Genomic DNA, 72,089 nt, shown 5'->3' with positions numbered 1-72,089 from the left:
GCTCCACAGCCTTATAATACCCCAGATTCTCTCTCAGCTCTCTCTACCCCCATCCCCAGGGCTTGGAGTATGCCAAATATGAAAGGCCTTGAAGTCTTATCAGAAGAACCCAAGAAAATAATAGTTAATGAGCCAACACTTTCCGAGTGCTTGCTATATGCCAAGCTCTGGCACTCCACATACATTATCGCACTTAATCCCAAGTAGCGTAAAATACAGCTCACATGAGAGAAAAGCAATGTGGTTTGGGCTAATCCCGCCCCTCGGCCTTTGTGGGTGAGTCACTCTTGGACTGAAGCTGTGCTCCGGGCCCCTGCACTCCCAGAATCCCTCAGGTGTCTCAGCAGCTCAGGGAGTCGGGGGCCCACACAGGGAGGATTTATCTCCCACATGTCTTCTGCCATTAACAGAGATAAATCCAGGTATTGTCATTACGGTAATGGCCTCTGTGACTAAGAGGAGTTAAATAGAAAGTCAGTGACTGTCAAATATCTTGAAAAATCTATTCACCATGAAGTCACCTTCTAATGTGTTCTGAGGAAACAATAACATCCATTTTCACTCCAGACACTACTCTCCATGGTAAATAATATCACTAGGTGACTCTATCCTGTAAGTCCCCAGAAATTGTTTCTAATTATTGTCAGAGGCACATCAATTACCAATAGAGCCTCCAGGCAGCCCTCATCGTGGCTCTGATTAGAAACATGTTTTACTTCCATTTCTTCTGTCAAGCCTCTCAGCCCTCTACATATTTAATTGCTCCGTCTTGGCTGCAGGCCTGCTTTGCTCACGCTCCTCTCTCAACCTGCGCCTTTCATGGCTCAGTCGGCATCACCTGGTGTCAGCCCCGAATCTCACCTTCCCCGAGAAGCTCTTAGGCACCTGCCAAGGACTCATTCTGTCCCTTCAAAACAAAAAACAACAAAAAAAAAAAACCAGGAGCTCTGGTGACCCAGATTGAAGCTGATAAAACTGCTTCGATTGAAAACAAAGAAACAAACCCACGCTGGGCGGGGATCTCTGATAAGCACATTTCCTACATTCTCGTGGAATCCTCAGAACAACCCTGTGAGGGAGGTACAGTTACTATCTCCATTCCACATTTGAGAAAACTAAGGCACAATGAGGTGAAATAACTCTCCCCGAGTCACATAACTAACACATGGAGGACCAGCTACCCCCCAAATGGAGTCGTCTTCACTTCCATTTCTCTCAAGCTTCTCTCAAGCCAGACGGCGAGCTGGACTTCCTCTTTACTGTCCCTCTCCCTCTTTATTCCTCACCTCTGCATCCCTCCCACTTACTCTTTGAAGATTCTACTTTAGTTGGGCTCTTTACAAAGCCACTTCTATCATAATTCTTGGTGCTTTTCACATCCAGCTAGACTTCACAGAGTTGGGCTTCAGGGAGCACCACCATGTAAACTACAACAGGAAGTTGATTTGGCTCTACCCCACCTCAGCTGGCCCCCATGTTCATGCAGCTGCCTAGACGTCACCACCAGCTACGACTGCAACTGTACTCTGTTTCAGATCTCCCTCTCGGACCACGGCCTCTTCTCTTTCCAGCTCATCTTTTCTAGTGTCCCAGCTCCCACAATTCTTGGACCACACCAGGACTTACGAACCATGGTTCCTTGTAACCCTTTATTGTCTCTCACCCCTTCATGACCTCCTGCACTCCTAACCCAACTTCCGTGGTCCATCATGGTGTTACTCCCTGTGTATACCTGTCTCAACCCACTTTCCCCTCATTGTGCTCAGCTGGTAAATCCCTAAGCTGAGTTCAAGCCAACTCTCCCCTTACTCCATGCCTATATGCAGGCAGCCAAGTGCGACTGAAGAAAACAACCACACTGACTGGTCTCCCTTTAGCTGTTACCACAGACCTCAAGTGGATCCGGCGCCGCCAGGCAGCCTACAGTATTACCCACGTCTGCTCACCTTCCCGGGACTCTTTCACCTCTTCTCCCTCCAAACCTCCAACACCTTCTCTCTCCCCTCGGGAGCTCACAGCTAACAACTTCACCTCCCATGTCACTGAGAAACTGGAGCAATCAGAAGAATTTGAACAGGTTTCTACCAGCACACCTGCCTGTCTTTCTGCATTTCTGCCCGTGTGCTTTTCCTGCCCTCTCGTTGCCCCGGGTGGACTGTCCATCTGCTATTTAACGCCAACTCCTCCACTTTGCACTTGATCCCACCCCCTCATGCCTACCCAAGGATAGTGCTTTAGTACCAGCTTCCTTCTCTCGGAATCCATATGCAAACATGATGTTATTTCTTCAATCAAAAACACAAACAACTTCCTCTGATTCCACATCTAAATCAAACTGCTGCTCCATTTCTGTTCCCCTTCACAACCAAACTCCTTCAAATGGTTGTCTTTACGCCCTCTCTCCCATTCCTCTCTTCTGTCTTTTCTTGAACACATCCCAAGTAGGCTTTTGCTCCCTCCCTTCACCTGAAACAGCTCTGTCAAAGGCACCCCTGACCTCCCATTGCTGAGGGCAGTGGTAAATTCCCCTTCTAACTTGAACTGCCAGTAGTATTTGACTCAGGTGTTCACAGGTTCCTTCTTAAGATGCCTTTGTCCCTTCCATCCCGGGACACCGCTCTCACCCGTTGACCACCTCAGTCTCCCATGCTTATTCCTCCCAGTCTCCCTCAACAGTTAGATGTTGTCATCTCCTAGGGTTTCAGATCTTTCCCCTCCTCTAACTACAATCATTCCTCAGGTGACGGGTCCAGCCTAGACCTCTCCTTTGCCATCCAGACTCATGTGGTCAGCCGGGCTCCTGGCTGTTCCTGGGACACACTGAGCACACGCCCACCCCAGTGGCTTTGCATCTACTGCTCTCCCTTCTTAGATTCGTCCCCCCAGAGAGCTGGTCCCTTTCAGTGTCTACTAAAGAATCACCTCAGAAGTGAGCTTTGTATTTGCAACAACAGGAATAGACAACCCTAGAGGGTATTATGCTAAGTGAAATAAGTCAGACGGAGAAAGACAAATACCGTATGATCTCACTACCATGTGGAATCTAAAAAACAAAACAAATGAACTAACCAAACAAAAACAGACTCACGGATACAGGGAACAAACTGTTGGCTCCCAGAGTAGGGGGGAGTTATGGGCGTGGTGAAATAACTGAGGGGATTAAGAGGTATAAACTTCCAGTTATAAGATAAATAAGTCACAGGGATGTAATGCACAGCACAGGGAATATAGTCAGTAATATTGTAATAACTTTGTATGGTGACAGATGGTAACTAGACTTATCGTGGGGATCACTTCATAATGTATAAAAATATTGAATCACTGTGATGTACACCTGAAACTAATAGGCTATTGTATGTCAATTATACTTCAATTAAAAAAAAAAAGAAGTGAGCCCTTCACCGCCTAATTGATCTAACATCGAACCACCATTGCCTTCACCACCTGTTCTCGCTAGCCCCCACGCCAATGTATTTTTCTCCATAGCATTTATCCCTATCTGGAATCCTATATATTCAGTTGCTTACTTATTTATATTTGTCTCCCTTCACAGAACCCAAATTACAAAGAGAGCTCGGACTGTTTTTTTCCTTAGCATCTAGAATAGTATCGGGTTCATAGTGGGCATTCCTTTTAAGTGTATTTTGAATGAATGAATTTGGGATTGGAACCCATGCAGTCTAACTCCAGTGGCACTGAGTCAGAACAGTAGAAGAGGGACATCCAAGCCACCAGGGCTTCCAAGAACTATTAGAGAATATGAAGGATTGGAGGTTCCACCTGGTAAGGGCAGAGCCAAAAGACCAAAACAAAAGCTGTTTATTATAACCTTATTTCTGCCCTGTCTGGCAGGCTGAGAAACGCCAGTTACATATCTGTGGTATTAAGAGAGATTCAAAACACCCTTGTATCCTGAGACCATCATTTGACCTGACAGGTAACTGCATCCATAGATCACTGTGGGTTTCTTATGATCCTTTTTTTTAACTCAGCAGTCTCCATTCCAACTGCCATATGTTCACCCCACCTCCAACCTGCCCTGAGGTCTTCATCCCCATCTGAGCACACCTGTGCGTGTCCATGGGTAAATCAATCTGCGTCCACGCGGATGGTGACATCTTGCCTGGCTTCGATGGGAAATGCATCTATAACACTATCATCACAACTACCATTTGAGCAGAGCTAGGTGGGATCAGAACACTCATTGGTCCATTGAAATGAGGATGGGTTTTTCAGCCCTGCTCGCTCTTCAAAAGAAAACACTAACTTTTTTTTTTTTTTTGCATTCACCTAGATATTCATGCCAGGACTTGCATGAGAAAAACACTTCTTTCTGACCCCTGTAGTGATCAACCGATGCCTTGAAGCAGGAAATTTGATTGCCCTCATCTCAGGCTGAGTCTCTGTTTACCAATCACAAAATGACTCAACCCCTTTTTAAAAGCCAGCTGTGACCATTGACACTGTGACCTCCTGTGGTGCTGAACTCAGTTTCAAAAATAATAACGATAAGATAACAAAGGTTATCGAAGCTATTATGCTTCCATCCCCAACCCTTTGGGGGCAGGAGGAAATAAAGCAAGTCGGCCGGACCTGAGGAGTTGATGACACACATTTCCCTCCTCCAGAAGCATCCTGTAACTTGTCCCACACCAGCAGAGACTTCCCAGTACGGCCTTCCTCCCTGCTGTTCCCCATCAGCAAGAGCGTGCTGACACACAGGCTGATGAGCGGCGCCGAAACTTATCGAGTGTGTCCTTCCTGCCTCAACCCTCACAGCCTGTCAGCCCCTGTTGTCACACAGCTCTTGCTCATTCACTCGCTGCTCACACTAATCTAGAAGATGATCAAAGAAAGACTCCACTGACTCACCCCTGCCTAAACCAGCATGGGGATTGGTCAAGCATGTACGTTAAATAGGACCAGATTCGAATCTATTCTTTTCACCCGGCTCACTGGCTCACTGGCTCGCATTCTCTCTCTCCCTCTCTCTCTCTCTCTCTCTCTCTTTCATTTTTCAAAAAAATAAATAAATGAATTCTGGGTTGGCTGAAGATTTCAGCAATGTGACTGCTGTGCAGATGGATCCCGCTGAAGCTGGTGCTGGCTCTCTAGGGAGTAGCATGAAATGCTGGTTTTCAAAACCTGAGCAGCGTGTAAATGGCAGCTAAAAAGGAAATGCAGATTGGTGCTGAGTGTTAATTGTCTCTTCCTCTCTTCTTCACACACTTCAGAGACTGTGTGGTGGCAGAAGACAGGGAAGCGGGACTGCCCCCTCGTGGGGTGGGCTCTTTTCTTTCAAGCTGGACTGAGAGAATAACACCTAGAGTCCAAGTCAAAACATGGAACGGGATTTTTTTTTCTTTATTCTTTTTTTTTTTTTTCAAGATCTCATCTGATGAAAGTCAGGGAGGTGGCACCAAGCTTGTAATGAAAGTAAGATTCTGCCGAGAATGAGCCGATGAGATGTGACACAGAAAGGGGAAGCAGGATGTCTTTGTTTTGAAATGACAGGCGATAAGCTATGGGGGTGCCTGGTGAGATTTTAGTCCATAACTAGGTAGCAACCTGTCAAATGCAGGCCCTTAAATGCATCACAAGAATTCTCACTTGAGATGATTTCAATTCCAGCTCCGTGTGTGTGAGTGTGTGAGTGTATGCGTGCACGCATAGCAAACATAATTGAATGCCAAAAAACACCGCCATGTCCTGTTAAAGGTACAACTGTAATCACACTGGGACAGGAGCTCAAATTCCCTCCTTTGCCTTCCACCGTTGGGCAGTGACAAGGTCAGCCTTATGACCACAGACCAGGCTCAGAGCCATTTATTCTCATCCCTGAAGACTCGTATTAGCTTTCTCCCGAGACGTTAATCAAGCAGATTCTTGATTGACTGTCTTTTCCTTTTATGTTTTTGTCTAGATGAAGTGGGATTACTTGAATTTGTGCAGTTTTGAATAAGAGGGGGGCCAATAGAGAAGCAACTGGGAAAATGGACTATCAGTTGGCCGGAGGAAAAGAAGAATCTAGAAGTTTTTAAAGCCATGAAATCCCTGTGCCCCACCATAGCCATTGTGCCCTGTACCTGCTGATGCCTTGTCTCTCCAGGCATGTGTGAAAAGGCTAGGATTCCCTGCTGCTGTTGCCCGAGAGCCAGGTCCATTCGAGCTTGCCAGTTGGAGGCAAAGATAGGCAATGACAAATGAGAACAAGTTACCGTCTGGATCTGTTCTCTCTTTCGCAACCAGGAATGTGTAGGTGAACTGGTCCCCACCCCCGCACTTCACTGGTATGACCAAGGAGAGCATGTAGTGAACACTTTCAAAAGAAAAAAGGCTCTCTCCTGCTGCTACCCCCATCTTGACGACGGGACGGTGTGCTCCACGCTCCAGCTTCTCCTAGCACCTCTCCTAACGAGGGCAGAGAATGGGTTCAGTCTAGGATGGGAAAACTCTGAGCTGGATCTTGCTCCAAGTACAAAATGGCCTCACTCTAGCTGTGTGGGTGAAGGAAGCAAAGAATATCCTTTCAAGGAACTGGCATGAAAGACAGTTTTGGGGTGGAGGGAAAACATCCTGGCTGACCCTACCCCCGAATGAGCTTCCCTGGCTAGAAATGGGCCTGACGTAAGGGACACTGTACTGGGAAGCCAGGCATCTCTCCTGAGAAGCACCTCCTAAGTCTGGTCCAGTCAATTACCTGCCACTTTCTGGCTATTGTCCAATTTCTCAGACCTATTTCCCTCCCCAAAAGGGAGGGCCCCCCCCATGCATGTCACCCGAGACAGAATCGCCACAGAGTCACCACTAATAAATGGGGGTAGTGGTGGTTGCCATTGAAGATGATGATGATGGCTAATGGACATTAAGGAGTAACTCATCTTCCCATCCCCATATGCAGGGGAGAGTCTGTGCCTCAAAGAGGAACCCCAGAGTAGATATCTATGCGCTTATAGCCCACCTTCCCCACAGGTGGAATAGGATGGGGGTAATATTTTATCTGGTCTCAACATTAACTGGATTCCAGTAGTATGTTATATGTGAGCCAACGAAAGCCTCAGGCAAGATCTCAAAGCTGTTTAAATGTCACTCACTGCCTAGTGAATGCAGAAGGCAGTTGTTGTCACAGAGACAATGCCTCTGTTCAGTGATAAAGTTGGCAGACCGATCCAAGTGGCTCACATATGGCCTGGCTTCAGGTTGACCATGGCAACCAGAAGAGATGACACAGTCACTGCTACCTGTCCAACTCTTCCCAGAGTTGACCCAAACAGAACCACCATAAACCAGTTCTCCAAATCTATGGGACAGGAATCAGAACTGAGGTTATTTGACAGGAGGATGTGACCGAGGGGACTGGTGGAGAAGGAGGGGGAGATTGATTGAGAAGGATATGAAGTGATGGAAATGTTTCTGGAATGATGGAAATGTTCCACATCTTGACTGTGTATGGGTTATATGAGTATCTGCATTTGTCAAAACTGATCAAATTGTACATTTAGTGTCTGTGCATTTCACTGTATGTAAATTATACTTTCATTATAAAAGAGCTATTCAGTTTCTCTTACAGGAATCCAATATAGGGGCAATTTTAATACTCCTTATCTCCAACTTACCTTTCTGGTACCAGCTGGAAAAGGGCAGCCCCAGATGTTCCATTCCTGGCTCACTATACCCCACTATGTGCAATGGTAGATGGCACCTGGGACTTGGAGTCTAAAGCCTGCATCAGAAGCCCCCGCCACCAGCCTCTACCACCACTCACCAAGTCTATGACTTTTGGAAAATCCCTTGATCTCTCTTAGGCTCTGCTTCTTCATCTGTAAAATAGAGGGTAATGATCCCTGCCTATGCTATAAGAATATTGGAGAAAACAGAAAATAATGTTTCATAAGCTGGGAAGAGCTGCAGAAATACAGAATGTACACTGTCTCAATCAGATCATCGCTGTTTAAACACGTTCCTGAAATGGACAAGCTCCTTGGTATAGAGTCAAAACTCCAATTGGACAATATAATAGAAAACTTCCACAAACAAAGATACAACTAAATAATCATAAATGGTGGTATGAAGTACTCCACAGCACCCAGTTGTTAAATAATGTTATAACTCCTTATTTCTTTAGTCATACAATCTATTCCAAGCTTTCACTGGCCTGAGAGGCAGGAGGTTTACTTTCACTCAGTTTGGGGGTACCCTGATCAACTGCCAGCATAGACATTGCCTTCTGATATCCTCAGATCAATTATGTACTATGTTCTTTACTCTCTCTGCCACCACTCCCACAGTGAAGATGGTAGAGTAAGACTTTACCACAGTGCTGGCTTCTCTTTACAGGGTGGGGAAATTAGATGTTAACACTTGTTGGTAATGGTATACATATGTGCATGCATAAACATAACATATATAAACATATACACATATGTGTAAACATAACATTAGCAATATCTTCTCCAGCATCTAAAGCCCATCACTGACAAATCACAGTACAAACTGATAGAAAGGTAGACTTAATGGATGCATCTCAGTTCAAGAAGTGTTAAGTGAGAAGAAAAACACTCTCCTTAACTGTAGATAATCAGTTGCTCTCAGACTGGATGAGATGAGGGAGCTCAAAAACATGACACAAATTCTTAAAGTAGCTTGAGAGCTTTCTTCAATTATTAGAATGGTTCCCAATGTGGGAGAAGAAAGATAACAACCCTAGGATTGTCCTAGGGAGAGAACAAAGACCAATGGGTGTAAGTCACAGAAAACACAGAGAATCTGAAAGTAAAAAAAAAGGTATTTCCAACAAAAGTGTCCAACAATGGAATAGGCTTTTTCCATTGGTGATAGGAACTCCTCAACACTGGAGAGTGTCAAGGAGACTGTGATAAGATAATAGAGATGTTGAACTAGAGACCTTCTACATTCAATGTTGTTTATCATTCTGACACTAGACAAAAGATTCAAATTTGCCAGAGTCTCTTCTTGGGATTATCAGGAATGTTTAAGAGTAAATTACTTTGAAAGAGAGAAGCAACAACACTGAGGAGACTCACAGCAGGGAGGATTTAGACTCCACTGGCTGGAACAGAGGTCCTCTTAGGAGGTGTCTAGCCATCCCAGGCACAGTATCTTGAGAGTTGTGGCTACTTTGGGCCAAGGTGAGTTGCTGTCAGTATTCAAACGGTCCCGTCTGGTGATCTGAAAAAAAACAACAGGAGGCTCTAGACAGCATAAAATGTCCACCCTGATCTGAGATTCAAGACAGGAGTAAGCATGCCAATAAGAAACTCAAGCAGTGGTTCTTCACTATTTCAGGATCCCATACCCCTTTGAGAATCTATGAAAGTTATGGCCCCTCTCTGTAGAAAAATGTACATTTGCACAAGCATACACCATCATGCTTATAATTTCAAGGGCTTCTTTGAACCCCCTATAGTTCATTCAAGAACTACAGGTTCATAATACTAATCACCATCAATAGTTGTTACTGATGCTGCTGCAGCTGCTGCTGCTGCTGATGGATTGACTTTCTTCCCAAAGCCTGAACAACTCTAGTGAAGAATAAACATTGTGGTTACTATCCAACAAGTTCTTAAGTAGAAAGAAATCATAACCGTCTTATCCCTCTCCTTAGTACCCTTCCACCCAATGGTAGAACAAAGAGAAGCCAGAGAAGTAGGTAAAGATATTTCAGAAAATAGCTCTTCTGTGCTCCTAGGGAGACTAGAGTGTAGGCTGAACCTGAACTATCTAGAGATCAATACACAAATACATTTTCTGTATACTATTCACAACCATGGAGAGCTCAACTACTCCCACTTCCCAGTTTAGCTCTTCTTTAGGCTGGCCCTGGATATTGTGCCCAAACAGGTCCACAGAGATTACTTGCTTCATTATTTTCTTTAAAGTGTCTTTGCCTGGCATTTAAACCAATTTCAGGTCCTTACCAAAAGGGCCGTAAGCATGGTATGTTAGTTATAGGTTGCTGTATAAGTAATTACTCCAAAACTTAGCAGCTTAAAACAGCAAACATTTATTATCTCATAGTTTTTGTGGCTCAAGAATGTGTGCACAGGGGCACCTGGGTGGCTCAGTCAGTTAAACATCTGCCTTCAGCTCAGGTCATGATCCCAGGATTCTGGGATTGAGTCCTGCATTGGGCTCCCTGCTCTGCAGGGGGCCTGCTTCTCTCTCTCCCTCTGCCTGCCACTCCCCCTACTTGTGCACGCTCTCTCTTTCTCTCTTTCACTCTGTCAAATAAATAAATAAAATCTTAAAAAAAAAAAATTGGGGCACAGATTAGCCAGAAGCCTGTATCTCAAGGTCTCTCACAAGGCTACAATCAAGGTGCTGGCTACGACTACAGTCTCATCTGAAGGCTTGACTGAAGGAAGATCCACTTCTAAGCACTTCACACGGTTGTTGTCAGAATTCAGTTCTCACAGTATTCTGGGCTGTAGGCCTCACCTCCTCACTGCCTATCGGCCAGAGGCATCCCTCAACTCCTTGCCATATAAGTCTCTGTATCACATAGCTCACAACATGGCAATTAGCTTCCCTCAGAGCAAACAAGCAAGAGAATGAAAGAGAAGATGGAAGTCACACTTTTCTGCAACCTAATCTCAGAAATGACATCCCATCTCTTCTGCTGTATTCTATCCAGTATAAATGAGCCATTAACATCAGCCTACACTCAAGGGGAAGGGATTACACAAGGGCATGAATACCAGGAGGAAGACATCATGGGGAGCCATTTTAGAGACTGCCTACCACATATGGGTTCAAATTCTGGCTCTGCCACTTATTGTAGGATCTCAGGCAAAAACCCAACCTCTCTCAGCCTTGGTTTTCTCCTTTTTGAAGTTAGAGTAATAATGTCTCATTTGCAGGGCTGTGATGAAGATTAAAGATACTGAATGTAACTCCTATAGCTAAACAACAAAAAGATGACAACTCCATTAAAAAATGGGCAAAAGCACTTGACTAAGTATTTCTCCAAAGAAGATACACAAATGGCCACTAAACACACAAAAAGATGCTCAACATCATTAGTCATCAGGGAAATGCAAATCAAAACCAAAATGAGATACCATTTCATACCTACTAAGCTGGCTATCATTTTTTATAAAGTGAAATAAGTGTTGGTAAGGATGTGGAGAAATTGGAACCTTTGTACAGAATAGGCAAATTCATAGAGACAGAAAGTATATTCAAGGTTACCAGGGACTGGGGGAAGGGAGGAATGGGGACTTATTGCTCAAGGGGCACAGAGTTACTGTGTGGGATGATGAAAGTGTTTTTAGAAACAGAAAGTAGTGATGGTTGCATGGCATTATGAATGTAATTAAAACCATTGAATTGTACACTTAAAAATGATTAAAATGACAAATTTTATGTTATATCTATTTTACCACAACTTAAGAAAAAATATAGCATAGTACAGTAGCTGCTCAACAAATTATAGAATTAAATACTTAACCATACAGGCAATAGTATGGATACCTTGGACTATGGTCCTGCTGGATCTGCGATGTGAAAGAGGTTGTAAGGGGGAGGGCAGATTTGCTTCCACCAACAGCTACTCCCTTGGTTGCCATTTTTGGAGGACTATATTTTCCACAAATTCTTAGCTCTAATAATTGGGGAAGGAATTAAGGGAGAGACTACCATATTGCCTACAATAACTTAGGGGATAGGTAAAATTTATACAAAAACAAATTTGCCTTCATTAGATCATCCTCTTTTCATCTCAGTTTCCCTCAGGATTTGAAGGGATTCCACAGTGTTCTAAAGTTGCTCAGTTATAATGGCTACTTTCTTATGGCAATCTAAATCAGTGGTTAAGGGCTCAAACTTGAAGCCAGGTGTCCTGGGGTTCAAACCCTGGCTCTCCTGCTTCTTGAGAGAGTGATCATGAGCTGGTTACCCAATCTCTCTAATGCTTCAGTCTCTTTCTCTGTAAAATGAGGATAACAATGCCTAGCTCATAAGGTATTATAAAGTATAAATGAAATTATGCATATAAATTATTTAGGAAGGGGCCTGGCACATATCAAAGTGTACATTAAATGACAGCTAAGATTATTTTAGAGCACTATTCCTTTCTTTTTTTTTTAAGATTTTTTTTAATTTATTTGACAGAGAGAGACACAGCGAGAGAGGGAATACAAGCAGGGGGCGTGGGAGAGGGAGAAGCAGGCTTCCCGCGGAGCAGAGAGCCTGATGTGGGGCTTGATCCCAGGACCCTGGGATCATGACCTGAGCCGAAGGCAGACGCTTAACAACTGAGCCACCCAGGCGCCCCAGCACTATTACTTTCCTACCAAAGTTTATAAACATCTGTCTGTGCAACTTTAAATGAGGGAAGAATTATTTAACTTTAGTTTCCAGGTACCTGATGAATAAAATAGACCATTCATTTCTCCATACAAATATTTAATGGACACTTACTATGTGAATGGTATTCTATTGTACTATCATGCAATCTTGCTTTGTTCAACTAATGAAGTGGAGGCAAGGAAGGGAGGGAGGTACGAATTGAATAATAGCCATGACTGGAGTAACTGCAAGAATTAGATGAAATCCCCAAAGCAATTAAAAGCCTCCTGGTAGTTTCTAGTGTCCAAATCACCTCATGCTTACAAATGTTTTTAAAAAGTCAATATGACTGTGCCAACATCTTTAGATAAAGCAGACTGCTTCCTGAGTATGACTAATTATGAACGTCAAGTCTGTTCTAACCTTTCTTGATAGGAAATAAGACTCATTTTGGTACTGTTTATGATGATTATCTGATAGCTAGACCAGAAGGCAAGGAACACCTGTCTGAGTGTTCAAATTGTGTAACACTCCAACAGACAGCTTTTCCTTTAAGAACATAAAGAACTAGCAAAAGAAAGATGAAGAGTTGAACATATGAACGCTTCTAGGTTCTGAAAGCCTGCCATGAGCCACCCCATCACAGTTCAAATTTCTCCTACAGGGATAATTTCAAATTATTTTAAAACAGGTATTTTCAGTTTCATATGCTGATTGTTTCAAATAACTGATTGTAATCAAATACTTGCTTTTTTAAAAAAAATGTTCTAATACCCTATTCATGCCTCCTTCCACCAGAATATTCTAAAGACATTAGACAATGTTTACCCTAATTCTTCAATCCTTGCTCTTGTAAAATACCTACCCATATTGCAGGGGGAAAAAAGTCTCTGTTAATTCATTCATACAATGAATTCAATAAATATTTGTTTATGCAGCCTTTAGTTATTCAATGCCTATGTGCCAGGGAGAATGCAGTAACATATTCTCCCACCACCTCTCATAATAAAAGTAGAGGTAATAATAAGAAAGTATGGATGATCATCAAGCTTCCATTTGAATGATTCTAATGATAAAAACTCACTATGTATGTGAGATCAAACTCAGTATTGGCAAGCTCTAATTGCTAGAAAGTTAATTCGTATACTGAGCTGAGAATAGGTGAGGCTTAAGTTCCAACATAATATCTGGTATAGGTTGCCCTGCCAGGCAAAAAATCAGAAACACTGCTAAGGTTATCCCATACCAAACACAAAAGAGAAACCCTTTGTCACAGAGGCAAAATTCCCTGTAGAGTTTGCTCCTGGTTCCAGCTACCTCTTCACTCCCTTAAGCCTTCAGCATCTCTACACTAATAACACAGATTTACAAAATAAGTAAACTTTCACTTTATACTTTTTTCTTCATTTTGCACTTAGGGCTGAGAAACTGACCACATCAACCTCTTAAAGAAGCCATTCCAACTCTTGCTTTACAGTAAGCTAATAAATGTCAAGCATAAATTGACTTCCTAAAGATGAGTAAGCACAGGAAAATTACTGTCTTTATAAAGATTCTGTGATTCAAAAGAAAAGAATTTGGTTCCAATTCTGGTTATGACAAAGTAAGTTCCAACCAGACTGATTCTCTTGCAGATGACAGCTATAAACTTTGCACAAAATACAAAGGGTAAACTATCTGAAGGCACCAGAGAATGAACAAAAGCAGTCAGATCCCGGAGGAGTGTTAAAGGAGTGTAAAAAGAATGAGCACATGTCAAAGTTCTCCTTTTGATGGTATTTAACTTGAAGGCGGACTGCAGTGAGTAACTGCTCAGAGCAGCTAAAACTCCAATAGAAATTCATAATCTGTCTGGTCTGAAGAACCAGACGACAGTGTTGGAGAACCACAGCCACTAGAAATTGAGGGATGAATCCCAGGAAAAAAAGGAACCAGAGTGGAAAAACCCCAAAGTCTGTGTATAAATTCAGTCTAAATCTCTGGTTCACTCCTGAACCACACATGTGTGGGGCAAACTCCAACTAAAGATAAAAAAATGAATTAAGATTTGAGTTGCCACCTAAAAGACAGAATTTGCAATTTTAGTACAATCAGGTCACTTGCCTAACTAAACGATACCAGCAAAATAAATTTGTAGAAGAATGTGACAGAATCCATACCTACCGTTCACAATGTCAAGGATGAAATTACTCAACACACATAGAACCAGGAAAATGTGACTTATTCTCAAGAGAAAAATAAATGAAGAACAACTATAAAATGACCCAAATGTTGGATTAGCAGCTATGATAACTATGCTTGATGAGTTAAATAAAATCATGCTTGCAATGAAAAAAAAATGAGAGGAACTCTCACCAGATATATAGAAACTATATTTTAAAAACCAAATGTAAATTTAAGAAATGAAAAATTAAAACATGTTTTTAAAAAATCACTGCATGGACCCACAATAGAATGGAGATGACAAAGGGAAAAATAAAGGTAAGTCAATAGAAATTACTCTATCTGAAGAAGTAAGAAGAAGTATTGGAAGAAAAAAATAACAGCTTTCAGAGACCCATAGGACAATATCAAAAGGTCTAGCACACATATAATTAGTGTCTCTGAAGGAGAAAAGTGTGAAAAGGGATCATAAAAAATATTTGAAAAAATAATGACCTAAAGTTTCCCAATGTTAGTGAAAATGTAAATTTACAAACACAACTTTAGGCACATTCAACTCTAAGCAGAATAAACACAAGGAAAACCATAGGTAGCAGTATTATAATCAAACTGCTGAATATCAAAGATAGAGAATCAATACTTCAAAGTACTGAAAGGGAAAAAAAAAAGTCAATCCAAGATTCTATATCCAGCAAAAATATCCTTCAAAAAAGAAGACAAAATAAAGAAAGTTAAAAGAATTAATCTGCAGTAGAGGTGAGCTATCAGAAAGTATAAAGAAGTTCTTCAGGCTAAAGGAAAAATGAAACCAAATGGAAATAAAAATCTTCAGCAAGGAATGAAGAGCTTTAGAAGTTGTTAATACCTGGTAAATATATAGGACTACTTATTCCTCTCATTTCCTTAAAATGCATCAAATTGTTTAAAGCAAAAACAATAGCATTATCTTGTTGGAGTTTATAATGCATATAAATGAAATACATATAACAAACATAGCCTATGGAATACGAGTAGGAATAAATGGACCTTTATGGTTGAAATATTTTTACATTTCATGTGAAGTGAATATTATTCATGTTAATATTAATTGTGGACAGACAATGAAAAGTTATAGATGTATATTATAAACCCTATAGCAACCAATAAAATGCAAACCAAATACATATGGCTAAAAGCCAATAAAAAAATGAAAATGCAATTCTAAAACATATATAAATAATCCCAAAGAAGAAGATCACTCAAATGGAAGGGGAAAAAATGTCTTCTTTGAAGGAGAAATTTCCCCCAAATGTTCTTGTTTCTTTTAGAATTCTTGAGAAAGAACATTTTATTTATGAAACTAAAACCATTAATAATAAAGAGAAAGCGATATAAAAGAAGGAAAGATTTCATGGAGACTTAAAACAAGCAAGCCATTATTGTGAGAATTAAAAACAGTCATAAAAACCAATGAATAGCAGATTGAATATTGCAGAAAGCTGAAGGACAAAATTGAAAACATTTCAATTACAAGAAACAGCAATGTGTGGCATCTGGAGGAGAAGCATAAAAGGGAAGATGTAGGAAATCCTTTCTAGGAACAAGGGTCCTGAAAAGCAGGATTGGGCAGAGATACAAGTTGCACTGTACCATATCTCCATGTCTGCTTCCCAGAGAAAACCACCTACAGTACTGTCTAATAAAAAAGAATTGCTATTCGCTGTTTTTAGAAGTAATAGTAATTCCAAATGTAATTCTTTAGTCAGAAATATAATAAATAATCTAAAAGATAACAAAAATAATCTGAATATAAGATGTCCAATTTTATTAATAAAATCTAGGACTTGGGAGAGGAGACAGGAAAGAAACAAAAGAATGATAAATTTCTCACCCAACACAAAGGTTGCCAATATATATGTCTTTTCTTCTTAAATAAAAGCCTGAGATATAATTTTATTTCAATGTGACAGAAAAATATGACCTAAAAGGAAACCTTAGGTATCACTGAACTTCAGAAAACAATTTCTTTAAAACAAGAACTATTCCATCCAAAAATGTTTTCTTCGATGTTAAAAAAAAAAAATTAAGAAAAAACATTAAGAGGGTTAAGTGGTTGTGTGAGTTTTTCAATATGTGTTTCTTAATGAGCATGAGTTTAAGTTTCCAAGAAGTAACACTTCATCAAATGCCTCTTAAGCATCTGAAGATACCGCTAGTATTAAACAGCAAGAACAAAAATATTTTTTTATTTAAAAAGAGAACAAAGCTTGAAACTTTGGAGGAAATTAATAGGAACATGTTTCTCTGAAAGAAAACATCACTTATAAAAAAGACAAATTAGTTTCAAGAGGGAAAACTAAACACATTATAGGATTATTATTAAATCTAGTAATTATGACAAGCCCAAAGAAACTACACATGAATACAAAACATCAGTTGATCCTCTTCATCTTCCTGAAATATCTGAGATTTTGCTTCATTATTTCAGAAAACGCTGCTTTTCCATTTCCATCAATTGCTCAAATCATACAGTGTAATTTACTTCATTGTTATAACATGACTTTCTCATGTGCACTTAGTTTTCTCTGAATTTCTAATTGTATTTCTCTGTCGCTGCTCTTGTCAGGTCTCATTCATCACCTTCTTCTCATCAGTAACGTACTTTGTACTTCCAGGTTCCTAACAATCAATTCATAATGTATATGCCTCTCTTTAAAGACATTCTTCATGGCTCTTCTGATTTACATTATAATTTGGACTGTTTAATTTTTGGCCTGCTGATCAGTTGTTAAACCGAGAAATTTTTAAATGTCACTCAGTGGTTAGTTCCAATAGTTATTAACTCCCTATAATGAAGGAGGGGAAAATCAATCAAAAATGACCCAGAACTGATCCAGATATTAAATTTGGCAGGTAAGGACATTAAAATCATTATTACAACTGCATTCTTGATATTCAGAAAGTACAGGCATGCAAAGGAAAAAAATTGAATTTCTAGACATGAAAACTACAATTTGGGAGATTAAAAAATGTATTGAATGGGATTAATGGCAGGTTAGACATCACAGAAGAAAAGATTAGTAAACTTGACATTAAAAACAGAAACTATCAAAAATGAAACACAGTACAAATATTTATTTATTTATTTATTTATTTATTTAGAAAGAGAGAGAAATAAAAGTCAGCCAGATTCGAAAAAAATAAAACTGTCATTATTTTCAAATGACACAATCACTATTTATTAAATCCAAATGAATCTATATTTAAAAAGTACTAGACCTAGTAAGTTCAAGGTTGCAGGATACAAGATCAATATATAAAAAACAATTGGGGGCTCCTGGGTGGCTCAGTCATTAAGCGTCTGCCTTCAGCTCAGGTCATGATCCCAGGGTCCTGGAATCGAGCCCCGCATCAGGCTCCCTGCTCCGCGGGAAGCCTGCTTCTCCCTCTCCCACTCCCCCTGCTTGTGTTCCCTCTCTCTCTGTGTCTCTCTCTGTCAAACAAATAAGTAAATAAAAATCTTAAAAAAAAAAAAATTGTATTTCTATATACTACCAACAAACAACTTGAAATTGAAATTATAGAATATCATTGCCAATAGCATTAAGAATATAAAATACTTAGAGATACATCTGACAAAAATGAAAGATATATACATTAAGGACTACAAAATATTGCTGTTATAAACTAAGACCTAAATAAATGAAGATATATCTTTATTCATGTGTTGAAAATTTCAATATTGATTTGTAAGGAAGACCTCAAATTGATCTATGGAGTACTTGTAATTCCAATCAAAATCCCTGCAGACTTTTCTGGTAAAAAGTAAAAGCTGGTTTTAAACTTTGTATGGAAATGCAAAGTACCTAGAATAGCCAAACAACTTTGAAAACTAAGAGCAGTCAGAGAGGTCTGACATGACCTGATCTCAAGCCTTATACAGCTACAATAATCAAGACAGTGTGGTCCTGGTGTCAAGATAAACAAGTAGATCAGTGGAATTACAGAGAATCCAGAAACACACCTATACATATTAGGACACTCATTTTTGACAAAGGGGCAAGAGCAAATCAGTGGAGAAAAAAATAGCTTTTTCAACAACTGGTAGTAGAAAAAAATATGAACTCCAATCCATGTCTTATACCATAAACAAAAATTAACTCAAAATGTATCATAGACCTAACTATACAACCTAATATTATGAAACTTCTAGAAAAAAAAAAAAGAAAAAGAAAATCTCTGTGACCTGGGTTAGGCAAAATTTCTTATATAAGGCACCAAAATACAATCCACTGAAAAGAAAATATTGACAAATTGGACTTCATCAAAATTTTTAACTTTTGCTCTTCAAAAGACAGTATTAAAAAAATAAAAAATAGATACAGACTGGAAAAATATATTAGCAAAGCAAATATCAGGTAAAATACTTGTATCCAGAATGTATAATGAACTTTCAAAACTCAATAATCAGAAAATAAAAAGTATAAAATGAAGAAAAGATTTGAAGGGACACTTCACTGATATGAAGAAATACAGATGGTGGGGCACCTGGTTGGCTCAGTTGGTTAAGCAACTGCCTTCGGCTCAGGTCATGATTCCAGGGTCCTGGGATGGAGCCCCGCATCAGGCTCCCGGCTCAGTGGGGAGTCTGCTTCTCCCTCTGACCCTCTCCCCTCTCATGCTGTTTCTCACTCATTCTCTCTCAAATAAATAAATATATAAAATCTTAAAAAAAAAATAAAAACAAGAAAAAGAAATACAGATCTAAATAAGTACATGAAAACATGCTCAACATCATTATTCATTAGGAAAACACAAGTTATCATATCAACATCATTATTCATTAGGAAACAGAATGAGCTATCACCTCACATCTACTGATATGACTGAAATAAAAAGACTGGCCATACAAGGATCAGTAAGGATACAGCAGAACTTAGAAATTTCATATGCTGTCATGGGAATATAAAATAGTACCACCACTTTAAAAACAGTGTGGTACTCTTTTACACTTATCACACAATCCAGCCATTCTACTCTTCCTAGGTATTTGTCCATGAGAAATAAAGCACATATCCACACAAAGACTTGTATGTATATGATCAAAGCTGCTTTGTTTGTAATAATCAAAAACTGGAAATGGATAAACAATGGGATACTACCTGGTGTTAAAAAGAAATGAATTATTCATATACACACAACATGAGTACAAAATAACTATGCCAAGTAAAACGCAAAAAAGAATGCATGCTGTATGATTCTATTTAAAGAAAATTCTTAACAATGCAAGCTAATTTGTAGTGATAGAAAGCATAGAACTGTTTGCCTGGAAATGGAGGTTGAATACAGAAGGGGATAGTTGGGAGGAATTACAAATGGGCACAAGGAAACTCCTGTGGGTGATGAATTTGTTCACTATCTTGATCATAGTGATGTTTGCAGGGGTGCCACACTTATGTTAAAACTTATCAAATTGCATACTTCAAATATGGGCAGTTTGTCAATTATACTCCAATTAAAAAATATTTAGGGGTAGATCACAAAGCACAGTTAGTGTGAGAGACACTGTGTGAGTCATTCATGGTGGCATGAATACCCCCACCAACAGGACCATGTTGCTCAAAATGTGCTCTTGTTTCACATTCCAAAGGTTACCTGGACAATCCGGAGCACAAAGAGAACATTCTCTTCCTGGTTGTGTAAACTTTTCCTTATACAGCCTAAGGTCACGTAGTTTTGAAGTTTTGTGGACATTTCCTTTACTTTAATCAGACTGTTAAATCTTTTTCAATTTAAGATCCAATCAACCATTCTCCAAAAAGTCTTAGTCCCATAAGTATCATCAAGTCAGATGTTCTACTTAGATAAATTGATATTTTATATACAACTAAGATATTTTATTATTTTAAACTGTTTTATAGTATAAATAGAAATACTTTCTATTTAACTCTTTGAATCTTAATTGCAATAACCAACATTGCAATATACTAGCTACCCCTCCCCACTTTGAATTAACTTCAAACTGGAAAGCAAAACTATCTAGATTTTCAATCACAAGACCAATAACTTTTAAAAAGTACTTTATGTCTTATTGTCTCTTTTTGCCAGTTTCTGTTACAAAGACTGGTATGGAACTTAGTTACTTTGGTTAGCCAACTTGTGAATAATTGAAGTCTTTCCATAATGTTGTACATTTTATTGACTATGTGATTGCAAACATTTAACACTACCTCATTTTGATGTTCATGTTTTTACTAGGGTGCATCATCATCCTTGGACATGTCAGCTTGGCATCCCTTAACTAGACTAGGGCTGTATGTACTTGGCCTTCATTTTACAGAGATTTCTGAAAATATCTCCCAGTTATTGAAAATAAGATAAAAATAAAACAAAAGTAACTTACATGAAATAACATTCTCCTTTTTAGAATTCAGGGAGTTTTCTCCAGAAAAGGTTTTACTGGTATTTAGTAGCAGATTTATAAACCCCTCCACCGCCCCCCTTCTTCACCCACCCTCTTTCCCTTCCTCCATGCTCCCCAAAAGGCCTAAAGCACTTGACAAGCCTCTGGCTCGGCCTCAAGTGGTTCCTTTAGAAGAAAAATCACTGATGAGTAGGTTCCTTTAGAAGAAAAATCACTGATGAGTAGATTAGAGCTGATTGGAGATACCTGCCTGGGGGAATTTCCTAAGAATTGAGAGCAGACATGCTTTTCTTAGGAAAGTTGTTCCTCCTTCAAGAAGCAGATTTTGCTCTGAACATTAGTGGCAAATGACTTGAAAGCAAGAGGAGATTTTGTTTTACTTGAGTGATTTCAAAAGAAAAAAAGCAGGGGCGGGGGCGCCCGGGTGGCTCAGTCTATCGAGCATCTGACTCTTGATCTCAGCTCAGGTCTTTGTCTCGGGGTCATGAGTTCAAGCCCTGCACTGGGCTCCAAGCCCACTTAAACACACACACACATTCAAAAGAAAAAAAAAAATCTTTGCAAATAATGTAGTTCCAAGACTATATTAGTCTTTTCTGTGGAAGGAGGCAAGGTAAGAAGTGACTTTTGTGAAACAACACAACATGCTTTCCTTCAAAGGAACAGAGAAAAGCAGGTTCAGTCTCTCCAAGGTCATCCCTTGGAAAGCTGATGACAGAATGCACCATGGTTTTGTAAGATCGGAAATCCTGGCATTCCTGACATGTCTTCAGAGGTTTGGAGGACAGAAAGTACAATGGATTCAGGATTCAGGGGAACCTGCGGGGCATGCTTTCTGAAACACAACTCGATGGGAAAACCACCATTTGGATGGAAATACAATGAGGAAACTGAGTCTAAAACACTGACTTGGAGCAGAACAGAAAGTCACACTGTGTCATTTTGGGATATCATTTAGGGCATGCAAACTCCGTCACTGAGGTGAACAGGGATAGAAGCTGATTGACACCTTGACCATATTCTATAAGTCAAAAATCAGAATACATGATCTGACAGATATGAATTTACTTATGGGATAGAATATTTTAAATTAGAACTGACTGAGAGTATGGTAGCAAGAGGAATAGGGCAATAAGACAATCTAAGTTATATGTACTTAGTGAACTCAACAAAAAAGCTAACTGAGCCTTGTTCAAACATTCAAACTATGTGTGTATATTCATTTATCCACAGAAAAACTGAATAAACAAAATTTAAGATGCATATTTTAGGATTTTTTTTCCTAGACTTTGATATTGTATCCCTCTATGTCTTGTGTAAAGGACTCCAAGGATTAGATACACACAAACTCCAAGAACAGAAGGTGCAAGTGTTTGAGATAGATTCCAGTTAGTGTTCCTCTCCTCCCGGCTCCCCCACCCCACTTCTGCCTGCCAAGCCAGAAGAGGCTCTCATACACAGTAGGGATGCTCTGTGTTGGTAGAGTTTGAGAAACAGAAGCCCAGTGTAGGCTTGGTTGACTCAGGAATGCTTCTGAGAGGTAGGGAGAAGGAGCCTTCCAGGCTGGAGAAGTAGCCGCTCCTCAGTCCGCTCAGCCAGTCTCCAACCCTACATGGAAGCATTAACTGTTTGTTATCCTCTTTATTCCTCTTTTCATTCCAGTTATTTTAGTACTGGCCTCTCAACTTCCCTAATGATTTTCCCCACTTCCAATTTAGGACCAACCACAGATAGCCAAATACGCATCCCTAACCAATCACACAGGACACCCCGCTCCAGCCCATGTAGAGCTTCTCTAGACCAACAGCCTCCTATCCGGGCACACCTAAAGCCTTCCCTTTTTTCACTATAAAGCTGCCTGCCTTTGAATCTCTGCCACAACACTAGTGACAATGGCTGACTCCATGGCTATTAGAGAGCTCTGAATAAATAACCTTTGGTTTTCTCATTTGCTTGGTCTTTATTTCCACAATATACTTACTTTTGTTTGGAGAGCTCAATGCTGTGATAGAGCTTCCATAAGCATTTCAGAGAAACCAGCACATTCTTAATAATTGAGTCCAATTCTGTCACTATCTTGGCAACTCCATTTCCCTCATGGCCACATCCAATCTATCGTTAAGTCCTGTCAACTCTATATCCAAGACATAACCCAAATGTAATCACTTCTCCCCCATCTCCAGTACCACCACTGGAGTCCAAGGAACTCCAATGTGCTTCTGGATTGCCACACTGGCCCCTTCACTGACCACTGCTTCCTCTCTTGCTCCTCTTGTGACCCATTCTCATATATAGCAGCCAGAGGGCTCTGCATATTAAATATATCATTTCTCTGTTTAAGCCTTCAAATATCTTCCATCCCACTTAGAATAAAATCCAAACTATAGCCATCTGGCATATTCCCTCTCCAGTACCACCTTGTGCCACCCCTCCTGTCATCCACTACACTCCGGTGACACTGGCCTCCTCAAATGTGCCAAACATGTTCCCACCTCAAGGCCTCTGCACCAGCTGTTCTCTGCCAAGAATGCTCCTTCCCCCTGACCTTTGCATGGCTGGCTGCTTTCTGTCATTCAGATCGTCGCTTAGCCATCATATCTTCAGAGAAGCAAAGAAAGCACCTACTCTGTTGTGGTCACCCAATCACTGTCACATCACCCAATTCTACCTCCCTCTGCATAATGCTAATCACTACCTGAAACTTTTCCTTTGTTTGTTTGTTTTATTCTCAGTCTCCCTTATCAGAGCAGGGATTTGTCTGTCACGATTACCCACTGTATCCCCCCCATCCTAAAACAGGCCTGGCATTGAACTGATGCTCAATGAGTATTTGTTGAACAAATGAATGAATGCATGCAGGCAGGACTGAGGAAGTGAATAATTGAGCTTCCTGAGACTTTGGACTCTGGTATGTGAAACTTTTCTCCCTTACTGCACCCTAGCTCAAACCTTACTCCTAGGCTCTGCAACACTCGGATCAATTCCCAGCTTCTCTGGAAAGTCTTATTCCACTCAGAAGATCTGCCTGTCCCTCTTCATATACAGCTCTGTCTGTAGGATTCCTTTGGATTTAATCATATCCTACCTTGACGCCTCTCCCTTGTAGCCTGCTGCCTAGTCCTGTTAAACTCATCCCCTGTTTCTTAACTCAGCACACGGGCATATTCTCCCTACCCAAATATACTTCTTTGCACCTTCTATAAAACAGTGTAGTAAACATAGTGGAGACACAACTAGTTTGCTGGATAAATTTTTTTAATGCCTATCAGGTAACATTAGGATAACATAATGCTAAGTTGTGCAGGACAGAGCCAACAATAAATGAAGTTGAAACGGTGACCTCAGAGCACTTCCTTGGGTCCACATGGATTCCCTGTTGGTATAAATAGCCATGTTTCACATTGCCCATTCATTGGTTTGCTCTGTACAAAGTCAATTTCATCTCTTTCGCTGCTCTCTCTCTCTCTCTCTCTAAGATGCATTCTGTGCTCCAAAGGCAGTGCTATGGGTGGACTGGGATAACATTCACTGAGGATAGGCTTATATGCCCTGTGGGCAGCCAGCCAGAAATTGCAGTTTGAATGACATTTTTTTTTTGCCTGGCAAAGAAAGAGTTGCCTCACCGCCTCAGAGTTCAAACACCAGTTCACCTGGTTGCTGAAGGCTTCTTGTTATTTTATTGAAATTATACTCCCGAAAACTCATAGAGTCGTCACTCCCCTAGAGCCCGGTTTGTGATACTGGCTCTTTCTAAAGTATGTAAAAGAACGAAAATAATGTTTTTAGGAGTGAATTTTCAAAAAGGATCAGCAATTCCACAGGTTACTCCGGCTTTCTTCCCCATCTGCTGTGACAGCAGGTGTGATTTCACAAGCCCACTCCCATCAATCATCCTCTCCAACCTGTCTCTGGTGCCTGACAAGGTGTTTATGTGCATAACATGGAAACCATCACTGGATCTTGCGAACAAATAAGGCTGCCTTTCAACAATGCTCCAAAGGAAAACTTCCGTGGAAAGCTAGGTGCTGAGTGCAGGTGGGTGACTCACTGAATCACCAGTCTCACCTTCTTCCAGGGGTTGCAAACTCAAAGGCCTTCAGGGGCAAGACAAGGACTATGAGACTATGAAGCATCCTTGTGTAAAACAACAGCAGATAACACTGCAGTCTAAATGGATAGTGCATGTTCTATCTAAAAAGTACTTGCATTCACTTTACATAAAAATGAGCTGGCTAAACCCAAGTTTTCTACAGGCATAATGTGGCCACCAGTGTTCAATCTTGATGCCTCTAATAAGTCAGTATTCTAGCCTGAGGCCCAAGCACTCAGGCTTTTCAGAGGAGCTTAGAATTCATAAAATTATGGACAATAGGAGCTGGAAGTGATCTTAGATGTTATTTATTCCAAATTCATTTTTTCCAAGAAAGGAAACTGAGGCCCACAAAATTAATAAGCCAGTCAAAATGAACACAGCCAGCTTGTAGCAGGGTTAAGACAAAACTCTTATCTCAGACTTCAAGTCTGATGATCTCTCGGCTACTTGCCCTTGCTCTTCCTAATGTGCTGATAAAAACCTCATGCTTCATGTTCATTTAATACAAATATCCCTTATAAAGGTTTCTGGAAGTTATATTAATGATAATAAAATGTTCAAATGATAGAGGCTGGATTAAAATCAACTCAATAAAAGAGAATTTAGTCATTAAAGGTGATAACAATAATGTAAAATGTGTACAAATATTATTCACAATAATTTGCATGGTAAACATAGACTATAACTATGTAAAAGTATACAACATGCGGACAAAGACTAGAATGAAATGTGCATAATAAAATTAATTAAGAGTGGCATGATTGTTGTCCTTTTTAAAATCATTTTAATGCTACTATAGGTGATTCTCCTTAACAACAGTGCTGGGGGTCCATTTTAATTTCAAGGGTAGCCATTCACCACATCCTACCCTTTTGTTTGCTAACAAAACTTCATATTTTGTTCAGGTACCCAGTCTTTTCCCCTGTGACTCAGGAATGTCCTGAAAAATGTCAATAACAGCGTTCTCATCTTTTTGCTAGTAATTTGTTCAAACATGGGCATGTGATGTAAATCTGACAAATGAAACACAAAGAGAATTTGCTGAGGGGCTTTGGGACAGGGCTTCTTCAATCTTTTTTTTTTTTTTAATTTTTATTTATTTATTTATTGAGACATTTGAGAGAGAGAGTGAGCGCAGTGTGGGGAGGGGCAGAGGGAGAGGGAGAATCCTAAGCAGGCTCTACACCCAGCACAGAGCCAGACACTGGCTCGATCTCACAACCCTGAGATCATGACCTGAGCTGAAATCAAATGTCGGACGCTTAGCTGACTGAGCCACCCAGGCGTCTCAAGGCTATCTTCAGTCTTATAAGCAGGTCTCTTTCTCTACCTCTTGTGCAAGAATATGAAGACCTAGAGCTGATGCAGCCGTCTTGTGACCATGTGGCAAGCCAGTCTGAGGACATCTATATGCTAAGATTAGCAGAACAGAAGGAAAGAAATGATTCCTGATGAATTAGTGTGAAGTCACCTACCTCTGACCTTCTGTAAGATAATCAACTTATCATTTAGTTCAGCTGAGAAGGGGGATTTTCTGTTAATTGCCAAAGCTCCAGCCAAAATAAGAAACTTGATTCTTCCCTTTGTATATTGGAAAGCACACTTGGATACCTTTATGATCAGGGGAATATGCTCACATATTTTCCTCTCCTTTTCTATTCCTAAGGCATAGGCAGCATGACTACATTGATATGGTCTAGTGTCTCATTTCAGAAGTGTGATCAGGATGGATATAAGCACAATCCACTTCCCTAAGCTACCAGTTATAGTTCTACTAATGACCCTAATATAATTAGAGTCTGATGACCATCAGCCCTTTTATATGGCATATTAAACACAAAAAGAGTTGAAACCAGTTTGAGAGAGAAAAATCTTCTCTTAAGAGAAAATAAGACAGGAAAGAAGAGGAAATAGCCATTTCCAGGAATAAGGATACCATCCCAATAAATTTGAGTTTTTAACTCCCTCAAGAGCTCTAACAACAACAAATACCCTTGTTTTCATGGTTGCATTTGACCTTTTTCAAACCAGACAATTTTTAATTGTCTGTCATTTTTCTCTGGAAGTGACCATATTTCAATCAGAGCAATGCAGTATCTGGACATCAATGACAAGTTTGCTAAGGAGCTGTGGAGGGAACAAAAGCTACCACTGAATGGGAAATTATTGTCATTAACATACAAAATTCTACAAGTCATGTCTGCTGGTGAGAACTAAACTTTGAGGATTAGAAAATGTAACCTGTAGAGAATGGACTATAGATATACTTCATACATGCTGAGTATCTTGAAAAATCAGATATGAAGATAAAGGGGCTCCTTTGTACTCTAGGGCAGGGATCAAACCATTATAAAGTCACTTACCCAAGAAAGGCATGGTGTGTGAACACTCAAACCCCAACTTATGGCAACAATAATAATAGTTTATTTCCGATCTCAGAGAACATTTCCTCCTGGGAATTCCTAAACGGTTTTAAAACTATTTTTACAAAATAAACATATATATTATTTTCAAGACAAGCACAGTCTATTCTATAATAGAATGTTGTCAATTATGAAAAAAGTAAAGTACCTCTACTATCTCTCCATCTTATTCTCCATAATGTCCCAAACCCCCAAGAGTAAAACAATTGAAACATACCTCACACAGTCTAGAGTCTCAAGGCCCATTTTGGGCTCCCAGGTCCTCCCTTCCCCAGCCATTTCTACTTCTGTTGTAACATTTGTCCTCCATCTCCTTCATCTCCCAACCCCCCACACATACAGTTAGGGTGGCAATAAAAGCAAATAATAAATTGTCTAGTGTCTATACCTGCAACCTGTTTTACAAGCTTGTTCTTTATACCAGTGTTTCTCAAACTTTCATGAATATCCTAGGCATCTTATTAAGATTCTGATTCTCGATTCAGTAAGTCTGGTGTGGGACCCAAGATTCTCCATTTCTAGCAGCTTCCAAAGTGAAGCTGATGCTGCTGGTCCCGGTCCGTGGTCCATACTTTGAATAACAAGGTTTTATAAAACTTCTAAGAGAAACAGCATCTGAGACTCAAACAAAACACACTAAATAACAAAATGGTAATTGTTTCAAAATGTGATGGGATTTGATAGAATTTGAGACATGCTTTTCTGAACACTAAATACAACAAGTTCTGGAAAGATTAAGTCTCAGTGTATCTATTATCTGTTGCTACACAATAAAATTATTAACTTAAAACAGTATCAGACATTTATTTTGCTCATGAATCTGAAATTTGGGCAGAGCTTTGCCATGACAACTTGTCTCTGTTCCACATGCCCTCAACTGGGACAGTTTAGTTGGAGATTGGAGGAGACACTTTCAAAATGACTCACTCTTATGGGTGGCAGGTTGGTGCTGGTTTTCATCTGGAAGCTCAGCCAGGTCTGTGGGACAACCATCTTGGTTCCTCTCCATGTAGACCCCTCCCTGGGCTGCTTGGGTTTTCTCATAGCATGATGACTGAGTTCTAAAAGCAAGTGTCTCAGGAAAACAAAATGGAAGTACATGGCATTTTCATGGCCTGGCCTCAGAAATAACATAATGTCCCTTTTGCCATTCTTTATTAGTTGAGGCAGTTACAAAGGCCTGCCAGGTTCAAGAAGAGAGACATGAGACTCCACCTCTTGATGGTGAAGTGACAAAATTCCAGAAGAACATGAGGGATGGGAGATACAATTGTGGTCATCTTTGGGAAATATAATCTGCCATACTCACCAACCCCAAATCCTTTTTGAACAAATAATAAGTTAATCATGATACAAATTTTCTAATTCTAGCCCAACACCATTCCGATTTATATGTATTTGGGGGAAGAAGAAAAGAAATATAGAGCACATTGGAAGAAATTGAGGAAAAGCTAGAAGAATAAGAGATTATCTGATATAGGGTAGGAAAAAACAGGAAGAAAATAGTTGGAAAAGTGAAGAAGGGTGTAGATATAAAAAAAGGACGTAGGATGCAAGCCCATAGAACAGTAGATCTGAATATAAAAACAACTATCACTTTCTTCCCTATCCTCACTCTGCTACCTGTAAAAGAGTGGAGTGGATACTAACCTGATTGGTTGGGAAGCCGAATATGTTATTTACTGCCATTCTCTGGTAGGAAGGAATCAAGATTGGAGCCTAGTACTGGCCAATAATAAATGAATTGAGCTATTTTTCTCTTTTGCAAAATTTATGATAGCAGCAGAGTGAATTCAAACATAAGACCTAAGGCTTTCTCAGACTGTTCTCATCTATGGCAAGACCACAGTGTCACTGGAGAGGAATAGGGGCTGGGATCAGAAAGAAGCAACCATACTGTCTGGACCACTTACTGCATTTGCCAACTTACATTTGCACTCTACAACATGAGGTCTGATTCCAGTGAAAAACACACCAAGGGGCTAGATCGGTACTCATGCAGTTGAAGATCATCATAATCGAATCTTCCAGTTCACAGTGAGAAATGCTACTTGTGATGAGACAAGGAAACAAAATATTCTTCTGTTCATGCAAGGCCTTCTAAATTGGCTCCCCACACCTCCACATTTGGTCTCCACACTATCTTGCTGGGTGTGAGCTCTGTGCAAGTTTAAAGTGGTGCAAAAAAAGGCATGTTGCCCTCGATCTTTGGTGCTGAAAGTAAGATTCCAATGATGAAACCAAACAATTGCTACCCTGAAACAACACTGCAAAAATGAGAAGGGAATATTTCTACCGCAAATTTCACAACAATTCCCTTTGAAACAAAACCACTGAGCACACCTATGTATCAGAAACCCAACGCCTCTTAACTCTTGCTCTAAACCTCCCATTGCAGGTTCAAGAGATAAAGACTTCCCTCATGAAGCACTGTTGGCTGGTATGTGAGAAAGTTCCAGTCATGCTATTGAGATGGGTTCCTGGAAGGAAGATGAGGAAAATGATCTGCATTCTTCTTGATTTTTGCCCAAGCATGTCTGTTCTGTAGGCGTCCTGGAGTTCTTCCCAGAAGGCAGATCTCAAAATCTTCAATGCCAATCATGAAGAAGAGTTCCATTTACTTAACATAATTAAACTTGTTCAATGTTGTATGAATGAAAAGTGCCAGATTAAAAGGAGCAATTGCTGATCTTCACCTACATGTTTGTCCTGAGAGAAAGGACTGCCTCACTCACCATCCCCTTTCATTTCCTACATCAATCCCCTTCTCTTCACCAAGACGGTCAGGGAGTCTACCAGCGAGCCACCTGATCCAGCCTGAGATGACTGCCTAGATATGTGACTTTGGGCATGGCAGTTAACTCCTCTATCTGTTGCTCCTATATAGAATTAGAATAAGAATGTTTGTCCCCCCTTATCTTCCTTTGAACTTTGCCTAAAAAAGGCATCACAAAAATGTTGAGGAAATTTTTGCCAGCAACATTTATCGCTGCCCTGTGAGGATACAACATGGGATCCCAACACAGGAAGTTTAGAAATGTGGCCTTCCCTACTACCTTCAGGCATTATCAGAGCAGCATTATCATTAGACACAATATTTTCAAATGTTAAAGAAAATAAACAAAGGATACTTGAAGGTGGAACCATGGTACTAAAAATGAGCAGTTAAGACCTTAAACTTTTTTTAAAAAATGATTTTATGTATTTATTTGAGAAAGAGAGAAAAAGAGTGAGCATGAGTGGGGGGAGGGGCAGAGGGAAAGAGACAGAGGGACAAGCGGACTCCCCACTGAGCAGGGAGCCCAATGCTGGATTTGATCCCAGGACCCCAAGATCATGACTTGAGCAGAAGTTAGATGTCTAACAAACTGAGCCACCCAGGTGCCCAAGACCTTGAACTTTTAGTACACCACTGCTTCAATTTACTCGCACACTCTCTGATTTTACATATCAGACATGCCAACCCTGGACAGTACAGATTCTCTTGATCCCCTAACCCACAGAAGAAGAAACTCAGGGTTCACATTCAAGCTGGGAGTTCCAGTTTTAGGGCACATTCAATATCGTTATGCCACATAACAATGTATGTGTGCCCTATAAATCATAAGCAACCTTCGATATGGTGCCTACTCTCTCTAAGCCTCTGTATTAGTTTCCCAGCAATAACATAGCAAAATACCTCAGATTGGGTGGCTTAACAACATAAATTAACTTTTTCACAGTTCTGGAGGCTAGAAGTCCAAATTCAACATGTCAGCAGGTTTGGTTTCTCCTGAGGTCTCTTTCCTTGGCTTACAGATGGCTGCCTTCTTGCTGTGTCCTCATGTAGCCTTTTCTCTGTATGTCACTCCCTGGTATCTCTTTGGCTTCTTATAAGGACACCAGTCAGATTGGAGTAAGGACACCATTTTAACTTAGTCACCTCATTTAAGATTTTATCTCTAAATATAGTCATGTTCTGAAGTTAAGGATTTTAATATATGAATTTGGGGTGGGAATGGGGGAGTGGAGGGATACAATTCAATCCATAACAGCCTCTGTAAAAATGGGCATCATGAGGATTTATGTAAGATGGGGCAGGCAAGAACATGAATGAGAAAATGCTTTATAAATTATAAGTCACCATACAAATATTGTATCATTGATATCATCATTTTGTCATTATAATTATTATTCTCTATGACATATTGTCAGTCTCCTGGGAAATCTGAATTTTTCACCTTTTGAAGAATTATAGCACAGTAGTTAAGAGAACATGCTCCAGAATTAAGATGTCTGGATCCAAATCCGGGCTCCACTATTTGTCAGCTCTGTGACCTTCAGAAATTATTTTAACCTTTCTAAGCCTCAGTTTTCCCATCTGTAAATTAGGGATATAAAAATAATACCTACCTTTTAGGGTTGTTGAAAGGATTAAAAGAGAGAGTACATCAGAATGACTGATTAATAGTATATGCTCAATTAATGTGGTTGTTAGTAATAGTCGTATTTAAACCTTGCTGCGGCTGCTCCTTCTTTCTCAGCCAGCAGAGGTCTCCATCATAGTCAAACTAGGACTAGCTTCCCCATGACAGTCTACACTGCAGCTGCCAAGCACATCCAAGGTTGGCAGAGAAAGGAGTGAAAGAATTGCCACCCTGTCTGAAGGAAGAAGAGCAAGAGAACAGGGAATAGCTAAGATTCCATGGTAGGATGCTATATGAACAGGTGACCATAGTAAGATTAAGTTCTAGTGCTGCTTCAGAGACTTACTGACATTGCCCTTAATTGCATCCCACTTTAGCTAGTTCTAAAGTTGAGTTAAGAAAACTTACTCACATATGCCTCAGAAGAGCAGTGAGAATGCATCGGCAAATGTTTTTGCAGAGTTCTCTGAATGCAAGGAGTGATGCTAAACAAATATTTAACATTTCTCACAGTATTAAGCTTATCTCATCTTTTTATCACCAGTTATATTCCATGCCTCAGTTTTGCTTCCACTGTAATATATTTCCTTTAACCTTCTTTTCCCAGACAGGCTTACACCTCCAAGTTCAATTATTCTGTCAATTGTGTTTTAAATTGTACTGATTTATATTAACCACTTGTGGTATCAATTTGTTGATCTGTTGCTTCTTCTGTACCAATCATCTTTACACCCACCAAAAGCTGCCCTGGCAATTAAGCTGAGGAAGGTTAGAATTATTCAAGAGAAATTAAAGCATAGAAGGAAAGACAGTGGAATGACTGGGATAAAAAGAGCACTGGGGGGAAAACACACATGTACTAAAAAAGCATAGCACGCAGCAGATAGAGGCTCAGAGGGAAAAGAGGAGAGCGAGATAGAAAACGGATCCTGCTTCTGCCTGTTACACCTCGCTTTCAGCACCAAGGACAGAGCCTCTGAAGGGCTGACCCAAGCACTGATCAGTTTAAGGGTCCCTCCCAAATCCTCTAGAGAAAACGCATGAATTTGAAAGCAGCTATGAAGCATGCAGTAAGGTCTAATAGGAAAGCTGTAAGAGCAGCCCACAAGTGATTTCACCTTAGAGGCAAAAATGGGTGATTTTCTTTTTGTTCATCTCCACAGTTTCTGTGTCCTTGGAAAGGCAAAGTTTGCTTTGCTTGGCCATGTCTGCTGTCAGTAAGTGACTGCAGGAGCTGAGGTGCTAAACCCCACAGTCTCCAGAAATCAGAAGAAATTTTCAGGGTAAGTAATTTTTCTTTTTGTTTCTAATTTAATACACAGCATTTTCCTGGAAGGTTATTTAACCAGCTTGGGGTTCTGTGGTTCTCTAAGAATATGCATTAAAACTCTGTACCCTCTCTTATTTAAAAACCTGAAGCCCTAAGGAAACTGTTTTCATTTTTTCCTCATTTTTTGACAATAGAAACCTGTTCTCTTTCTCTTTTTCCCCCAAAATTAGATCCTCGTGGGCTCTAGAAACTATATCAAGGCAGAATTAAAAGATGTAAAATAAAAGCTTTACTATCCCTGGGATTTGAACGGAAGTTGATTGTATTCCCCTTAAGGGTCTTACTTAATGGTAAGGGTCTGTTATTTTAAACTCCCCAATTTAGCATCCTGGTAATCCAGGGCTGAGGGTTTGGAGAGGCACTGTTTTCAATGGTCTATTTAAAGACAGGCTGTTTCCAAGTCATAATCCAATTATTCCCAACAGAGATATGCAGTACTTGAGATGATGATTGTGTATGTTTTCTTTAATGATAGCATATGATTTTGAGGATATTGTTGTTTTTTAATTGTTGGACTTTCATTACTTATTGTAGCTTATTGGGTCAACGGAAGTCATTGCAATTAGGCATTTTTCCAGTTCATGCATTTAGTTTAATCGAATACTATCAAAATGCACACACAAATAATAAAGCAGCAATAGCAAAGTGGAACTTGGATTCTAAACTCATTCTGCATGTCTGTTTGCACTTTATAGGGGAAGCCCTTTGCTTATTGATGCTAAAAGGTCAGTAAGATGTCTGTCCTTGGGTATTAGTGAAGAATCGCTGCTTGACACACCATTGGATCTCTTGTAGCCAAAGAGAAGCAAATATCATATGAAAAAGATCCTTGCTCAGACACTTGTTTATTTTTAGTTGAACATTTTCAAAGGTCTGCATGGCTAGCAGTGAGCAGGCGTGTCAAGCAAGGAAAATACTGACAGTATCCAAATGAATGCCTGATATTAAAGCATCTATACAGAAGGCTGCTTATTATGGAATATGAATTAAAGCAAATACCAAATAGATCTTACCCGTTATTAAATTCAATATCTAATGCACTGAAGTTTGCCATTGATTAATATTTGCTTATTGATTGATCCATTGAGTTCCCATTTTATCTCTGCTTAAAATGATAAAATGCTTGGTGATTCAAAGTTGTTATGGAAAGTGGGAATTCTCTGTTTTACGGGGCAGGTTTAATTTGAGGGGAAAAAATGTATATAACCTTAGCTATTGGATCTCATTGGCCAGCTATGGTTTTTCTCTATACATTTGCCAACAATGTAAATATGCCCAAATATATAAATGTGCTATGTATTTTAATGCCTTTGTGAATCTTCATTAGGAAAGTAAACTAGACAGAAATTTTCAAGAATAAAGTGCCATAGAAATGCTAAAGACTACCTCTAATAATAATGACAATGTACCTCCCACTGTTTCTATGTGCAGTGTGCACCTGCATTGACTTCACGGAGCTTGATCAGGTGCTCTGAAAAAGCAAGGTTTTAAAATGAGTCTCCATTTCAACTTTGTCTCCTTCACCTTAATAGTGGAGTAGTTAAGAACGTAAAGTCTAGAAACAGGTAGATCTTGGGTTGAATCAGCTCCATCATTTATTGTTGTATGACCCCAGCAAGATAATTAACCTTTCTATTACTTACTTTCTTCATCTGCAAAATGGGGGTAATAATAGCACCTACTTCCTTTATCAGGTTGTTGTGAGGTTTAAATATGATAATGATTATAAATTTTAGCTATAATTATTAACTTTTTCAGACAATATAGAAAGTCTACATTGAAGCCCAGACAAGAAAAGCTTTGTAGACTAGGTCAGGATGTAACTGATGGCAGAAGACAGGGATCTGATGCAAGTGAAGAGCTGGTCACAGAACCCTGCTTTTAAGGTGTTCTGTTCTGGGTTTAGGAAAAACCTTCTCTAACTGGAAATGACTCCATACATCAATGTCCACCCCTAGCATAGACACATTAAATAAGTTGTGAATTTGATATTTAAGGATTCCCAAGATCAAAGCTAGGCTCAATACAGACCCCTACACATTATATAATCTTGAGAAAGTTACTGAACCTCTCTTTGACTCAGTTTTTTAATCTATAAAAAAGGGATATCAATATCCAACTTCAGGGCTGCTATAAATACTAAAATGAGATAATATGTGTAAAGTACTAGTACCCTGCACACGGTAGTAAACAGAAGAGATGGTGACCACTGTCTTCAGAAGGAGGTTGATTTTTTTTGTGTTTCGTTTTTGCCTAATTCAATATTCTTAAGGAAAGGGAACAAATAATTAAAACCTGGTAATCCTTAATGCGTATCTTCCTAACGTGCCTGGTATGGAACTGAGTGCCAAAGAGGCACCCCACAAACATTCCAGGCAGAATGTAGCTCAGCACTGAGGGACTGAATATCAGTGAAGCCAGATGTATGTCATAGCTGATGGGGATCTGACTACTCTCTGTCCCTCTGCTTTTCACAAAATAAATTATGCACTCACTTTCAGAGATGCTAGAATAAACTATAAAGACCAAGATAAATCAATACTTTGTAAGAAGCTCAAAGGCTCATTAAAATTTGTGAACAGTGTTATATATAATGAATCTTAAAAGAGTAAGACCAGCCATAATCTTCTAGTCCTTGCCTTCTCCACTTTCTCACCCCTCGACCATCCTTAACTACTAACACTCTTTGCTGAGGTCACCAGTAATCTCCTAATTTCCAAGTCCATTAGCCACTCTGCAATTGTAGCTTCCTTGACCCCTTCACTTATTCCCACTTCCCCTTTAACAATAAAAGCCACAGTACTTCAAGTGCTTGTGCCAGCATTATGTTAAAGCCATGATTCTCAATTGGAAGAACAATTTTGTCCCCCAAGAGACATTTGACAATGTCTGGAGACAGTTTTGGCTGTCACAACCTGGGTGAAGGGGAGTGCTACTGGTACTAGTATGTACAAGTCAGGGATACTGCTAAACATCCTATAATGCACAAGACAACGTCCCCCTCCAAAAAAAATTATCCAGCCCCAATTGTCAGTAGTGCCAAGACTTTACATATATAATATTATTTGATCTTCACAATAACTCCATGGAGTGGGTATGATATCCACATTTTGCTGACGAGGAGACCAGGCTATCAGTATGAATTACTTAAAGAGTGATTATTAAGTTAACAAATTCTTCAGGCTTCCTGCTTCTCCCTACCTGAAACCAGTTTGCTATCTGGTAATATATTTATCAGAGGGAAAAAGAAAGGAAAAAGCCCAACCCAGCTCTGTGTTATATAAGCAATGCTGGTTTAAAAAAAAAAAAAAAAAAAGACGAAAGAAAGCTCTAAGGAGGGAGAGAGTTGAAACAATTAGCTGAGAGGCGGGGAGTAATCCAGCCTTTCACTCACTTTCTGTTTCCGTCCGCCACAGCAACTTATCAGGAACTGCCTGGACAACCAAGGCTTACACCCACCTAGTACTACACCAAACCTAAGACCAGCGACAGTACAATGCAAAAATAATAATAAATCGGAAATCCATGCAAATATGATTCCAACATCAGGCTCACAATCAATTTTCAGAGTTAAGGGTTTCCTTTTGTTTAATTAGCCATTGACAGTCAGCTGTACGATCTTTAAGTAGCTGTCAAACCTCAACAGAGTAAAAAGTCCAAGATGGTAACAAACATCCCCAAGGTTTTGTGCTTCCATCTTACCCATCAGGCAAGATCAGGCTAAGACATCATTAGCCAACTACAGACCCCACAAAACACTGATTTCTGGCCACTGTTTTCCCAACTGGTCCAGTTGCAGAAGGAAAGGTGTTCTGGGTCTGAGCTGGCCTCAAAGGTAGAAATATCCGCGAACAATCAGAAAGCATTGTATTTTTCAAAAAGCTCTTGGCAGCAGTGTTGCTATCTCCAGGGTAGCAGCTGCCCTTTCCAAATAATGAGAAAATTATAATTATTATCAAAAACTATTATTATGTTTTAAAATTTATTGAGTACAAACAGTGTGCCAAGATAAAGAACAATTTTCTTTAAAACAATTCTCTGAATTCATTCCAAGTCGGCCCCTTACAATCATTTGTTCATTTTAACACTTACACATTCCAGGATGAAACATTTCAAAATGAGGCACAAAATGACATACATGATTAGGCCAATTCCCTCGTTGACGGGGGACCTGCAGATCCCAGGATTGAGAGCAAAGCCTGGCCACCAAGGCAGCCCCTACCTCTGCCAGGGCCTGGAGCAAGTGTTTCCATGGAGGCCCATATACTCCTTGTCTAAGTATTTTAGTTATAACCAACAGACCAGTGAATAAAATGTTTAATACTCCTGCCTTGAAAAATATACCTCCGTAACCATCTGGAAGGCCAGGTTTGAATTTAGGATTCCTAGGTCCTTAAGAGTTCAAAACAAAATGTGAGAGGGCAGGAGAAGCTGCCTTCCACCCCAAATCCTGCCCCAGGGACTCCATCCTCTTCTCTCCCCACTTCAGGCTGTACCCAGGCTATTCATCTGAGCTCCCCCAATGAGCTACCTCTTGAGCTCAGGGGCCCCAAATATACATGACACAGTCTCCCCTCAGGTTGACAGATCCAGAATAGGGCCTATGTTTTAGAAACAGGCTCCATGCAGTTTGGACAGAGAATTATGTGATCTTGGTGCCCAGAGTGTGGTTTAGAATAGAGAGTGGACTCTTGGTGGACCTGCTCCTCAGTGCTGTGGGAGGGCATGACCTCATCCCATGGGGAGGACATGACAGAGGGGGTCCAGAGTGGGACCCTCTAAAGCACAGATCCTATGGCAGGAGTCCCTCTTCCAGCACACAAGGCTTTAATGCACAGGCATTTCCATATTTTTCTACAGGACATGGTGATTTTTGTCGCCTTCCCTCCCCACCCCCACCCCAGCCCCAGACACACACAAACCCATCTGTGAGAGCCCAGAGTCCCTTGTTCAGGGCTGGCCCCAAGAGGCTGGTGTCACAGGGGAAGCTGATGGGTTCTGATACCTTTCCTACCCTAAGTCCAAAGTCCCCACCGTTTGAGGATTCGTTCATCCCAGTGGGATGCTGACAGGTCCGTTGTTATGGCTTTCAGATGCCAAAGGAGAGTTTTTGAAGAATCAGAAGGCCTGCATGCTAGTTCTGGCTCTAATAAGCTTTATGACTTAAGATATGTTACTCATCTCTCTGGGTCTCAATTTCTGTTTGAAAAGTGAGGGCTTTGAACCACATCAGAAGTTGAAAATTTATGATCATGGGTCATTGGCCCATGGACATGGGATTTTGGGGTTGGAGGAGAAGGGACTTCATAGGGGTTAAACATTTTTTGAATTAGTAACCAATCTTTTAAAATTAGGAGGTTTCAAGTAAAATTCCACACATGGATTTTTCCCTAAGTATAAAAACCACTGCACTGCCTCTATACTCCATTACTCTTGAGTTTTTCTCCCACAAGCCAGCATCCCACACCTACCATGCCCCACGCAAGATACAAGAGAGATATGGGAAACTAAAGGCAGAGACAGAGGGAGGCAGGGGAAAAGGCAAATGGGGGCCACAGACGAGGGTAGAGAGAAAACAAGGAAAGGGGGATGGGAAGCTCAGAGAAACAGACAGGTAAGAGAAAATAGCTTTCTAGGTATCATAGCTTTCAATGTCTTACATATTTAATAGCTCACTTAATCCTCACAAAAAAACTTATGGGATGGATTACATTGTTTCCTCCACTCCACAGAGGAGGAAAATGAAGCTCAGAGAGGTGCAGTAACATGCCCAAGGCCCAGCACTAGGAAGTGGCAGAGCTGGGATTCTCATCCTGCAACAGCTCTCCATCTCACTCAGAGTCCAAGCATAGCTCTTTCAATGGTCCTGCACAACCTCTCCATCCCACTTGGCTCCAGCCACTCTGGTCTCCCTTCTGCCTTCCACACAACAGCCTGTCCTGCCTTTGTACCTGCTATCCCTTTTGCTTGGACCACTCTTCCTGCAGATATCTGTATGGTTGGCTTCCTCATGTCCTCCAGGTCTTGACTCAGTTGTCACCCTCTCCACAAGCGCTTCCTGATTACCCTGATCAAAAATTTCCCTCAGATACCCTAGGCACACACACAAAATCCTGCCCATCTCCTTACCTCCTTCTCAGATTTATCATTCTCCAAAATGCATATCATTATCGAACATACTACATCCTTTATTTATCTCATTTCTTACTGTATTCTCCTCCATACTATATCCTTTATTTATCTTACTTCTTACTGTATTCTCCTCCCCCAGTGGGCCCCAACATGAGGGCAGGAATTTTTTTTTCATTGCTGTATTTCCAGTGCATAAAACAGTACCAAGCATATAGGAAGTGCTCCATAAATATTTGTTGAAACAATACATAAAAATGTACCCAAGCAGGGCGCCTGGGTGGCTCAGTCGTTAAGCGTCTGCCTTCGGCTCAGGTCATGATCCCAGGGTCCTGGGATCGAGTCCCACATCGGGCTCCCTGCTCAGCGGGAAGCCTGCTTCTCCCTCTCCCACTCCCCCTGCTTGTGTTCCTGCTCTCGCTATCTCTCTGTCAAATAAATAAATAAAATCTTTAAAAAAAAAAAAAAAATGTACCCAAGCAGCCAAGCTCCAAAGAGTCCAGTTTTACCACATTGTTTTCTGTCTCCTCCCAGGAAATCCACTGGGGTCACTCTTCTCCCTCTGGGCTATGGCGCCTCTGAGCCAGCTGAGCAGCCAGATCAACTCCACCTGTGGGGCAGAGAACTCCACAGGGGCCAGCCGGGGCCACCCACACGCCTACTATGCACTCTCCTACTGTGCGCTCATCCTGGCCATCGTCTTCGGCAATGGTCTAGTGTGTGTGGCAGTGCTGAAGGAACGGGCTTTGCAGACCACCACCAACTACCTGGTGGTGAGCCTGGCTGTGGCAGACCTGCTGGTGGCCACCTTGGTGATGCCCTGGGTGGTGTACCTGGAGGTGAGTGAGCCCCAGCTGCAGGCTGCCTGTGTGACCATACTTGTCTTTGTCTTCCCTGAGTTCCTGGCCTTCTGGGCTCAAAATGCTCCCTACCACGATCCTGGGACTAGGAAGGAAGGAGGGCTCCTGTCATCCTCCCTTTCCTAAGGGAACTGAAGGCCTGAGAACAGCCATTATCCGACATCACTTGCCCACATCAGAACCAAGGAGCCAGGAATGATTGTGTTCCTGGGTCTCCAGCATCCAGGTAACTGGGCTTGAGTGATGCTACTCATCCTAAAAATGCATCAGGTTTAATCTCTGTGTCAATCATGTCTCAGAGATGTGGGGGGTTGAGGGAGGCAGTCCGTGGGCATCTTCATCAGTGTTTCAATGTACATAGAGGGATGGGGAACTGCTGAAAGGATGCAGGACAACAGCAAGGGTGGAAGGGGGTGCAGAAGGAATTACAGAAAAACAAAAAAAAATTTTTTAATGAATAAGAGGAAAAGAGAGAAAAAACAGTCTGCAAATAGATCAGACTTCTTTTGATAGTTTAGTTACCCTTAGACTCAGCTCTTTCCTCCTGGGTACCAGCTCTCTACAGACTCTGCTACCAAACAGACCAAACCTTCACATTTATATTTTTGATGCCTCCATTAATAGTACAGAGCCCTCGCCAGTCAGATAATGTAGCAGACCCTGGAGAATTCTTCTGGAGAGAAACATTTCTTCAATTTGAAAGTATTTTCATTTGAAAGTGCAAAACAGAGTCAGGAGGTGATGAAGACAAAACATCCATTTACTAACAAAGGAATCAGGGTGCCTACACCTGTTCAAGAAACAGATATTCTTACCAGGAAAATATGCAATTACTAAAGAGTTTTTTCAAAACACTTTAATGTACTATTAATATGTCCCTCCTGCACTGTGTATCATGTATCATTTTAAAGAGGTATCCAATGAAGGATCAAAATGATGCTATGATTAAGAGAAATTAAAATTCATCAAATTAATATCTCAGTTAATATTAATAGTGAAGGTGACAGTTAATTAAGTATGACATATCACAGGAGAGCAAAAACCTCAAACATAGACCGCCTAGGCTGCTACCCCTATTAAAGAATGACTGGGAACTAAAATTAGACTTATGACCTCAAAGGGAAAACATAAAGGAAAGAAATCAAGAAAATAGAAAAGGAAAGGAAAAGCAGAAAAACATCTAGGCTGATTGGGATAGATGTAAAGGCTAAGAGAAGAGTTGGAGAAAAAAACCAAGCATTAATTTTTCCCTGTTAGGATAATCTTGACAGCAAAAGATCTTGTAATTATCTTGACTTTTCTGTCAACCCAAACTGAGACAACCTTGAAGTCAGAAGCTATGTCTTTGTTCTTTTTTTTTTCAATAGTCTAAACACACTACCTGGCACATAATACGTGCTAAATAAATATTTGCTATATGAATGATTAAATGAATATTTTCTGTAATGTATGCATTAGATGGGCAATTCCTGCTTATACCATTTGCAGCTATATCTATTGTTTCAATGAACTGTTTATTTTTTTTACGTTCAATAATAATGAGACTGAAAAGGATTTAGATAACATGTGATATTTCTCCTCGAGAATAAGGCAGATTTAAAGTGCTACAAACCAGTATGGATTAGTTAATGATTCATAACACCACCATCCCACACCTCAAAGTGTTTCTGTCTACCCCTATACATTACAAGGTTTCTTAAGTTTTTCAGAAGGCTGAATGCCAGAAAGAAATACAGGATGAAGACCTTCACTCTAATAAACATTTTAATTTAATTGCCTCTGAAATAAAACCAGTCTTTTGGTATCTATAACAAAGCCACTCAAGGTCCCTCTTCAACTGTCCATTTGGGGTTGCTTCCAGGACTCTGGATAGACCATATTGGAAAATCTCCGTAGATACTGGTGTAGGATATTGACATTGTGATTCTTCCATGCTGGACACCCATGGCATCCCCTGCTAGCCACACCTGCCAAAATTGATGATGTCCCCCTTCCGCTGAGCATAGAAGAGCAACTGAGCCCACAGAGAGCCAGCATGAAATGTTACCAAAGGCTTGCTGGACTCTCTGCAGGGTGGATTTATGAGTTTTCTCCTATGAGCTCTGGTGAAGCTCTTGGTTCCCCATCCTAAAAATGAATACACATTCTGTCCAACAGGTTATTTGGTGCAAGTGTTCAGTAATCAAGAGCATGGTCAAATAAGTCTGCAATCACATAAAGAAGATTTGGGAGACATCTCTCCACTGGGAAATGGGCTTTGGGACCTCTTTTTGGTCTTCCCTACTTGCTTTAAAGCTCTAGTCAGTGCTACTTAATATTTCTGTACCACTTTCGCCAATAGTCCACTAAGGGTCTCTATCAATAAAAGAATATGACTTAAAGCAACCATAATTAACAGACAACCAGTTAAGATATTAGGAAGGTTCTATTCCAAAGGAGTGGGTCTCCCTAACCCACCACAGTATATGCTTTTTTTCATCTTCAATACCTGCCTGCTTTCTGTGGACCTCAGAAGCAGACAGGGTATCTCAATGAGAGAAAAGAGTACCTTGAGCCCTTAAAAGGACTGTGGATGTATAAGTCCATGTGTCTCAGAGAAGAGCAAAGCATTACTCACACTAACTTGTCCTAATGGTGGTACAGTTTGAGTAACTGGTCTAGTAATTACATGATTATACCTAAGGGCTCCCTTGGAAAGAGGAAAGGATGCAGTGTTGACCATAGCATAGAGACTGCTGTAAGGCTTCAGGGCCCCTAAGAGGACAGCACAGAAATGAGAAGAACACCATGCACTGGCCAAATTAGCTGCCAAATTCACAGCTTCCTATGCTTTGATTTGAATACATCTATCTTCTTTGAAGGAAATATTGGCTCATACTGGCCAGATACCTTCCTTCGAAGGAAAATTGCCTAATTTTGCCAGGCACCAGTATGTATGCTGTAAATATTGGAAAACTTTACTCACTATGGCTTAAACAAATAGGCGTTACTTTTCTCACAGAACCAGAATTCTGGAGGAAGGGGATTGTTGGTGTTGATTCAGCTGCCCCATGGTGTCATCAGGGACCAATCTCTTCCATCCTTGGCAAACTGGCTTACTTCCTCATGCTGCTCACAGGATGGCTGCCATGGCCCTCACCATCATGGCTGTATTCAAAAATAGGATGGATGGGGACAGCAGAGAAAGAAAGAGAGAGAAAGGGGGAAAAAAGCCCTTTCCCTGGAGCACCTCAAAGCATCTCCTAAAGGACTTCCCTTAAGTTTAATTAGCCAAAATTGGATCATAAGGGAAGGATACAGGGGAGGATAGAAAAGAAAGTGAAAATGTGGGTTTTATTTAAAAAGAGGATGTGGTATGAGGAATTGATGTGAGATGGGCAAATAAAATGTCACAGAACACCGTGCTTCTGGAATTCACTGGGATTGCACAGGGTTATGCTATGAGAAAGACTCAGAACTGGAAGTCAGAAGACCAGGAATCAAGTGAATAAAATGGAGGTGACAGGAATACTTTTCCTATCTCATAGGCTTGACGTTAGGCTCAACAGTCATCAACCTCGAAAGTGCTTTGGTAACTCAAAGGTGTGAACCATAAATATCTCAGTTAAGACACTTTTAGTAGTAAGTAAAAGAAAACTTAGTTCCAACTCACTTAAGCAATAAACAGAATGCATTTTTCTTTCACACCAGGGACTTTAAAAGTCCTGTGGTAGGGTGGGCCGCAGGCACAGTTTGAACAGGGCTCCAGCTCCATTTCTCCACAACTCTCTCAGCTCTCATCTCTGTATTGGCCTTATCCACAGCATGGGGTAAGTTAGAGGCCTCACATGTGTACACCACACTATTCACACCAAGAGAGAAAATCTGTGTCCCAGAATTTCTAGTATAAGTGCTAAGGTATACTTTGATTAGACTGGCTTCTGGCCCATGATTTTCTCTGAACTAATCACTGGATAGAAGAGTTGGTTTAGCAGAGATGATGTGTTCCTTCCATGGCACACATCAAAGACCTGCTCAGGAATTTCATGGTTTCCCAGTGGAATCCAAGGACTATCGGAACGAAGGCAGAGGACAGCCAGCATGGACACACCACAGTGGTTTTCACGGCACCATCCTCTTCATTAAGGCACACGGGAGCCTGGGCTTGGGCAGGGGGACTAGCAGGGGCTACTCACTGACCTTCAGTTTTCTTTGTCCTCAGGCCTAGCAGAGAAGTTCAGGATAAAAATCATGCAGGTGATCTCAGAGTAGGTTATATCTCAGCGGGCTCTGGCCTGGCTGTCTCTTTAATTCAGTTTGCAGCATTTTCTCGAAAACTCTTTTCTGTGCCATAACAAATAGTCCTCTTTCTGATTCCCTCTCAAGTTTTTAATTTCCTGCTTTAGAAGCTGCAGTCTGTGTGGAGCTCCCTCTCCAAGCACAAACATCCCATTTTGTTCCACTCGGTTAAGCACCTTTTGTGATGTTTAATGCACTTATATCAGGGCAGAAAGGCAACGTAAGCAGCCGGAGGAACCTTTAGAATACTAAACTCAGACCACTTGGGTCCCAGTGTGGACAGGAAAAACGACGTGAGAACTGAGTACTGTACACCAAGCAAAAAAGAGCAGGGGGGTAGCATTGAGGCAGGGAAACCCACCACAGACACTGATCAAGGTCAGATAATGATGGGAAAGAACAAAACTGTTTTGGGAGAGAGGAACCTTTGACCCTTGTAATGACACTGTAAAAATAAAGGAGAATCTGCATTTTCAACGGGTTCTTCCATGACTCTTATGCATCTAAACTTTGAGCAGTTCTGAGCTAAATCTTTATTACAGAGAACTGCTTGTTCAAAACACAAACTACTGGGTCTACCCCAGATCTACCAAACCAGAATTTCCAGGGATGGCTCTGGAAGTCTATAGTAATTGTACCAGCCCCCCTGCCCCAGCCCCACTCCTACCCTAGGTAATTTATGCAAGCAGCTGGCCACCTGCTACAAACTGACATTTAGGAACCACTAATCTGTAAACTGGCCCCCATTTCACAGATGAGGAAACTGGGATTCAGATAACTGGATCCCCTATCTTGCCTCACAACAATCCCCCTGCACCCCAAAAAGATTCCAAATGTGGCAAACATAAATGGAATGAAGAGGCTAGAGAAGTAATTCCATTTTTGCCCCTTAGACATCTTCCCAAACAACTAAAAATCCATCCTTAGAGCAGGAATTCTTTATCAGGGGAGTCCATCAACTTGGATGTAAATAAAATTACTTCTTTATTTTCACTAAACTGACACTTAGCATTTTCTTCAATTATAAATGTAGGCATCAACCCACAGCAGAAGCAATCCTTAGTGTCCCCAATAGAAATTACAGATATTTATATTTTCAAATCCCATTAGAGTTGTTGTGGACACCTTGAAATACCATCTACACTCACGAGTACTTTGAAATTACAGGGATTTTGGACCTGCTGCCAGGCTTTGTTATTTAATGCATTATTAAAGAAGCACATATATTAAAATACTTTGGTAACTGTATTTCAGTATAATTGGTATTCTTTGTGATCTACTGTATTTTATTGTATGCACTTAAAAATATTCTTCTGAGAAGGGAACCATGAGACCAAAGGGATCCGTGGAACACAGAATGGTCAAGGAACACTGCTTTTAGGGATGACCATTTCTGAAGACAATGTCATGCCCACTACCTTGACCCCCACATCCTCAGACCAGCATTTCCCAAACCTCCCAGGCAGTAGAATAATCACTGGAGGGATTTATTATTCTGAGTGGGGCCTGAAAATCATTTTGTTTAACAAGAGCCTCAGGTGATTTGGGAAACGCTGCCTTATAATCAGTAAATTTGGGAAATGCTGCCTTAGGCTGTGTCTGTTGGAAATCAATAGCCAACTTCAGTACCTGAAGACACTTTCTTGCTTACTCCCACCTTCTGCATTGCCAAAGGGAGTTAGTTATATTCATTAGCAAGTGAGAGTAACACCACCTGGCTGCTGCAGAATTCTGTACTGAGTTATTCATTAGAATTTAGGAGAAAGGTAGAATCATGTCTCTAACGAGCCTTAAATCCATCAGATTTTGGTTTTGCTTTTTTTTTTTTTTTTGCTTTAATTTCAAAACTCCCTTCCCCCCTCTTTTTTTTAAAGATTTTATTATTTATTTGAGAGAGAGAGAGCTTGAGAGAGAGCATGAAAGGGGAGAGACTCAGAGGGAGAAGCAAGCTTCCAGCTGAGCAGGGAGCCCGATGCGGGACTCAATCCCAGGACCCTGGGATCATGACCTGAGCCGAAGGCAGATGTTTAATGACTGAGCAACCCAGGCGCCCCCACCCTTTCCCTTTTATGTTCCCCCACACTTTGTCCTTACCTCACCATCAGCACTTTTCCCATTGTATCATAGTTATTCTCTCGGTGTCTCTCTCCTGGGCCCTCAGTTCACCCACACCCACTGATATATGAGTCCCCTTTACGTGCTCACACTGTATGCTGAGGCCCTGGGGACAAAAACAGGTTTCACTTATTTCAGTATACTCACCTAAGCAAAGTACCAGGCCCTCAAAACATATTGGCTGTGTGGTGGATGGATGGGTCAGCACCAGCTCCCCTCCCTCCTATGATGGCAGAATGCAGTGAACCTGTAGGCTTCCCAGCAGGGGTACGGCAGGGCGCTAACCTGGAGAGGCAAAATAGAGCAATCGTTAATATTAAGGGTTTGAAATGCCAGCTTCAGCTTTGCGCAGTGGCAGTATCGTAGCCAATGAGGTTTATCCGAGGCGCAATTATTGCTAATTGAAATGCCAGCTTCTTTTACTAGCTATGTGTCCTTGGGCAAAGCACACAACCATTCTCAGTCTCCATTTCTTTCCCGATAAATTGAAAATAATATTTGCCTCATCGGGTTGCTCTGAGACAGCTTTGAGAGTTACTTGGGCATGGTCACGGCCCTTTGCAGCTCTATTGATTGCTCACTCTTATTTACTCCATGTGGAGGCCTCGAGTAAAAAAAACAAAATAAGTATTTTCACTACACATCCACCAGTTAAGAGACTTATTTTAAGGAGTAAGCTCCAGGGAAGGCTAAGTGACGCACCTTAGTGGGAGTTACTTCAATCTGCTGATCAGGCTGTTTTCTTTTTGACACTTCGCTGAGATCAAGGAGAATGGGGATTTTCATGGCGGAATTAGAGACGGAAGACAAGGACAGCCAGAATGGGGGGGAGCATGCACAGGAGAAGTCAAGGGGCGGCTTGAAGGGCTTTGGCCACGAGGGGCTTAAGAAGCAGGCTAGCAAAAAACCTGCTGGGTGTGTGCTTTCACTAGACCCCAAGGCCAACAGCCACCCCTGTCCTTTGCACTATTTTTGGAACCCTGTGATAGAGGCGATCAGAAAGAGGGTGCCTCATTTCCTAGAAGGGAGGTGATGCCGTTTGTCACACAAAAATCCTTGCTGAGCACATGGCTTTCTCCCTTCCCCTTGTGTCTGCCCATCCCCATCCTCTTCCAGCACCTGCCCCCTCCTGACCTGACGCTGCCTTGGAGCAGAGCAGGTCGTGACCTACATTCCCGTGGGCTGTCTGCTTCTGTTGGCCGTGCTACCCTGGGTGGGGTGCTGACCCTCTCCCAGTCTTTGGCCCTCTCTCTGCCGTGAAAACAGTAGCCACCCCTCACAGGGTGAGAAGCAGCCAAGAGGCCCATGTATGTAAAGTGCTTTGCAGAACATCAAGACTTAGTGAGCATGCAATAAATGTTAGCTATTAGTATTAATACAGACTAGGTCAGAGACCATTCACTCTTCCAGAATATATCTGCGTGCTGGGCCCTGCTCCAGGAGCCGGGGATGCCGCAGCAAACAAGTCAGAGCCCCTGCTCCTACAGAATTAGGTAACAGTCATTTACTTTCCTATAAAATAAGTGTATAATTTGTCCCCAAAAAGCTTTAAGAGCACACACAGTAAAAAACAAATTCAGTTTTCAGAATCTAAAGTTTCAAAGCTGTAGAAATTCCCCAAAACAGGTTATGTGGGCCAGTGACACATGTAAATTAAGTTTTCAATAAACGTTAGATTGTATTAACAATGTTCGGCCCTCATGATGATCTCTGGTTATTTTATTTAAGAATGCCTTGCTCCTCAGTTACCATATCAGTTCTTCAAGGACAGGGTCCGAAGTACATTTTTAAAACCTCTTAAAACACATAACAAACCCTCCTTCTATGAACTAAGTATTAAGGGCTTCACAACTACTTGCTTTATGAATGAATGAATGAATGAATGAACAAATAAACACCCAGCAAGCACTGGAGTTTGCTGTTGTTGCAACTATCCTCTCGCACCTACATTTTCACCCCAGCTTACAGACACAAACAGGCATTCACAATTTTACAGAACAAAAAGTGGGTTTTATCCAAATTAAGACATATATTGCATAGTAGACATATGTTAAAATGAGATTTAATATAAAAACCTGCCGGGTTTTTATATTCAGTGCTTCTGCAAGAAGCCTTTACAGCATACAACCATCCTGTGTACTGAGAAAACCATCCTTTATTCTCCTGGCTCCTGTAAATCAGTGTGCTATTATGACTGCACACCTCCCTTTTTACAAGTTTCTCATTCTCAGAATTCTTATAAATTCATATTAGGCCTTATTTCTATAAAGCCAAATGGTTGAGCTGAAAGAAAGTAAATCCACAACCTAATGAACAAAAACAATTACTTCTTTACTAGTTTGAACTTTGCCTTGTTGCTTTCAGACAAAATATCTTTGGTCAGGGTTTCTCAAAATAGTCTGGAGATGACCAAATACAGGGATAAAATCGGATGCTGAAAAGAAATAAATCGAAGGGGAAAGAAGTGATTAGGGGAGAGAGGCTCTCCGAAACTTTCTTCAGTGGGATAAATCAGGAATGAACAGGAAAGGGACCCGGACAGGTAACAAGAATCTTGGGTGACGAAAACGAACCAGAGCAACTGCACCATCTTTACGCGCTCTCCCATTTTCCCTTGAGAAGCTACTTTAGAGGCTACTGTACCTATTTTTCACTCCCCTTCCCCTTAAACAGCCACCGGGCTTGCGCAGCAGGGATATCATGCACACGCAGCTGCAGCTGGGGCACCAAGCTTCACGGGGTTTCTCCTTGAGAACCATGGTCCCCACGGAGCAGAAGGGGCAAATGCCCAAAAGCCTTGGGGCCCAAAGACAGAGTCTATGGACACTCTGAAAGTGACAACCCTGACACACTTCTCTGGTTTGATTAGGTTATATAAAAAAGCATTTAAAACAAAATAGAAATGTGTTAGAATCTAAATTAAATTACATTAGCGGGAGGAAGTTTCAGAGCTTGGAACCCACATGTAAATGTGTGAGGTCAGGACTGTCCTCCCTGGTGCTGGGAGTGGGAGAGAGGACCTGCGCCCCTTTCCAATGCCCTGCACCCACCTTTCCCCCCACCTCCTGGGGACTGAAACCAGGGTGTCCAAGGCAGGCAGGCTGCCACAGACTGATTTCACATAGGTTCTTACAGATATTGTTCCAGAACACTCCCCAGCTTTAAAACCAGAAGCCAGATAGATTTTCATTTTAGAGGTAAGTTTCATGGAGAATGTGTCTTCCGCTTATTCCCTGGGTACACGGTGAGCTCTCCACTGTGCAGAGGGCTTCAGAAAGGTGGTTTGGGCCCAGGGCACACATCTGGCTCTCACCCAAGCTCTTTCACTACCAGCTGGACATCTATGGGCCCATCACTTAACCGCGATGAGCTTTAGTTGCCTCCTGAGTTTGACCTAGATCGGTTATTCTCAAACCCTGGTGTACGGGCGTGGGGGCAGGGGAGGGCTGGAGGGGGTATTTAAAAATGAAAATGCATCGGCTCCAGATTCAGAGATTCTGACTCAGTAGGCCTAGGGAAGGGTTCAGAAATGTGCATCTCTAAACCCCACTGTCGACCCCACTTTGAGAAACACTGGACGAATTCCAGCTCTGATGTTCTCACATTCCATGAATTTGTCCTGTCTGGGGTGACCATGTTGAGCCGCCCAGCACGCCCTCAGCATCTGCCTGCCCTTGGCAGCAACAGTGCCAACCACAGGGAGGGCACGTCCGCATGTGCAGGGGAGCCTCGGGAAGGCAGCAGAGTTGACTGGGACGCGGGGGGGAAACACTGACCACCTTGTCTCTGCCTCTCAGGTGACAGGTGGAGTCTGGAACTTCAGCCGCGTTTGCTGCGATGTTTTCGTCACCCTGGACGTCATGATGTGTACAGCCAGCATCCTGAACCTCTGTGCCATCAGCATCGACAGGTAGGGCTGGGGTTCCCCTGCCAGCAGGGGTTGGCTGCCAGGTGGTGTGGGAAACCAGCCTGGGGAAGCTGCTTCTGCTGTTTGGGGCGCCCAGGCTTTGCGTTTGAGGGCACTGGGGTCTCCACCAAGTGGAACTTAACCCCTAGGACATCTTCCTCTTCTTCTTTTTCTTTTAAACTATGGTTTGCAGTAGAGAAGAAACCCCTGTGGCAGGAGAAAAACAATTATCCCATAAGCTTTCCTAGCCTTTCCTTCCTCCCAGAGCCCTAGAGAGGATTCTGGGTTTGCCTTTGGGGGCTTTTGTGATTCCTAACTGGGAGCAAAGGGGGAGGGGGACAAGGACAGAAGGGGAGCTGACAAGAGTTGGGAGGAAAACTTCCTGTTATTATTTTGTTGTTTTTTTAAGAAGGGAGGGAAAAAAGGAAGAGGGAGAGGAGAGAGAAAAGCTTGGGAGGATTTGCAAGGAAGGGAGAGAAGACAGAAGTGGATGGGAAGAAGGGTAATTTTAGGAAGTATGGCTGTGATCTATTTATTTATTTCCTTCATAGAGTTTAAGGCAAACAAGTAAACAATGATGTCTCTTTAGAATTGCTTTTCGGTTGCTGGAGTGGATCTCTGTGACTGTGACTCAAATCTGTGGATGTTCCATCTGAGTGGTATCTCTTTCCATCCCCAAGAGCGGGCTGCCCTGGCCCTGGGCGCCTCTGTTGCTCGCTTCTCCTCTTTGGTTTCCTCACCTCTTTCCCCCTTTCCCCTGCCTGGGCCTTGGACGCGCCCATGGCTCCCCTGGACATTTCCAGGCCCACAGAGAGCCCTGGGGAAAGAAGTTTGCCCTCCAGTCTGAGACCTCTCTTGCTACTCAAGAGCCTCCACCCTTCCCTTCTCTGAGTCCCCTCCTGCCTCCCTCCTCATCCACTGTCCACCTCTTCTCTCTCCTCCACCCTTTCTCCCAGCAGTACCATCCACCCTCTCCTTAGCTTGAACGGGGGACCCAAACAAGGTCTGCCAATCATTGAGAACTTACCTACTGTGCTAAGGCCTTGACAGGCACTCCCTCATTCCATCTTCACAACAACTCAGCTGCTACTATTACCTTCATTTCCATTTCTCAGGGGTATTAAGGAATTGGCCTAAAGTCACACCTCTCGTATGGAGCAGTACCAGCATTGGAATTCATGTCTATCTGACTCCAAATTCATAATCTTGGGCTTTGTGCTAAGCCCCCTCAAATCTCCAGCTACACCCCTAAGATCTCCCCTGAGTTTCAAACCATATTACCACCTAGATAGCTCACTGCCTCCTTGAAACATTAAAGACCAAACGATCAAAGCACCAAACCATCTTGCCTTGATCATCCCTTGTTGGCAGCATCATTGCCTTACAGTCTCAGGTTTTGTCCCCTTCCTCTTCCTCATCTCCCACATCTAAGCAGTCAAGGCTTATAGACTCCATTTTTTGCCATTTTGCCCCCAGATTTGCCCCATTTCCTTTCTTACTGTGCCTGCTTATTTTAGGTTCCTATGACCTGTCACCAGACTTCTGCCACGGCCTCCTAACTGGTCCTACACGCCACTCTCCGAATCAGTCCCCCGGCAATAAAGTTCAAATGTCCATTGCCCTCCCCAAAACCCTTCAGAGTCTCCTTGGCCTGCGGAGTAAATATCAGAATTACCTTCCCAGCCCAAGATTCAAAGTTTTCTGCACTACGGCCTCAGTCTATCTTCTCAATCTCATCTCTTTCCGGGTTGTCCCACATTCATCTCTTGCTTCAAGGTCTACCACACCTGCCCCCTGTCCCACGAAGCCCTTGCAAATTTCTACAACTTGGTTCAGTCACCCCTGAACTCTCATAGTGCTTTCTCTTTAACTATCTCAAGGCATCTCCAGGTCCTAAAGCAGGTCCTCCTCATTTCCTGATGTTTGACGTTTGCATGACCCGGGGTTGTGCCCTCTCTATCAGCAGCCTAAACTCCCTTTCATGTGCTGATATGGAAATCTTGAACAATAACCAAAAAATGGATCCGAAACCCCCACCCTCTAGTGATACTGCCGACCAATCAGTCAACCAGATAGTCTTCTGACTTTTACCACTTGAATTGGCTCTCCAACTGAGAAGGAGAATTAAAGAATGTGTTCATAAGGCTGGGACACATACCATTAAAAAATGTGTTTAAAAATAAAGGGAGATAGTCACACGATTCTATAAATACACCCCAAAACACTGAATTATACACTTTAAGTGAATGAATTGTGCGATATGTGAATTATATCTTGATAAAGCTGTTTTAAAATGAAGGGATAGTTAGGGATTTTATAATATATTTCGCTCTTTGAGAATAGAACTCTGCTCAGAACCTGTAAGTCTTTTGTGTGATTTCTGGACACTTAGTACCTAAATATATAAGTGATATAAGAAGCAGACTGCCTCTGGTTTGCTTATCATCACCTCTACCACCCCCAAACCCGTACAGTAGTCCTAGCTCCTTATCACCTGTGAGTCTCCCTGCTGTGCCTGTTACAGAAGTTGAACAAAGAATATTAAACGGAACTGAGTGGTCCTTATCCGAAGGTAGCCACTGTTTATAGTACAAATACGCACCTTCAGAAAGAACATGAGCCAGGGGGTGAAGATCAGCCTTGGAGCAGGGAGCCGGGAACTGTACAAAGAGCTACTAGGAGAGGCTCTGGGGCAGCCCCCTCCTTGCCTCCTGGTCCCCGGCTCTCCTCTCTATCCTCTTGAGAGGGTGCCTACACACTCCACCCACACACGTCCACATGTGGGGGGCTGGCAGGTGAGGTTGTGCCCTGCACAAGCATCTGGGAACTGAATTCAGCCAGCCTTTCTCTGCAAACCTGGAGTTGGCCAGGAGGGGGTGCCTCTTTCCAACTGCACGAGAGCATCCTTTCACTGGCGGCGTCCATGCTTGACATACACTTCCACCTTCCACCACAACCAAAAGACTAAACCCTGAATTGGCTTCTGTGCCCTAGAGGAAAAGCCCCAGAATGCATTGCCCTCACTACCTGAACTCAGGAACCAAGCCATGCCTTAGACCCCAGTGGAGAAGGATGCTTTCTTCTTGCCTTGTGTGTCGACATGAACCCATCCTCGCCAAACCTCAAGATGGAGGCTCTCCTCTGTTCTAGGAACGAAAATCGGCCTTGGAAAAGCTGTCTCCATCATCCTTCAGGGCCGTGTGCAGTACACAGCATTAAATTCTGTTCATGGGATGCCAAATAGCTGGTCAACTCATTAAAAATGCAGTCATTCATGCAGACCTTTGGTCTGCACACAATGCTACTCACCAGTCTGACAAACTTGACCAAATGGATTCAGCCTTTTTTTGGCCGTGAAGCCTTGGTATGTACTAACAGGGTAGTAAGAGCTAGGAAAGGAAACGAAATGATAAAAAGAGGTTTTGAAAGCAAGTAATACTATTGTCATTAGATTCTTAGGCATAGCCCTGGATGCTTGGATTAATGCTGCCTTTTCTTTTTAAAAAAGCACAAGCCCCTTCTCCCCCCACCCCCCTCCTTGGCTCCTTGCCTCCCCAGGGGGCCAGCCCCCTCCCACAGCATCCTGGGTCAGAACTAGCTTTGGGGAGAGGGCTGAGAAAGTGTCAGAGGAGGAGGACACGTTCTGAGCGGTGAGAATTCGAGTCCTCCGCTAGGGGCCCGGGAATAATGCGACCAAATTCATTCACCAGAGAGTTCTTTAAGTGGCTCTCAAAGGGCACCCGTCACACAGGCGAGCCCCCGCTCTTTGAAGCAAGCACAATAGGTACCAGATGAGTCACAGGCACCTTGGATTTTTCGTTTGCATCTAAATAAGCACTTTATATTTGCAAAGGGCTTTCCAGTCATTTGCAAAAAGCTTTCTCCTTCAACAATTCCACGAGGGGAGTCCACAGAACTAAAGATTTATTGAGCCCCCTGTCTGACCAAATAAAAGGTGGTGAAAAGCAGCCCTCACAGAGCCCTGGGGCTCATTAAACCCAGGCAGGGAGTTAGACTCAAGCCCTCCCACCCAGGCCAGCCTCTTTCCTCCCCCACGGCCAGCTTCCCAAAGGGGGCACCCATATCAGTCCCCCCCCACACACACACACACCTCCCAGCCTAGGACAGGGCTTCAGGTGGAGGTCACGTGCCACCAGGGTCCTGAGACTTCCAGTAGAGTGACATGCCTACAACCCCCCAGTCATAGAACTGGGAGTCGGAGGGGCATTATAGTTTAACTCATCTGTGCAGAAGTGTTACATGCTGTAGGGGCTCCCGCAGCCTCTGAGACAGGTCTGGGACTAGAACCGGAGTCTCCTGACCCCCCCATGGTAGAAGGAGGGATGGGGCACCAAGAGCGAGGCCCCCGGCCACGTCAGCAGCCACCACTATGGAGGCTCTTTCCTTGGAGCAAAGGAAGCGTACTTCCTATGTCTTCGGTGCCCTGGCTCCTCCTTGGTAATCTGAACTTGCGCGAGTCTAAAAGCGGCAACCATCAAACAGCTACCATTTCTGTAGCACGTACCATGGGCCAAGCTAAGAGCTTTTCATTCTTGCTAACCCTCACAGCGCCCCGGCAAGATAGGGGTATTAACCTCGTTTTACAAGTGAAGAGTCTGAGGCTAGGCTGTGTAGCCTGCCCAGATCACACGGCCGGCAGATGCGGGAGTAAGAATCCAGTCACCCTCCTCCTTCTGTAACACGCTGCCTGACGCAGGGCACCTTCCACACTCCGGGCCCCTAGCTCTGGAGCCCCCACTGCCTGGCTACAACACCCGGCTCTACCACCTGATGGCAATGTGACCTCCGGCAAGGCAGTTAACCTCTCCGGGCCTCAGTTCCCTTACCTGTTTAGTGAAGATCATAGCAACGGAGTTCTCACAGGATGAAATGAGTTAATATTTGTAAAGCACTTCAAACAGCTGCTAGCATATAGAAAGCGTTATATACTTGTTTGTTTGATAAATAAATACATTTAATGTTCCTTTTAATGTTCCCGGGAACAAGGGGCAGATACCCATAAACGTACTGAGAAGGATAATCACAGATCCCTTGGGCTAGCACAACAATATGACAATAATCATAATAATAATAATACTGTTTGTTTGTTTTTTAATGCTTAATAGGTACCAGGCATCGTGCTAAAAGACTTCACGGAGATAATCTTATTCAACGTTCTTAACAGCCCTATCCGGCTGCATCATTACCCCCAATGTACAGATAAGGAAATTGAGTCTCACGGCAGCCAAATTCTGGCCCAAGGCCACGCAGTTAAATGGAAGAACTGGGATTCAGACACTAACCAGTCTGTTTCCAACGGCCACGGACTTAACCACCTTGCACGCTGCCAGGGTTCTGGCCACGCCAGAGAGCCCGGTGACCTAGGAGCTCCCGGGAGAGGAGGCGAGGGAGCGGGAGGGGTGCGCGCAGAGTGGAACAGCGCGGTGAGCGCCGCGGCGGGACCCAGGCGGCCCAGGCCCGCCTCCCGCTCGCGTCCCTGCCCTCCCTGAGGGCGGTCACCTGGGGCCCATTCGGGAGGAGACCAGAGGTGGAGCAGCCTGCCTGGGTGGGGATTCAGGGTCCCCGCAAGCCTCCGGGACCCCGCCGGGCCGAGCCTTCCCGCCCTGCCTCCCCACGAGGCCCGGGGAGCCAGCAGGTGAGCGTGAACTTCTCACCCGGCCGCGCCGGCGGCTCTCGCTGCATTAGGGCGCCCTCTGCTGGCTAGTTCCGGAACGGCACCTGCGTCTCCGACCCCGCGGCTGGCTCCCTGGCGGGGAAAATCCAGCTTGCGGGCGAATTCGGGGGCCTCGTTTATTCCAAGAGTTTAATCGTGTTCGGGGAAACAATACGAAAAAAAATGAATCGTAACAGTGATCAATGTAGTTTCATCTCTCACTTGTTACCCAAGTTAACAAGAATTTCTGACTGAAATTTCCCTTAAGGCAGAAATTTTTCTCAAATTTGCCCGATTGTAAGATGCCCTGGCTTGTTCAAAATGCACATTTCTGGGTTCCACTCTGGAAGTACTTAATCAGAATAGCCAGGGGCGTGGCCTGGGAATCTGTATTTTAACAGGACCCCCCCCCCAACCCACCCCCTCCCTCTCAGGTAATTAATAGACTCAAATTAATTGGGGAACATTCTGGGAATCCAAAGTGCTCTCAGATAGAAACCACCCTTCAATGCCTGCTGTCTTGAGGAAGCCCTCGTCCCCACCGGGCCTCAGAGACTTGACAGTGGCCTTGAGAGGGTGAGGGGCACACAGGAGAGACACTGGCCACAAGGCAAGCAATCAACAGCTTTTTACTACTTGCCTGGTGCAAGGACCGCTGAGGAATACCAAGTCTACAACATGATTTGAGTCATCAAGTAACAAACCGTATGGGATCTATGTCTCTCCAGCCATGAGGCATTGCAGTTTCTCGTTATTGAACTTGCCCAGTCCCTTTTAAGGGCTTACCTGGTTAAGCCAGGCCCACCCTTTTGATTAACTCAGTCTATTGATTAGTGATCTAATCACAGCAGTGACATCACATGGTATTCTCAAGTTCAGCCTCCATTCAGTGTGGGGGATCGTACAGGGCAGGCATCTTGGAGGCCGTCTTAGAATTCGGCCTTTCTCAAGCAGTTTCCATCTGGGGAATCCAGGATGGGGAGGACATGATGAAATCTACTTTTAGAGCCTGGCAGCGGGAACCAGCCAAGAGGCTGTGGCCATCACAGAGAGCAGCTGGTAGGAAAGAGATGCCCTGATAAATGGGGAAGACATCATAAGTAAGTGTACAGGCTCAGCTATCTTTTGGGCTCAGTAGCTAGAAATGTGTGAGAGGAGTTGCCACGGAAAAGACGACGTCCAGTAACACAAAGAACTGTGTGTTGACCATGCAAAAGCACGTGCTGTAGACCAAAAGTTTGTGGCTCCCCCAAGTTCGTATGTTGATATTCTACCCGCCAAAGTGATGGTATTAAGAGGTGGGACCTTTGGGTGATAATAAGGTTATGAGGGTGGAGCCCTCACGAATGAGATCAGTGCCCTTAGAAAGGAGACCCCAGCCCCTTCTGTCATGTGAAGACACAGTGAGAAAATAGTCCTCTACGAACAAGGAAGTGGGGCCTCACCAGACGTTGAATCTGCCAGTGTCTTGATCTTGGACCTCGCAGCCTTCTGAACTGTGAGAAATAAATGTTTGTTGTGTAAGCCACCGAGTCTCTGCTATTTTTGATAGAGCTGCCTGAATGGACTAAGAGAGCATGAAAACTGGATTTTGAAATAAGCCTTCACTAGATATTACTCACCTCTATTTTTAAAATCTCCACCACTTGGAATAGTTGTCACTAGGAGGGTTAGAATTTATATTAGGATACAAGCAGGGGTAGACATCCTCTTTGGGCACAGTTCTATCATTGTCTGAAAAACCGTGGGAGAACTAAAGGCACACAGACCAGCCCCCAGAGTCTTGGGGGTTCGGGTATGCGAGTACAAGTTTCGGGTGTGCTGGGAGGACCCCGCCGGCGGCCCAGTCCATTACTTTACTAACTTTATTCTTCTTTCCCCCTTTCCCTGCTCAGGGAGTTCTTCATCTCTCTTAGCTCAGCCTTTCTACATTTTCACTCAAATACCCTTTCTCTCTTTCTCCAACCAAACTCTTTTGCTCCTGCCACATGGATCACCTAGATTAGTTCTCTAGGAACATCTGTCCACTTTTGGAAAGATTCCCCCACCCCTTCTCATCATGGCCATCCCTCCCCGCTTCCTTTCACAGGTACACCGCGGTGGTCATGCCAGTTCACTACCAACATGGCACCGGACAGAGCTCCTGTCGGCGCGTGGCCCTCATGATTACAGCCGTCTGGGTACTGGCCTTTGCCGTGTCCTGCCCTCTCCTCTTTGGCTTCAACACCACAGGTAACAATGATGGCCCCTCTCACGACACCCATGTGATTCACAGCACACCTGAGTGGCTGGGAGTGGCGCTGAGCCCGGAAGTTTCTGACCCTGATCAGCAGACTTCAGAATCAAATAAGGATGCCATAGGCTGCAGAGCTTTGGGTTTTGATTCAAGTACAAAGCAGAACCTCATCATCAATTATTGGCACATAAAGTTCTTCCCCAGTTAGTGAAAATTCTGGCCTATCTTTATTTTGAAAGAAATGTCATTGTATTCATGGGAAGCGATGTATCAGTTAAAAAATTAAACTATATTAATAATTCAGGTGAGATTTGCTAATGAAAAGATGACAATTCATAATGGACTTCCAAGGCAAAATAACACTATGAAGGCCCTCAAATGGGATATATATTTCTAATTTTTTACTAAACAAAAATCATTTCTGGTGTTTGGGAATTAGTATAGATCCCTAAATTATTGGAGAGTATATTTTCATATCTTAATATACAAAAATTCTGGCCATGATGGTTGGCACATGGTACATCTTCTATCGGAGGGATGGACGGACAGATGGGTGGATGGATGGACATATGGATTAACAATGTGAATATCTGAGATGTTTGGTTTTTAGACGTAAGACACCGATCCAAATTTACACCTCATATGGATCAATGCCTTCTTTGGCTATTCCATATACATCTTTCAGCCTCAGGGATTTCATGTGTTGAATGAAACCTCTAGCACATATAATAAAGTTACAGGTATTGACAATAAACACTGAGTATTTGCTGAGAACTAACTGAGTCAGGTTCTAGTGTTCATCTGGATTTGTTTAATTCCTACTATCTTCCAGGTTCATTAGTTTCTGGTGTATATGTACAAGTCACATAGCTGTGTATTTATACGTATACAGATATTATAGGTAACACATTGCATATAAATACAGGCAAATCCTAACTTATGAATAGTCATCAAAGAGTCATTTGCTAGCCAGTGATTTAAAAGTCAAAACACATTTAGGAAGACAGATAGAGGCTCTGGAGTCAGAAAAACCTACATTCAAACTTCAGTTCTGCTACTTACCAGCTGTGCTCCTTGAACAAGCTACTTAGCTTTTCTAAGTTTTCTTATTGATAAATTTGGGATAATAATACACTGAAGCATACACTTGAGCAAATTTAAATATATAGACTGATTCCATATATTTAGTTGGAAAGTTTCCAGCATTTATTTTTTCATATGGCTCCCCTGCACATAAGCCCAGCAACTTCATTTCTACAACTGCATGTTGTGTTTGAACTCTTTATATGACATAGTAATGTATGTATCATATGTCTTTACTCACTACTCTCCGGGGCTGTAATAAAACCATGTATATCTTCGTATGTGATTCAGGAGATTTTTCAAAGCAAATTTCAGCGCTAGATAATGTTCACTTTAATCGCTGACTTTAGAATCTGACACTACATATGATATAATTCCACTGTACTTGCTTCATAGAGCTTTTTTATAATTAAGTGAGGATTAAATTGGAGTAACATATGTAGACCGGCCAAACACACACCATACGCTCAAGGTCAGGTTTCTTTGTCAGCTACATTGAAGGTTAAGTCAATGTCATGTTGAGTCATCCAACCAATATTTGCCTGGTTAACTCAGGGTGTTCCTAAAATATGATGTTACTATCATGTTTGCATTACTCTTTACCATTCGTTACTTTGTTGTTTTCATTGAACGACACTTTATACACACAAACATGGCTGTGGACACACACATACTCCCCGAAGCAACATTCCCTAACACAACTCTGAGAGGCTGCCTGGCATTAAAATACTATTTTTGATGAGTGTTAAATATACTTTTTGGATTCATCTGCTAACTAAGCTACCTTCTATATCTTAGGTTTCTACACAAAAATACATTATTCTAAGTTGGAATGTGTAGTATGGGAACTCAGTACCACTGGCAGACCCCGGCACTGCTTACCCCTGGTCAGCAGCAAACCCCCACCAACGTTCAGTCCACAGAGTGGCTCCTCTTACTCATTCTGGGAGGTGGGCAGGGCGGGGGGGGCGGGCTGTTCTACTCATTCTCTCTCTCACGCGCGCGCACACACACACACACACACCCTAGTAACAGTTAAAAACGGTCTCAACATCTGACAGTAGACCGAGTTCCCAGTTAATGTCAACATCTAAAGTGAAGATGAATGATGAGCTAATTGCAGTGGTGTTGCCACCAGTGAGATCATTATTATTCCAGAAACAAAACTCAGAAAACTGTCTCTCCAAAAGGATTTTCAAATATAACATTGAGAAGGCAAAAATGCTCGCTTCTCTCTCATCTCTTTCAATCTCTCTTACTTTAAAGAAGTACATGATTTATTCTATTGCAACTTTTTTTAAGTCGTCCATTTATTTATTCATTTATTGCAGTAATCTCTACACCCAACGTGGGGCTTGAACTCACCACCCCAAGATCATATTCCTCTGACTGAACCTGCCAGGGACCTCTCTCTCTCTCTTACTTTTAAGTTTATTAATAAGACTATAGTAAGCCCTCCATTTATTCATATATAGCATCCAAGTGTCAGGTCCGTTGTAAAGGCCCAGTGGATATTAGCTACCACTCTTGTTGTGATTACTGTGTGTTAGAAAAGGGTTCTGTGTGTCCAAATTTAACTCTGCACCGGCTCCAAAGAAAATCTGAGTAGCAGCAGTTCTGCTGGTGGTTGTGGAGGCCAGTCACCTCGTCCTAGAACACAGTTCAGGGAATTAGTGAGCAGAACTCAAGGCGAGGCAGCCCGGCTGTCCTTCTCTGCCTCTGTCTGACCTTCACAGTACAGCTTCATTATCTTGATGGATGTGGGTTCCTTAGCAGCTCTTCCATCTATAAGGAAGCTCCCAAGTTCATTCGAAAGCCCGATATAAATGACTCCTCTCAGCCATTTGTTTCTACTCACCCTGTGAAAAGTAGAGGAGGAAAGGGCAGGGTACCACCAATGACACCCGAGAGTGGAAGGGGCTGGATTTTCACTAAGCAGTGCAACACAAAGGAACTTTCTGGCAGAGCTCTTTTTAATGAAACCAGCTGCCATATGGGATTGCGAATTGTCAGATGACTTAAGGCAGAAAAATGTTGAACTTCAGTTTCCTTCATCTTGGCGTTGTTCTTATTGTCCGAGATGCAACATGCATTTGTGGATATGCACGTAAGGCCGGATCTTCGGTCACAGAGAGTTCCAAGGTTGGGGGGGCCTGGCAGCTCCCAGCAGGGGCCCAGCAGTCAAGCTAAATACCCCATCGCTGACAGCACGCAGTACTGGTACTAGAGGAAACGCTAAGAATCCCTGAATGGACAACCCAATACTCTTATTTCACAGGTACAAGACTAAATAGTCTTAATTTTCCTTTGAAACAAGGAAATGGAAGATACTATCTAGATTTGAGCCATAGAATCCCTCACCTGGCTTTCAGAACACTGGAGCCAGTGGAAGCCTGGTTGAGAAACACATAGTTAAAAGAATAACAGGCTCATCCTGACTTCAGGTGCATCAGGCTCTCCTGTCTTTGGGAACGAGGTGAAGACAAATCCTTCCATGAGCTTTAAGTTCATGAACCTGTCAAGTCAACCTGCTTTTGGCCTTGCCCTTCACATCACTGTGGGACTCAAGTTCCCAGGCTAGCCCACAAAAGCCTCTTCCACCCCTTTGTGGAGCTATTTAGTGTTTTTGTCGCCCATAATGGTGCCTGGAACAGAGTAGTTTCTCCATAAACTTTTGTTGAATGAGTAAGTCGATGAGTTCTTCTTATCATCCTTTCTTCCTTAAATGTTAAGATTAGTTGGGGTAAACATCCTCGATCTCAGAGAATGAGGCGTAACCCTCTGGTTTTCCCCATTATCTTCCAGCCAGCGACTGCTTATGTGCTGATGTAAAAGGCTCATTTGTCCACTTCACTCATGTATTTGTCACTCTCATATTCATCCAATAACTACTATACTAATAGCACAGTACTGTCTTGGTTAAATAATCATGACAAGGCAGTTCATCTCCGGGGGGCGGGGTGGAGGGGTGCTCACTGCCCTCACCACCTCATCTGGAACTCAGCAGAGAGAAGCTTCCAGAATTGCTTCCAAAAACACATACGCAGACCAGACCCAGTGGGAGCCGGGCAGGGCCTCATTCACTGGCCACCAGCCTCCAGGGTCACTTTACCCGTTGACAGGCCTCACAGGACTTCGCAGCCTGGAGAAATTGTGGGAGAGGCCGCAGAGCTCAATCTAAGGACGGGCAGCAGTTTAGTCAGATAAGAGAGGCAGAAAGGGATGACTGTGCGGGCTCAGTGATCGTACATGGAGGGCCTTTGGTGGCCAGCAACTCTGAAATAGCTCTGTGTTCTCTCTTCACTCTCTCGTGTGTATGCTTTCAATATTTTAATGGAAAAATAAATACTTGCCCATAAAACACAAGGTATAAGGGGTTACATAGGCATACATATATGTAGGCCTCCCTTCTACCCTAGACCGTTAGCTGCCCTGTGACCCTGCCCAGAAGCAAACACTAATCATCTTAAAGATAATGCTTGAAACAAGTATGTATACACACACACACACGTACACACACACACGTGTTTCCACTTTTTACACAAATAGAAGCATACCACACCCACTTTTGCTCCTGGCTTTTTAAAAGTAGGAGTTAATACCCTACTATGAAGGAGTGCCCTTGTTGCAATGAGCACTGGGTGTCGTCATATTGTCAGCGATGAATCACTAAATTCTTCACCTGAAACTAATATTACACTGCACCTTAACTAACTGGAATTTAAATAAAAACTTGAAAAAAAAAGTCGGAGTTAGTATATAAAATCTAGAGGTCGGCTTCCCAGAACCCAGAGGAGAGTAGAAAAGGGTAGAAGGTATATCTGGAGGGATGAATGGGGCATACCCCGCACACCAGCAATGGTAACCAGACAAATAGCGGGACGGTATCTATCCCTGCCCCCGTCCTGGCCCCCTTCTCACTAGCCCAGGTGCTCAGGCATCTCCTCACAGGAGGTGTTTAAATCGTGGTCAGATGCTGACAACAGGGGAGCTGATTTCAGGAAGAGGGCTGATCGCTGCCCACATGACTCCTTATAGATTCAGAAAGACCAGCAGCAGCTCCCCTATCCTACCTCCAACCCCGTCTCCCCCAGAACACCAGAAAATGCCCATTTGGTGACCACTGCTCGAAGTTTTATAAGCCATTTTCTAAAGGATGTTGACACAGACTTGGTGAGAGGACATTAATTTTTCCTGAATTTTACCCTCCTCCCAAGAGAATCAAAAACTTTGGGAGCAGCTCCTAAAGATCCTCGTGTCAGTGCTATCATTAAAAGGCCTCGCTGAGAACTGAGTACACTTTTTGTTTTAATTATGAGCTGTTGCTCCCATCCCTCCCCCACAGATATTGTTCTTTATAAGTCTCTCTACAGGTTTCCACTCCAAATGATACCTTGCCTTTTAAGTTCAAACAGCTCAGAGGAGGTATATAATAAATAATAATAGTAAAGAATAAATAGTAATAATAATAGCTACCATTTATCCTCATTTAGTCTCATGAGACCTTATTTTTATCCTTCTTTTCCGATAATGAAGCTGAGGCCTGGCATAGTTAAGCAATGTGCCCGAGTTCACAGTTAGCAAATGGCAGACCTGGGTCTCCCACCCCAGGCCTGGCCTCTGCCTAGCTCAGAAGACCGGAAGGCAGAATGAGGGGCCCAGATGGCTGGCTACAGCCCTCTCCCCACTAGCTCACACCTGTGACTCTACCTTCGGAGGCCAGATTTGGGGTTGTTGAGAATCCCCTACCCTTTATAAAAATTGGTTGGGTATCCCAACAGCAGTTGCTACCAGTGCGGGGCGAAGTGTAAATTTGCCATTCCCGGGGGAGGGGGGGCAGCCAAAGTGTAGAGGGAGGCAAGTCAAAATCACAGACAGAACACTGGTTGTAAGGTCAGAGTGACCGGAGAAACTTATCCAGGCTCTGCCCCTTTCAGGCTATGGGATGCTGGGCCACTGACTGAACCTCTCTGAGCCTGAGTCTGTTCGCCTGAGGACAGAGTCAGTGATGACTCCTACGTCCCATAATGTCGCCACAGTGGTTAGGTAAGATGATGTGTGTAAAGGCCTTGGCACAACATCTGGAAGATATTAGTTTTCTTCCCTTTTCTCTTCCAGATGAGGCGAGTTGCAGGCCCTATTCTGGGCATTGGAGGAATTTCAACATCTGCTAGCAAAAACAGCAAAACCACAGGGACTCTCTAAAGTGCAGCGACAGGTGCATTTCAGGACATAGAGCAGGGACAAAGCTGCTCCTCATTTCACATTGTCCACAGTGACAATATCCTTAACAGCCCGCTCCCCATCCTACCCCTGATGGGTCCTGAGATTCCCCAAGAAACAGAATTGCCTGCATTCAGCCACCACCTGCCCTGTACCTCAGATTCACATCGGAGGCTTGGCGTTCTCAGCAAAGAAGCCTCCCTCTCTTTGCCTTCAACAACCCCTTAGTGCCTCCGCACCAGCAGGCCCTTTTCTGGGGGCTGCCTCGCCCCCAGGAGCCTCTGGCCTGTTGCTCTGTGACACTCCCCGCAGCCTCCCGGGCCACAATCCTCTGTGACTTAACACGGCCTTCAGGAAGATCGCCTGTCCGTGCAGACCGAGCCCTTCAAGGGCAGACATGTTTGCAGCCCGAGCAGTGTCGGGCAGGGAATCCCTGGGTAATTTTCTTTTTAAGGGAACTGTGAGCAACACCAAGATGAATTGGACCTCCTCCCCTCAGGGAACTGACAACATAACCTCTCCCATCCCCACAACTTCACAAGCAGCCGCGTGTGCTAACAACACCGAAGAGGCAAGGCAAGGGCTGGGGGGCACAGAGGAAGGAAGAGTTACTTCTGACTAAGGAGCTGGTGGAAGCCTCCACCAATGAGGCAGCATGTGAACTGAGAGGCAGTGAGACGGGAGGTGGGCCCGGAGCCCCTACTTCCCAAAGCCCCGTGTGGCTTAAATGGTGGAGACACCACACATGTATGCGGCCACATTGTGTGCTCCCCACCGATGTCTCATATTGGCAAACTGCTTTGCTTTCTCCTTTCCTCTCACTCACAGGAGACCCCACTGTCTGCTCCATCTCCAACCCTGACTTTGTCATCTACTCTTCAGTGGTGTCCTTCTACCTGCCCTTTGGAGTGACTGTCCTCGTCTACGCCAGGATCTACGTGGTGTTGAGACAGAGGAGACGGAAACGGATCCTCACTCGACAGAACAGTCAGTGCATCAGTGTCAGACCTGGCTTCCCTCAACAAGTAAGCACCCCGGGGGGGGGCAGAGGGAGAACAGTGCCCAGCCCTGTAGCTTCCCAGCCTTGTGTCCAGCAGCGCTTGCTTTTGCTCGTGCTGCCCCACTGGAGAGAAACATCTCACACCCACCTTCTAATCTGCTGGTATTGGCTACGCTTTAGAGTAGGAAATCGAATCCAAAAAGGGCATTGTGAGTCTTCCCTAGAGTTCACATTGCTTAGCAACGTGATAGGATAGTTTCTGGACTTCTTCTGCTTTCCATCAAAGTTTTCTATTGCCCCCATATGGCCAATGGCACAAACGTCACACTAGATCTGCTGTTGTAAGGTGGCCTTTGTACCGTGCACTGCTGGTAGGTCCCGAGGATTGGTTTTTGAGCAGACCACTTATTCCAAGAATCACTGGGATCCATGGAAAGCTTTTTTCCTTAGTATATCTGCCCCTGTGTCAAGGTGCTGACCAGCTTGTGAAATGGAAAGCTGATGATGTGTATTATTGGGCTTTTTGATGCTCTGAAAAGGAGAGCTGCCTCAGCACTGATCTTCCCTTTGCTTGGGCTGGAAAGTCTGCTCATCCCAGTGTCTGGTACATGCTTGCAATCTTCTAGGGAAGGGACAGCAGGAATATTATACAGCCTCTGCCTTCATGGAGCTTAGAATCTAGACAAGCAGATAAAGCAACCCTCTACCCGAAGTTAACTAACAGCCCCGGGATGTTTGCGAAATGAGATGAAGGCAATTAAGCACCAAAATAGAAGTGCCGAGGAGGCTATGAGAGAAGAGGTCAATATGCTCAGGAAAAGGCTTCACAGACAGAGTAAGAACTGAATTTGATCTTGAAGGCAGGTCCAATTTGGATGGCTAGATTAACCTATAATGACCTGAGTGAGAGTCAGTCTCTCAAAGTTGAAGTCCCACAGTTTGGGTAGAACAAGAATATTTGTTCCCGTGAAAGAGGAGGTAAGGACCTGAAGCTGAGGATATGAACAAACCTTGAGGATATTCAAAACATTGGCATCTATATGGTTCATCCATGTAGACCTTAACCTACAACCATTTCTCCTTCAACCCACCCTAGTCTTCCTGTCTGAGGCTGCACCCCATTCAGCAGTTTCCAATAAGGGACAGATTTCCATCAGATGCCACGGGGCAAATGGTAAGTAAGCCATGTCTTTGATTAGAGGGAAAAAAGAAGATACCTTTTCTCAACACCCTGACTTGACTTGCTTCCACTTCCACCCCAAAACGCAATGGCCCCGATCCCTTACTAGTATCTTTTGTATATAACAGATATGAGATCCTGATTTGAGCTTTAGAATAGGAATCACCAAGTGATATGCAGAAAGCATATCACTATTGAGCTAGATCCCAATGACTGGAGCCTGTGACCCTTGGACATGGTATGAGGATGCCCTCCAGAGTCACCTGCCTAGAGGGAACAGGGTGTCAATGAAACACACATGGGCAGAGCCAAGAAAAGCAGAGAAGAGAGGCTAATGTGAGACTTTCGAGTGTCCTATTTCCCACTGCATATGGGGGAAAACTAAGACAATTTCATGGTCACCTTTATCCTTGTCCTTTCAATTCAAGCCAGCCCTGCCTCCTCAAGCAAGCTGAGTGAAGAATGGAGGTGTTAGAAGATCACTATTCCTCTGCCTGAACTCCAAGTAAATATTAGGAATAAAATTTTAAGAACTCATGATGATGAAGGTCTGAGCTTTGTGCCGTCTCTGTACAGCTAATTAACCACTTTTTAGACAGGCCTCGTGTGGCAGTTAGAGATTCTCACTGTAAATAATCTTTTAATAGGTAAGAATTTTCAAGTTGCCTATAGCCGATCTAAGGTGTGAGGAGGCTCCAAGGCCAAAAGGAGAAAAGAAGAGACTACTAAAGAGAGAATAGGGAGGCAAGAGGCTGGCGTTGCCAGGAGTTTGGAGAAATCGGTCTGTCCTGCATTCTGGGAGTGGAGGGCTCTGCCGGCCCAGCCCAGACGAATCCAGAGTTTCTTCAAGCCAGTCATGGAGGTAGTGATGAGGGTCTGCAGAGAGCTGAAAAATACACTCACCGATATATGATCTGGGAAGGATCACTTTTCTTCTTTAGGACTGAATTTCCACATCTGTAAAACAGAGACAAGTTATGCTAGATCAATGTTCTCAAACCTGAGATTTCATAAGGACAGTCAAGAATTTGTCCCCAGTCCCTTAGTTTCCGAAATAATGCATTTGATGTTAAATATCATCACTTTTAGAAGATTACTAGATGCCAGCACAATCATAATCTTGGTTATAAATGGCCATTCACATAATATGCTTATATTAATTATTTAAAAACCCCATCAAAATGAAAACCAAAATTTTTTAAATTATACTGGAATCCCTGTGAATACCTCTGTGGAGCACAGTTTTTAAAACACTCTATCGTTTTAAAGGTCCATTGCACTGATTCATTCAGCAGTGTGTCGGAGTGTGTACAGTGCACTAGCCCTGTGATTCCTGGAACTAAGGCGAGAGTAGGGAGCATTCTTCGTTGCTGACACTAACATATAGACAAAGGAATTTACTGGAAGGATACCAAGTAGCTCAGACTCAATGAGAAGGCTGGAGAATAACTTCAGACGATGCTATTCATGCCTAAGGAAGAATCAGGTTGGAAGACCTGGGACACTGGACACTGCCTGCCATCACTGCTAGACAAATTCTGAAGTCTCCCTACTTCACCAGCTCCAGTTCAAGGTCTTAGGTGCAAATCTCTAATGGGCTGGGCTTGGTTTATGTGCCAGAGCTCTAGATGACTGGTGGGGATGTGCGGAGAGTGAATATGTGGCTTTTATGGCTTTCAGTAATGGGAGCTAAGGGGTCCTGCCCTGCTACTCGAGATTGACACTTTCCATTGTCCGATTCTTCAAACATGGAAAGAAGTTCAGATGTTGAACACACACACATCCCCACCAAATACCAGAAACGTCCACATACTCTCAGGGTCTACTCATCCTAAACGTATTTTTTCCCAACTTCTTTTCTGTTTTACAAATGAGGCTCAAAGACATTTAATTAACTTGCCCAAGGATACATCTAAATAAGTAGGAAAGCTGAGGTGAAAATCCTGGGTTTTCTTTCTCTTCCTTCCTTCCTTCCTTTCTTTATTTTTTTCTTTCTTTCTTTCTTTCTTTCTCTCTACTTTTTATTATGGAAATTTTCAAAAATAAAAAAGTAGAAAGACAATTAACCCATGGCCAATTAACTCATGCAATTAACTCATGGCCGATCTTACTTCATTTCATCTGCACTCCCCGCCTACACTCACCCATGCCCATTGGATTCTTATGAAGCAAATCCCAAACATCATAACATTTCAGCAAAAATATTTCTGTAAGACTCTCTAAGGAAGATTCTTTATAAAATGTATAACTGCAATACATCACCCTAAGCAAATAAATAACTCCCTAATATCATTAAATATCCAATCAGTGTTCACATTATCCCAATTGTCTTGTAAGTTTTTCATAGTTGGTTTATTTGAATCAAAATTCAAATAAGACCCATACTTTGCAACTGGTAAATGGGATTGTTGTTGTTGTTGTGATTTATTTGTTGAAAAAACCTGAGTCATTTGTCTTACAGAGTTTCCCACATTCCAGATTTTGTGATTTACATCTTAGTAGCGTCGTTTCACATGTTCCTCTGTATATCCAGCTCATTCTAACTCAAAAAGGCCAGGCTATAGTCCATACAACCCTCCTCAAGGGACTACTGTGATTCTCAAATGTTCTATATCTGGTAGGTGTTTTTTAGTTGTGAAGTCAGAAGCAGATTTTATGTACCTTAACTTTTCATGATCCCACTACTCTCAGATGTGCCCTCAGTAGGTTTCACAAAATGATGATTTCCTCTAACTTCTTTGCATGCTCTTTCCTTTTCAGGAACATTCAGAAGATAAACAGTATCCCCAGGAATGTCAGGACCCTCTCTTGTCCCACCTGCAGCCACTCTCCCCTAGCCAGGCACACATGGAGCTGAAGCGCTACTACAGCATCTGCCAAGATACTGCCTCGGGGCGATCAGGCTTCCAAGAAGCCGGAGGAGAGTTGAAAAGGGAGGGGAGGACTCGGAACTCCCTCAGCCCCACCATGGCACCCAAGCTCAGCTTGGAGGTTCGAAAACTCAGTAATGGCAGGTTGTCGACATCTCTAAAGCTGGGGCCCTTGCAGCCTCGTGGAGTGCCACTTCGGGAGAAGAAGGCAACCCAGATGCTGGCCATTGTGCTTGGTGAGTTTGGGTCATGTTGAGTTGGGTTGAGTTGGGTTGAATTTGGTTGGGTTAGGTTGAGTTTGGTGGAGCTGGCAGAGGGTACTAAGGAACCACATTTGTCAGAAATGGAAATCCAATAACGGTAATATTTATAAATGTTTGCGATACAATTGAGAAGAGTTTGCATATCAATGTTAATTCTGGGGAAAATTCAACAGATCTGGGCTGAAAATATGAAATACAAAATTGAGCAAGTGACCTAATTGAACTGTGTTTATCCATTATGTTTGTTGTCTATCACATGAGATTATAATGGATAAATCAAATAATAAATAAGATAATAATTCAACAAAAGTGTCTGGCACATATTGGATATTTAATAAAGGCTTATTTATTCTAAAATATTAAGTGAAAAAATAGGGATGCAAAAAACTGCTGTCATATGGTGTGATAACATCTAGATTATTTCAAATAGAAAGAAAAACATGAAAATTAATTCACCAAGATGTCAAAAGTGATTGTCTTTGAGTGGTGGGTGGTTATTTTTCTTCTTTCTACTTCTCTATATTTACCAAGTTTTCCATGATGTACAAAATCAGGGTTAATTTTTATAGTAGAAAAAATAAAAAATTTATTTGAGTAAAGAAAAAAATTGATGTCACACATAGCATATAGAGTTACTGAAGGCAATTCATCCTGTTCACTGCCACTGACAAACCTCACTTTCTCATACCTCAGGGACTTTATGAGAACATCTGGATGTAATCTCAACAGCAGGAACTGCCAGGTCTTTAAGGTCTTCTTCCCTATCGGTGCCTAGGATCATGTCTCACACGGCTAGACATTAAATAAATATTTGAACTGAACTGAGAAGTAGAAAAGACTAGTAAAGAGCTACCTAAATATCAAACTAGAAAATTGATTTAGGAACAAAGGCCGGAGATGAATCAAAGATGTAAGTATGTAACTTTCTCATCCAAAAAAAAAAAGAAAAAGAAAAAGAAAAAAGAAGTGGCTCATCACATCTACTTCATAGGGTTGGTGTAAAAATTAAATGGGTCTGTAAAATTCCAGCATGGTGGCTGGCACAAAGCAAACAAACATGAGTCATTTTCATGTTATAACAAAAGGAGTAAGCATACCCCTGACCCAGTTTCTCTCTTCCTTTGCAACCCAGGGGCCTTCATTGTCTGCTGGCTGCCCTTCTTTTTGACCCACGTTCTCAATACCCACTGCCGAGCCTGCCACGTGTCCCCAGAGCTTTACAGTGCCACCACGTGGCTGGGCTACGTGAACAGTGCCCTCAACCCTGTGATCTATACCACCTTCAATGTCGAGTTCCGTAAAGCCTTCCTCAAGATCCTGTCTTGCTGAAGGAGGGGAGAGCGTGCTCCCTGTGCCCACCCTTAGCCGCCAGGCCATTGGGCCACTGGCCAGGGTCTGCTCAGAAAGACTGTGCTGTGTTCTCTGGCGTGGGGTAGGAAGAAGACTCGTGGAGCCAGGACCTCCCTGAGTAGCAGGTATAACCAACTGCTTCCTCCTAAACAGAATGTTCTACCTCCCCAGCTAAAATCTGACTTCATCCTGGCAATCTCCAAGTGGTTGGGAGGTCCCCGAGTGACAAGCAATAATTCAGAAAGAAGCTGATAAAACATGACTCTACACATACACAAAATTGTCATCAGAGGCATGATTCATCACAGTGAAGAAAAAATGAACAGATCTCATAATTGTCAACTCACCAGGGGTCCTTGAAATCTCAGCCAGTAAACCATCTTGCAGAATAACCGCACTCTCTTCTGTCAAGCCTCTAATTAAACTGTCAGGCTGACCTTGTACTGTTGTGGGCCCATGCCCTTTTGGTCATTCCTTTTGTTCACTGTATGCTGAATTATAAGGGCACGGCCAGTGCTTCTACCTCTCTGTAGAATCTGGCTGCCATTGGTGAGGGAAATTCCTCACCCTGAGCGAAACATTGTCCCACATTGGGACCCAGGCTTTCTTTCAAATCTTGCTACCCCTGCACTGTAGTTCTCACTAAGAAGGCCCTCTGACTCCATTCCCATTATTCTCGGAGACTCAACTCCAGAGTAATTCAGGATGAGGATGTTAAGGGAAAAAGGAATGGTGGCTCCCACTTGTAGTATCAGTTTAAACCATATGGTTCATAACATGCCTTCAATATGCTT

The 72,089-nt window shown here is 42.6% G+C and overlaps 1 protein-coding gene and 1 pseudogene across 1 annotated transcript; both read left to right on the top strand.

The window, feature by feature from the left end:
- The first annotated feature begins 39,813 nt into the window (after positions 1–39,813).
- On the top strand, positions 39,814–71,409 carry DRD3 (dopamine receptor D3). The gene is made up of 7 exons (XM_036107138.2): positions 39,814–40,095; positions 50,307–50,419; positions 58,180–58,322; positions 65,461–65,657; positions 66,729–66,806; positions 69,573–69,918; positions 71,078–71,409. Exons 1-7 carry the CDS (start codon positions 39,826–39,828, stop codon positions 71,272–71,274), a joined length of 1,344 nt encoding a protein of 447 aa, XP_035963031.1. The 5' UTR covers positions 39,814–39,825; the 3' UTR covers positions 71,275–71,409.
- LOC118545115 (U4 spliceosomal RNA) lies at positions 46,850–46,917 on the top strand (annotated as a pseudogene).
- Positions 71,410–72,089: the final 680 nt, after the last annotated feature.

Source organism: Halichoerus grypus, chromosome 1, assembly GCF_964656455.1.
Source record: "Halichoerus grypus chromosome 1, mHalGry1.hap1.1, whole genome shotgun sequence".
NCBI classification, from domain to species: Eukaryota; Metazoa; Chordata; class Mammalia; order Carnivora; family Phocidae; genus Halichoerus; species Halichoerus grypus.
The sequence above is the reverse complement of the archived record's forward strand: the minus strand, read 5'-3'. Positions and strand labels throughout refer to the sequence as shown.

What these genes read in the sequence shown, in the direction of transcription:
- DRD3 (XM_036107138.2), top strand. Translation starts at nt 39,826, where the DNA reads ATGGCGCCTCTGAGCCAGCTGAGCAGCCAGATCAACTCCACCTGTGGG. An exon ending in CCTGGGTGGTGTACCTGGAG is followed by an intron (nt 40,096 to 50,306) that starts GTGAGTGAGCCC and finishes TCTGCCTCTCAG; the next exon opens with GTGACAGGTGGAGTCTGGAA. An exon ending in CAGATGCCACGGGGCAAATG is followed by an intron (nt 66,807 to 69,572) that starts GTAAGTAAGCCA and finishes TTTCCTTTTCAG; the next exon opens with GAACATTCAGAAGATAAACA.